We start from the raw sequence: 72,089 nt of genomic DNA on the forward strand, positions 1-72,089 counted from the left end.
TCGCCTTTAATAGACACTGGCCATGTTTGGTAAATGACTTTTTGATTAGCTTTTGGTTTTTTTTATGTGGTCAAATAGTCAAAAAATGTGTTTGGTAATTGGCTTTTTAGCCAGTGAAAAAGTTGGCTTTTATTCCAAAATAAAAAAGCTGCTTTGAGTAGCTTTTTTGTTGGCTTTTGGCTTGTTGACCCATAAATTATTTAATAAAAAACCAACTACCAACAATTAATTTACCAAACACTTTTTAAATAGCTAGCTTTAACAGCTAATTTCAAAAGCCATTATAAACATCCAAACATACCAGCTGGTCAAACAAGCTAAGTCAAGCGCCAACAGTCACTTGCCAAACAAGGCCACTATCTATATACAAGTATATCTATATATACCCTATTATATTATCCTTTACCATAATTCATTCTCAATAAACTTGTTATCTTAACAAATACTTGTAATATCAAAACAATAAATCTAAAATGATGAAGAGCGTAGTGATACTTATGGTGATCGTAACCCTGATTGTAGGTACATCATCAGTTTTGACAAACGAGGGCGAATGCGTTGACGGCAAATGCCCTCCGGGGCAGTGCTGTAGCAAGTTCGGGTACTGCGGCCCGCAATCGGCTTTTTGCTCACCGCCTACTGATAAGGTTTTCAAAACTCGCAAAATACCTGTGACTACTGCAGGAGTCAGGAGATAAATCTGCAGCATCTCCTTGAAGCTCACTGCGTATTCATCAACGATGAGGCGGGTTGTTAACTCACCAACTAAACTCGTTTTAATAGCTAGACACTAAATAAAATAAAACTTCGGATAACTTTGTTATAACTACCAAAATATATCTACAAAGTGTCAAAAGTATGCATGCAGCTGAAGCAATCAAGCTTGTATGATATTATTAAGCTTTTTAATTACTACGTACCCCGTATGTTATTTCTTGTTATCAGATCAATAAACAATTTTTTTTTTTTTCTCTTTGAAAATGATATGATTCATGTTTAATACTAGCTCCGTTTTTTAAAGTTCAACTCACTTATTATTCATGTAGTCAAAATAAAATAACTTTGACCATATTCTATAATTTATACAATCAATTTAAATTAACAAGTTTGATCTTATTAGATTTCTCTTGTGAAAAACACAAAGTTTTATATGCGGCTGGCCGCACCGTATGATCAACCACAATAATTATTTTTAAAAAAAATTCTTCTTCTCTCTCTTCTCTCTTTCCTCTTGTCTTCTTCTCCTCTAAGATTTGTCCTCTCTCTCTTCTCTCCTCTTAGATATCTCCTTTCATTTTCTCTTTCAAACTTTCTCTCTCTAACGTGGGTCATTGTCAGTAGTTCATTTGTCGGTGGTGGTTGTTTTGGGTGGTTTCGTGGGTGGTGTTTTTAAGGTCAAATTCAGATTTAAAGTTTTCATGGTCGAATTTGGCCTTTATAGCCACATTTGAAGTCGAATTTAGTTACGTACTAAATCGGTTAGGGGTTATTAGGTGAGGGGTTACTTGGTCAGGGGTTACTAAATTGGTCAGGGGTTACTAGGTGGGTTACTAGGTCGGAGGGGTTACTTGGTCCAAGGTTACTTAATCGGTCAGGGGTTACTAGGGGGTCAGGATTACCAGGTTGGAGTGGTTACTTGGTTAGGAGTTAATTACTAGGTCGGTGGGGTTACTAGGTCGAAGGGGTTACTTGGCACCCTGCTGCACCGTATGGCTGGCCGCACCAGAAACATTAAAGATCGACAAATAATATAAATTGAAAAGTGTTGTAAGTCAAAGGGGGAAAAAAGACAAAGTAGTATAGTTCATAAATTTTTTTTAAGACAAATCAGTAAAAATTCATGTCATTCTAAAATTAGCATATTATACATTTAAGATGTCAAATATATTTAATTTCATGATTAACAGTTATATGTGAAAAATGTGTTATTATCATAGTTAATTTTATCCTAATAAATTATCATGTTAAATTAATTATATACTACATTTAAAACAATTTTTTTAAACGTAATTCTATTCAAATTAATTAAATAATAAGGGGTCTTTGAATACTCCATCTAAACGATAACAAGTATTTAAAGATAACAAATCATTACGTTAAAAAAAAAAGCTCCCCTCCCGTTTACAAGAGATCTTGGGATCGATTCTCATCACCCGCCTTTGTGGCTCTCTAAACACCAAAAAAAAAAAAGAAAAAAAAAAAGAAGGTGTTTTCACTTTTCTATTGTCAATTTCCATAATTTTAATAAGTTTGACTAATTTTTGATTCATTAAATGAGATATATCATGTGATTTTAAAAACAAAAAAACCAAAAAAAGAAAATCACAATAATGCCAAACAAACTTAAAGGTTTCTTAACAAGTTTAACTAACACCATCAAACTTACAAACTAGTTAAATTTTCCTTCTTTTGAACCGCTCATCTACTTCTATTTAATTGCCATCATTTCTATCTTTGCGTTCTTGTGTCTTTTCTACAATGATCAAAGATCGATCTTAAAAAATCTGAGAGAAAAAGGGAAAAACACCCCCACAAAATGAAAACACGAGAGCCCAAAATCTAGATAACACTAAATTAAACTGTATGAAAGAGCCCAATATTAATTACTAAGGGCTTGTTCTCATACGTTGAAATTCAGTTCAGTTCAGTTCAGTAGCTGAGTTCAGTCAATGCGAACAGGCTCTTACTTCCGTTTTTTATAGTTGACACGTATTCCTCTTTAAGAAGTTATTTTTAGTTGACATGTTCCTTTTTGGGTAATTTTATACCTTGTGGGGGTGTTTATTTAGAGGGATAAATAAAGTAAGGGGAATAGGATAAAAAATGAGGGATTTAATATGTCCTTTGTTTGTTTAGAAGGATGGGGATTATGTGGGGGGATAGGAGGAGGATTATGAGGGGAGATAGGAGGGGGATTAAAAAGGGAGTTATCCCCTCCAACTTAATAACTAGGGGGGGTGGGTGGTATAAGGGGTGGGGATTAAATATAATGGGTAAAAGTTATTACTACCCTTAATGAAAGAAAAAGAAGAAGAGAGTGAATAAAAGATCGTAAGGGTAATTTTGTACTTTTATTAGTTATTTCAATCTAATTCCAATCCCTACCAAGCACTATTTTTATCCTTATCCCAACTATTAATCCACCTTCTTATCCCATTTAATCCCATCCCTACTACCAAACGCCGTATTTACTAGTGTCTCACTTGCTTTACAATTCTCTTTCATTCTCTTTAATATATATGCCTTAATTGAACGTGTCAACTAAATATAAACGGAGGAAATATATTCTTTAAACTTTTTAGTATATAAAATCATTAAAATTATATAGTCTATATATTATACAATAATTTTTTTTTACACGCCGAATATTCTATGTTAATTAAAGTGTTCAATATTAATAAAAGTTTCAAATTTGTACAAAGACTAAGAGTCTGTACACGTTGTGGTGTTCAAGCTTAAGATTTATTTACTTATTAATTTGCTAGGTATGAAGGTTGTCGTTGCAATTTAGAGGTTGGATTGTTTTTTTTTTTAGTAGGATTTGATCCCACGAACTCTTTCCTATATCTCGACCTCTTTCCTATATCTCGACCTCATGTATGATCACCCACTTCACCTATTTTCTTGATCAACCATTCTTCTATGCTTACCTATCTCTTTTCTTAGTCAATCTACAACAGCACCGCGCCGCTCCTCGATCTTCCTCCAGGCCAACATCTGTTTAGGTCCCCCTTACATTACATCTTCAACATCTGTCATTTATACAAAAACAACCTCCTTATCCTCTTACGAATGCACCGATCATAAGTGATCATTTTCATACATATAACACTATATATACCCCTTTATTCCTTACCATAATTCACACTCACTAACTCATTATCAAAACAAATACAAAAGCAAAAAAACATACATAAGAAATATGATGAAAAGCTTAGTGATACTCATGGTGATCATGAGCATGTTAGTGGGTACGTCGATGGCAGATGGTGAATGCAATCGAGGCAGATGCTCCGGGGGAATGTGCTGTAGCAAGTTCGGCTTCTGTGGCAGAGGACCTGCGTATTGTGGACGTGCCGCGGAGCAGGCTGAAGCTCATGACCCGGCTACTCATCAAGTCTTTGAGGCTACCAAAATTCCTTCTGCTGCATATAATAAACCTGCAGCTCCTTGAAGTTCAATGTAAACTAATGAATGATAAAGCGAGTTTACTAATAGTAAACTCGCTTTACTGTGTCTAATAACTATTAGACACTAGTTAAGCTACAAGAAATATATAACAACTTTCTATCTAATGAGGGTTGTTTTTAAGTTATAGTTTATCATCGTGGTTTTGTTAGTTGTCAATTACCAAAATAAATGTAGTTGAAGCTTGTAATGATATGCTAATGTTATGTACTTACGTTTTTGTTTTAATGTAATGTACCACATGAACGTTTTATGTTATTTCTTGTTACGTTGTTATTAATCAACCTTTTGTTTAACCACCTTGATCACTTGAACAAACGTATGAGCATGTCTCCAAATTTTATTTCAACCAAGTTTCTAATTTGATAGTCCAATGACCAATGGTTAAGGGAAGAGACTTGCTCGTAAATATCATAAAAAGTTTAGTAAGTGGCTATATACCTTGGAATGTTAAGCTTATTAGAGCTTTGATAAGCATATTTAAATAAAGCAACCTTGGAATTTTTTGCCAAGCTAAACTTCATTTTTTAAAAAAAAAAGTTTTTGACATGCATGTGAAATTGTTACATTATTATATAATTGAAAACCCAATACACAATTGAATCGAAAATGCCAATTAACACCATATGCTAAAGGATTACGATTATCATCAACTGGTTTTAGGGAAAAATCTTATTTAAATTGAACTTATAAGTGAGCTGACTTTCTTCCATTTTATTGTAACTAATCTTTGCGTGTTTAAATAAGGATTATATTTTGACTGACACATACTTTTAGGCAATTTAATTGACTTATATAAAATGAGAGGTAAGCAGAGAATTGGAGTATTAAAAAATTGTAAAAGAAAGATAGTGAGATTAGTTTATTGAAAAGTAATGAATGTGAGTTGAAAGAAACAATGAAAAAGTACTAGTGAGTTTGGATAGGGACCATGAAAGTCAAAACAATAAACCTTAATTTTTTCCCTTGGTTAGGAGCTTCCATTCATCAATTAGGTGATGAACGCAATTCCTTTTTATTTTAATCTTAACCATCTAGTAATTTATGTATATACAATTTTCACTCGGTATGCCTTATGAGAATGTCGTCTCATCTATTGGTAGGTTTTTCTCCGTTCTCGAAAGAGTAATGAGATCATCAGCTATATGATCTCTTTCATATAGCTGATGATCTTTTTGGGTCCAAAAAGAGATCATCAGGTATATGAAAGATTGACACGTGGTAAGTTAATTCGATAGAATACTCTTGTCCATTTTATAGAGTGAAGGATCCATTCGTAAAATTTTTATTGAGATGCAACGGTCCAACATCGAGCAAAATTTTCTAATTTTTACTCCCTCTGTTTTTTTTTATTTGCATCACTTTGGATTGCACAAAGTTTTAGGAGAGTAATATAATATTGTGAGTGAGTGAATAAATTATTATAATAAAAGTAAGATGGAGACCATGAAAGAGAATATATGCGAGAGATGGTAGATATTTTTATTATTTTAGTGGGGACCATGGAAGAGAGAGATGATAAAATAAATTGAGTAGAGTTTAACGTAAGAGAGAGAAATGATAAAATATAGTATAAAGTTACTAAAAATAGAAGTGATGCATTTAAAAAAAAACACCCCAAAAAGAAAAGTGATGCAAATAAAAAAGCGAAAGGAATACTATTAAATGTTGAATTTTTTCACCATAGAAATTTGTTTGGTTTGTTTGACATGATTTTAGTATTGAGAATATATATTTACAATATTGTAGTCTTATAGATGTCGCATGACTTTGTGTGATGAAAATAGTATTCTCTCCGTTTTTATAGTGGTCTTGTTAGGACCAAGCCTACTTTGATCAATGTTTGTGATTCAGGCTCTAATCATTTCACCTTATTTTGACTGAACTGAAATTAATTTTATTGAACTGGACTTATTTGAACTGAATATTATTTTTATAAGGTGAACTGAACAGGGTCTTATACATAAGAAAAAATATAGTTTCGTGGGTATTTATAAAATTCGTTCCAATAAATAGTTTATTAATACTTAATTATTATTTTTGCACTTATTGATAATCAAAGATATTATTGGTCAAAATTGTATGCCGACATATGTGTCAAGTCTATATATACGGGACAAATAAAAAATACAGAGGGAGTTCGACTTAGATATGACAGTCAGACCCAATTCCAGAGGAACTCATAACACATAAAAATATGTAAGCCCAATATCTGGATAACACACTAGTTATGCCAAAAAAAGCCCAATATTTTAGAACTATACATTAATCAGTATAACTCCAAACAATACAGTTTGACGCTTGAGACGCCTGCATTGACTGCTTGACTTAGACTGAAGAATCAGCCTCTAATACGACCACCTATCTCTTTGCCTTGCCATTCTGTGCTTCATGCAACATCTATCTTTATGTTTCAATACTTCATGGTCAATCTGCGACTGCGCCGCGCCACACCACGCACCCTTTCCTCTACCTCCACCACGCACCTGCTTAATTAGTACTTCTCCTACACTACATGGCCTATTTTTTCGACAACACATCAGTCAAAAAAAAAAAAAAAAATCAATCCTTAAATCAACCAAATTGATACTATTATATATATCCTTGCATATTGCACCATAATTTATACTCAAAAATTCATCATCAATATTCAATACAAACACATAACACGTAAAAGAACAAAAAAAACTTGTAACAAAAATGATGAAGATGAAGAGCGTAGTGATAATAATGGTGATCATGACCCTTATGGTGGGTACATCAATGGCACTTGGCGAATGTAAGAGGGGCAGATGCTCCGGGGGTCTGTGCTGCAGCAAGTTTGGCTACTGTGGCAGCGGACCCGAGTATTGTGGTGGTGTTGTCGAGCAGGCTGAAACCAATTCATCTACAGATGAAGTTTTTCAAACTCACAAAATTCCTTCTGATGCTGCTACTAAACCTGCAGCTCCTTGAAGCTGTACTAATGAACGACACACTAGCTTAGCTCAGCTACAAGAAATAATAATTACTTCCTATGGAAGTAGTTTTTAAATTAGAGTTATTACATTATCGTTGTTTTTGTAAATTTGTTGTTAATTACACGAATAAATGTAGTTGAAGCTTGTATCATTGTAGGATCGATAGATATACTTCGTATATGTTAATGTTATATGCTTTTGTTATACTATAATGTGTCACATGCACGTTTGATGTTATTTCTTGTATTCTATATGAAAATGTATTAAAGATAATAACCCACATCCATCTCAAGATAGTAATAATCATTATTAAACAATGATAACAATACATAATAAGTTACTTACAATGTGGAGTTAATTATTAAACATGCATTGAATTCTATGATTGTATGAGATGCAAAGTTTACATATCTAAAATTGTACTTCCTCTATATCAGAATATTTAATTTGACACAGTCAACTTTATATACATGTCAATAAACTAGTTTAACTTTATTTTCATACAATTAAATATTAATGACATTTTAAAAATTATATTATGAAACTTTATATTAATAATAATGAAAAAGTTCAAAGTCATAAACATTGAAAACAATACGGAGTATAAGAAGTTGATATAAAAATCTTCTAAAAATAATGATAACATAATTATTACTAATCATAACAAAGCTACAATTGCATATTGATAGCTCGTTACCATTGTTTTACCCTCCAATACCAAGTTGAATATCGTAGTTTTACATTTTACCATTTACAATAAATTATCTAGCTCTGATACAATTTTCATAATGATCATTGAAATTACTTTGTGAATTGAAACGGAGTGAGTGTAAGCTTTACGTTGACTAAATTTGAGGTGTGAATCTTGTGATCATGGCAATGTATCATTCTGTTTTTACGGTTTTATCGGTCCAATTTAGGCTTAGTCCAAGCAAAATCAATCGGCCTCTTATCTTGAATTATAAATTTTCAATCTTTAGTCAATCCTATTCGATCTAGTCCTGTCTTTGAGTGTTGAACAACCCTATATATGACAAATTGGAGACACTTTCTTTTCTTTTGGGAAAATTTTTCATAGTTTCGATGTATGTTTTGCACGATAATTGTTGAGAGAATGTTATATACATCCGAATATACCGCACATCCATGAATACTTTATTCTTATTTTAATGATTGTTTATTATTTAATCATCAAATGAAATTAAAAACTAACATTGGGTTAGTCGGATGTACGGTACACCCGAGTGTATGTACTCCCTCCGTGTTTTTTTTTAAGTGTTACAGTTTGACCGGCACATAGTTTTAGGCAATTTAATTAACTTAAATAAAATAAGGCGTAAGTAGGGTAGTTGGAGTATTAAAAATTTGTAAAAGAAAGATAATGGGGTTAATAGTTTATTGAAAAGTAATCAATATGAGAAAAAAGATATAATAAAAAAAGTAGTAGTGGGTTTGGGTGGGGACAATGAGAGGAGAGATATATAATATTTTTAATGTATTTTTTGGCTTAAAAAAAGGAAGTATAACATTTAAAAAAACACGCGGTCGAAAATGAAAAGTGTAACACTTAAAAAAACACGAAGGGAGTAACAAATTCTAGAATAGTTGGCAAACGCTTCTAATACGTACATTTTACCCCAAAATTAATTTTAAAGGATAATGGAAAAGCCCTTCCAAGGCCTCAACTCTCAAGTAGTCTACTGAAATAATGTATAATAATGTAGGCCCAACTTGATAGCATCCAAAAGCCCAATACTTCGTTTAATTTACATTTGTACAATAGTACGGAGTAGAAAAATTCCTTCTACTACCTCCGGTTCATTTTAGTCGCAATAAAGGACAATTTTATGCAAATTTAGGCAAAAGATTGAAAACATGATTATGGAAAAATAGGGGTACATGCTTAACAATTAATCCAGCCAAAAAAAAAACCTTAATTAAATTAAAATAGTAACCCACCACCACTATTGACTCCACCAAGCATCACCCAAACCACCCACCACCACCACCCAGCATCACCGAAACTACCCAGTACCGAACCTAACACCGCCAACGCACCACCAACGCACCATGCACCCAGCAACCCGTCGTCCCACCACCACCACCCCATGCACCCAGCTACCCACGAACCCAACCACTACCACAAACCCAGCCACTACCACGACCCCACCACCACCACGACACTACCCCACGCACCCAGCCACCAACGAACCCAGCCACTACCACGAACCCAGCCACTACCACGTCACCACCCCACGCACCCAGTCGATTTCAAACCCACGAAATCAATTGCCACTAAATCAACCCAGAAAACCCATGAATCAAAACCCAGAAAACCCACGAAATCAACCCAGAAAACCCATGAATCAACCCAGAAAACCCACGAATCAAAACCCAACACCGTCGATCTGAAACCACGAATCAAACCCACAAAACCAAACCCACGCTGCCGCCGATCTACAACCCCCGCCGCTCGTAACACCATGGACCCACCATGAAAATGTGGTTGGAGGAGGAGAGAGAATATTCAATTGGAGGAGAGTTTAATTAATTAAGATTAGGGTTTAATTTAATGAAATCAGATTTGTAATTTAATAAGGGTGTTTAAGAAAAAAAAGTAAGTGCATATATGTCATTTTACAGGCTAAAAGTTACCAAATATGGAAAAAAAAATTTGTTGCAAGTAATTTGAACCACCCCAAAATGGAAATTATTGCGACTAAATTGAACCGGAGGTAGTATAAGACTACTGAGCATTTTTAGCCACATGCATGCACTTTAAGAAGCACGGCCTTTAAGATCATGATCAGATCACCTCTTTAACCAACCTTCCACAGTATGTACAGCCGGACTCAAACTACTACCAATCTACCATCGTTTGGCATTTGTTTAGCTAGTCTACCAATTCGTGTTCTTTTAACCAATAACCTTCCTCTATTAAGCCATGTATGCACCACAATGTAAGTGCATATAAAGATGGCATTGAGTGAGGCCGGCACGAAGCCAGGCAAGGTATTGTTTGTGTGGGTCATGGACTGCCTTTAATTGTGAGAAGCATGATAAGGCCCGACACAATATTAACATAGCATGCTAAAATCAATACAATTTTTCTTAGACACGCAAGTCCGGCACGATGACACATGGGCATGGGCCGTGCACAAGCCAACCTTTTGACAACTTCGGCCCGACATGAAACTGGTGGGCCGAGCCATGGGCCAAGCTTAACTAACCCCAAAGCAGGTGGGTTTGGCACGACTTGGCACGGCCCAGAGCATCTTTAATTACATACATAAGTACAATTTATACCCCATTAATACATACATCCTTTTATCACACTAATACTGCATACATAAAACATAATTACCACTACAATCGATCTCAAGCTCATATTCAACCAATATCAGCATTCCATGAATCCAAGCTCATATACGGAATCTAAAGGCAAAATTCCAAGAAACAAAGTGATCAAACTCACACCTTAGTAGTTAGTACCTTACCACCTACAAAGCAACAACTTGACCGCTCACATAAATGTAATGTACTCCAAAAATCCTACGATATTTTACATACAATCCAAAATACCAACGCATTAAGCTTTACTGTACAACACTATAACTGGCAAAAATCATATCTCACACACACACACACACAAAAAAAAAAAAAAAAAAAAAAAAAAAAAGCAATAGAAAAGAACAAAAGGTTAGCATTCTTAGCAATACTAGAAACTACTACTAGACAAATTAAATGAAATCTCAATGCAAGCTGTGCCTTGGTTGATCGATGCATCTACATACATATATATCACTCGCACGAGCACTCCCATTGCATACTTCTTACATGGCATCCGCCCTCGGTTGCCATCTATTCATTCTACAACGCCCCATTTCGACACGTTTGAACTCACAAAGACCGTACATTAAACATATATATATAGAGGTCAATAGATACAGAAACAGAGCAACTTCAATCAAACGTCTAAAAAAAATCATTTTAGAGCTGAAGACGACAATGACAATGTTGAAGAAGAGTAACATTGCAGTACTTGTGGCGTTGCTGATGATCATATGGATGGGAAAATCCACAGGCTTTCGCTGTGGGAAAATCGCGCATAACAGCACCTGTCCTGATGGATTCTGCTGTAATATTTCAGGGTACTGCGGTAAAACTGTTGAGTTCTGTGGAAAGAGCCATTGCCAAAGCCAATGTGAGCATGAAGATGTGCCTCAGATTCAAGCTAAACAAACTCCGAGCATTCGAGCTTTCAGAACTCGTAAAATTCCTACTAAGAATGTTGCTGCTGCTGCTGCTGCTGCTGCTAGGAATCCTTGAATAACAAGACTAAGATTGATGTAGTTAGTAGTTACTGCTGTATATTAAGTCCGTAGAAATAACTCAATAAGCTACGGAGTACCACTTTGTTTTAAGTTATGGGTTTATGGGCCATTTTTTTTTTTTTTTTTTTTTTTCAGTTGGATTATAAATAAATTTAGTTTTTGCATTCATCAACTCGGTAAAAATTTCCTAATAATTTTAAAAATCAAAGGAACAATATGTTATTCTCAAACTTATTGTCACATGAGCATTAACATGACAGGATAGGGCAAGTTATCCTCAAACTTGGCGTTGCAAAAATTCCTCATTCTTAACAAAACGTCTTACCAAGATTTGAACCTAATAACAAAATGTCTTACCAAGATTTATTAGATAAATTAAAACTTAATTTTAATAATTTAAAACAACAAATTCTAAGAAATAATTAACTGCACACAACATGCGTGGGCCTGTTCACAATAATTATATTATTGTGGATCTAGATACGTACGTACGCGCGCTGCAACTAATTGTATCTTAAACGTAGTAACATAGTAACCTTAATTTTAACATATTACTCCCTCCAATTTTTTTTTTAAATGCGTTACTTTTATTTTTTCACTATTTACATATCATGCATGGTTGACTTAATTTTTTCACCTCTTTAAATAAATAAATGTTATTATATAATATATCATTAGATTTGTCATAATGTCTAGGTTCATTATATAATTTTGTTACTATAATTTTTACTAATAGACAATTAAAGATTTTAATGGTCAAAGATACGTTTTGGCAAATGTGCCGGTTAAACTGATACATTTAAAAAAAAAAAAAAAAAAACCGAGGGAGTAACCTTTAATTTGTTGAGACTCATGTGACTTTTAATATTATTTTAATTTGTAGTACGATGATATGTTGAATATAGTGACCCTAATTTGATATAGTTACCTGTATTATTAATATTGGATTCGTACTTCGTATATTATAAATATCATTAAAAAAAAATTAACCTCTTATGACCTTTATAACACAATCACTTCTATTTTAATAATATAACTTTTATTTCAATATAGTGACCTTTTTTCTATTAATAAAACGATCATAGATTCATAGAGTCTCCAATATTAATGGTCCACAATACATTAACGTAAACCAAGTATATTTAAGAGTTTGCAAACACATACAACACGCACTGTCTTTAGTTTTCATTACATTTAATTTACAAAATATTATTCTTTATTTTTGAACTCATTATATATTTTAGAGTTTGGCCTGGTTGCAATATTGGTAGTTGATTATGTTTGTGTTTTTGTTAGAGATATCGGAAAATATATGTGTGATATATTTTCCGTAAATATCATTTAAGAGAATAATATATTTAATTAGGATATTTATGTTAAGATATTATTTTGAGAATATATCTTTAGGGTTTATGGTTAGATGTATATCTTTTAGGAAGATTGTTTCCTATCTTATGAGCTTAGGTTTTGTATAAATACTCAACCTATTGATGAATAATAATCAAGCCATTCTATTCTATTTCTCTCTAATTTGTCATGGTATCAAGAGCAGGTTAAATCTTGGGACTGCTCACAAAAATTTCCCCCCCTGCCGGTGGGTTAGAAAGTTAAACCCACCGGTGGGATTCAAAATTTTGCTTCCGCTATGCAATATTAATATTTTTTAAATTTTTATTTTTTTGGGTTGGTACACGTATCATATATGTGTATGTGAATTTTTTTTTTGGGAGAATTTTTTTTTGGGAGTATGTGAGTGGACTTCCTCCACTATAACACATCTTTGGAGATGAAGAAATTAAAAAACGGCTCTCTTGTGTCGTGAGACAAGATATATTTGGTTCTCCTTGTGCCGTGAGACAAGGTTTGTGAGTTGATTTGAGCATGATTTTGCTCTTTTGAATTTGAGTTTGGTTTTACTCTGAAAAACTAATAAAAAATTTGAGTGTGGTTTACTCTGAAAGACCAAGAGATTTGAGTGTGGTTTACTCTGAAAGACCAATAAAAGATTTGAGTGTGGTTTACTCTGAAAAACCAATATTTGATTGGAGCTCGGTTTTGCTCTGGAAAAACCAAAATTATTATATTTGCAGGTTCGAAAAGAATGACGTTCCTGCTTGATTGATTGATGACTGATGAGTTCGAAAAGATGAACGTTCTCATCATTGAAAAAGAAGAAAAAAAAATTGAAGGCGACATCACAAGAGTGTGCATCTCGGCTTCGATATATTTTCCGTAGATATCATTTAAGAGAATAATATATTTAATTAGGATATTTATGTTAAGATATTATTTTGAGAATATATCTTTAGGGTTTATGGTTAGACGTATATCTTTTAGGAAGATTGTTTCCTATCTTATGAGCTTAGGTTTTGTATAAATACTCAACCTATTGATGAATAATAATCAAGCCATTCTATTCTATTTCTCTCTAATTTGTCGGTTTTAGTATCGATCCATTACATCTCTAGCCTATTCAGAATTTAAATAATTACATTAAAACATTTTTACTTTCATATTATCATGACCCGGAAGATTGTTGAGGCCAAAAATTAGCTGTATAACACTAAAATTACTACAATATCTATTATCAGAGACATTAAGAGTATAGCCATCCAATGCCCTCTTTGGGTGGTCATGAAGAGAGAGAATTTCTAAAAAATATTAAAATAATAAAATGGAGTGGTTTTTGAGGGAAATGGTGCATGACCAGGTCATGGCCATGCCCATTTGTGAATGAGTGGGCAATGCATGTGTATGTGACACTTGTCCAAGAGCTATTGGTTGATATTTTTTTTTTTTCAATTTACATTGTTCACGTGGGAAATTGGAGGGTGGAAGAAAGTTGGGCAATGCATGTGTATGTGACACTTGGCATCATCTTGTTTGATTTGTCATTTTGAATCCAATGGTCTGCAATTAAAGTAAAATATGAACGTTATAAATTCTATAACGGTCATAACTTTTAAAATAAAAACTTTTAAAAAAAAATAATTATACCAACGACTCTAATTTTTTCCCCTCTATAAAATGAGTATAATTTTGAGGTATTTTAACCCAACTTTTTTTTCACCAATTATTATTCCCTGGACATCTATTCCGTCGAAGATTTCGAATGAGGCAGCATGTCTTTCTCCGTATAAAAAACACTTTAGAAGAACGTCATTTGTTCTTTCAACAAAGGCAGGATGCTACGGGTAGATTTGGTGCTTCAGCATTGCAAAAATGCACAGCGGCTATAAGGTTAATAGCATACAGCACCTCTGCTGATTCCGTGGAAGACTACATTCGGATTAGTGGATCTCTTGCAAGAGATTGCTTACAACATTTTGTAGAAGGTATTGTCTCTTACTTTAGTGATGAATACCTTAGGAAACCCAATGAAGAAGATTTGGTAAGATTACTGAGAATTGGAGAACGAAGAGGTTTCCCAGGAATGCTCGGTTCCATCGATTGTATGCATTGGCGGTGGAAGAATTGTCCTCTTAGATTGAAAGGGATGTTTTCTGGAAAAGCCGAAAAGCCCACATTAATTTTGGAGGCTGTGGCATCATATAATCTTTGGATTTGGCATGCTTTTTTTGGGACACCGGGTAGTCGTAATGATATCAATGTTCTTGATAGATCTCCATTATTTAACGATGTGTTTGAAGGTCGTGCACCACCTATTAACTATGTCGTAAACAACCACCATTACAATATGGGATATTACCTTACTGATGGTATATATCCTAGATGGGCAGCATTTATTCCCACCATATCCCTCCCACAAAACGAAAAAGAGGGTCTTTTTGCTAAGAGACAAGAAAGTACGCGAAAGGACGTTGAGCGTGCTTTTGGGGTATTACAGGGTCGCTTCGCAATAATAAGAAATCCCGCTCTTGCTCGTGATGCATCTATGTTGGGAAAAATTATGATAGCTTGCATTTTATGCATAACATGATCGTTGAGGATGAACGAGATACGTATACAACATATTATGATCCGACTGAATATGATCAAGCATCACCTCCATCTTCAAGCACCAGAAATAATAATGAACCCTTTCAATATCAAAATAGTGAAAATCGAATTGCAAGTTTGGATAATTACATGTCTAATAGAGCTCGTGTTCGTGATGAAGATATGCATAGAGCCCTAAAATCGGATTTAGTGGAACATTTGTGGCTCAAGTTTGGGGGTACTAATAGGCATAATAATCGACAGTAATGTAGTATTGCAATTTTAGCTATCTTTATTTAAATATCATGCTATTTTTTTTTTAGAAATGTTCTATGTATTGGTGTATTTTTAAGATTTATTATCGTATTGTCAAATAATATGTTATCTTATCATTTTATCATTTTTTAACTTAAATAACGATTATTAGATCATAATTTACATTAATAATGAATAATTATTAATTACGTTTAATTAATTAATGTTGATTAAATTATGTAGTCATTTATTGTTAATTTTTTAATTCATATAGTTATGGTGGGGTAGAGTAAAAGTAAGAAAGAGAAAATCAATAACCATAAAATTAGAGGGCAACTAATGGGACGGCATGGGCATAAGTGGGTATGGGAGTTGGGCATGAATGAGGTGGAAGAGAGAGGAATTAATTAAAAATGTGATGACCACCATTGCCTTGGGCAATGGATGGCTATGCTCTTAAGATCGATATATACCTATCTCTCTCTATTCTCTAACTAACATAGATACATATCGATTGAGTGGTTACAATTCCAACAACATCAACAGCTGATTATTCGAGGACTGAGGAGTAAATAAAATTCAATACGTATGTCGGTTTGTTATAGTTGTTTACACTATTTTCATGTATCATATATAATGTGTGGTTGCCTCAGTCAATTAAAGTGTCATGTAGAGACTAGAGACTAGTCTTGCACTTAAAGCTAGATTCTCAATGATAAATGTATCCAACCACCTATCCAGTGTACGTGTGTGTGTTTTTTTTTTTAAAAAAAGGAAATCCATCTATTGAGATCAATGATGATTATTTAGTATATAAACTTCGTCCAATCCTTGATGTTCTACTCACGGTATTACTCTGGGTGGTGATGGGCCAAAGTCATCCACCTTGATGGGTCGCACGCACACTTCACTCTATATTAGTATGATATTGTCCGCTTTGGACCTAACCCGCACGGATTAGTTTTTGGTCACCTTTCCTTAGACCAAGGACCACATTACTCATGGCCTTTCCTCCAGCGAAACTATCTTGCACCGTCGATAACACCACGAGACATGCCGCTTAAGCCACAATATCAGGAGGACTTTTAATTTGACGCAAGGCACCAAAATCAGGAGGTCACACATTTGAGGGAACCATCCCACACATAACGCCCATATTGTCCCGGCCAAACAACCATCGGCTCTAGTACCACTTGTTGGGCCCGGGTCACCCACCTTGAAGGATCGCATGCACACTCCATTACACATTAGTATGATATTGTCCATTTTGGGCCTAGTCTGCACAAACTTGTTTTTGGGGACCTTTCCAAGAGGCCTCATACTAATGGAGTGTGCACTCACTTATAAGGAGTTCTTTACCTCCTTACTCCTTCAATGTGAGACTTGGGATGAACTACCCCAATAGGTGGGTCAACGCTAAAAATTAGGTTAACCATGGAAATTTGAGTATAGGTAGGATTTTACAACAAATCACCTTTTATTAAATAGTTTCTTACAATTTTTTTTATTGGATAGTTTCACACAAAGTATAGGCTTTATTGATTAGTTTATGCATGAAAAAATCCTTATTAATATTTAGTTATTATAATTTTTACTTATTGATAGTTGAAGATAACATCAAATTTTCCATTAATATACGTGTACAAGAGAAACAATTCAATAATTCATCACTTATTCGAGTATAGAGGGAATAATAAGAAAAGGCGTTGAATATTCTATGGTTAAATTAATTAAAGGTGGGCCAATAATAGGATAATGTACACGTACAATATTGCTAAATAGCGTAGCCAATAATATCTGCTATGCACTAATTATAATGCACGTATTTTCTCAAATGACTATGCGTCTCAAAACCCTATAAATACCCCCTCATCCATAACCAAATTCATCACACAAAAAACTCATTCAAAAAACAAAAAAAAAAAACAAAAGAACTAAGAGTTAATTAGTTACAAAAGTTAAGAAGAGTGAAAATGATGAAGATTAAGAGCTTTGTGATACTCATGGTGATCATGACCCTTTTGGTGGGTACATCAATGGGAGATGACGGAAAATGTAAGAATAAGGGCAACTGCACCAAAGGGATGTGCTGTAGCAAGTATGGCTACTGTGGCAGCGGACCTGACTACTGTGGCCGTGTCGAGCAGGTTCAAGACCACCCATCTACCGACCTTCCCCAAACTCGCAAGGTTGGTGTTAAAGCCCCTTGAAAGATGCAACTGATTATGGCCTGATGGGTTACCCTAGCTTATAGTGTAATCTCTTTGTGCCTCGCTACCTGTATGTTATCCACTATAAATAAGCTCCTTTTATACTCGTATAATATAGGGGCATTTTAAGTTATTGCACGTTGTGACTTCGTTTGTAATAAAATGATCGAACAATAGATATATTGTTCGTCTTATATATGTTATCGTACATGTTTAAGTTTTAAAAGATCTTGAATGTTGCGTTATTATTATGTCTTCCTTTTAAAAAAATCAACTCTTGTAATCATGCAGTATATTTTGAAAGAGCTAGGAATAACACATTTTGAAAAATTAATGGGTCACAACCTAATAAAGAGGGACTTTTATATGAGTCGATCTGAATACGACCAAGAAAAGGAATAATCATGTTCTTAAAAATAGATTGGACACCATATAAGAGGAGAATAGCAAACTTGCTTAAAGGTCGCATGGATTCATATAAGACACAATTGAAGTACTACCTCCGGTCCAAAGTACTCGCAACTTTGGGATATTATTTGTGAGATATAAAATATTTCAAAATTGCGAGTAATTTGGACCGGAAGTAGTATTAAAGATCTTCTGGTGCAAAAAATTGCATAATGGTCGCATGAATTCATATAATAAGAGTATTAAAGATCTTCTGGTGCAAAAACATAATGTTTCTATATATATTTCATGGAGACTGGAGAGAAAGCTTCTAACTCGGAATTAACATTACACATCTCAACACAAGACATATATATTTTGTTTTTTGGGATTTTTGTTGTTTATAATAAGCTCTTAATTTCTTATCACTAGTTATGAATGCTAATAGTGGCTTTTGTTTTTAGTAATTGATGTAAATCAATATTCTACCTAGATTTTTTTTATTTGTAAAAAAAAAACAAAAATAGAAATTTTGAAATATGGATGACTTTTATTTTATTTTATGATTTTTTTTTCATAGAATAAAATAGTGGCTTTAAAACATACTGTTAGCTGTTAGTGTGTTCTTTGCCACAAGTGTGGGTACAGTCTTGCTTTCGGTATAGTAATATTTTGTTTTTGACAAATTAGGGAGAATTGAATAGAATGGCTTCATTATTATTCATCAATAGGTTTAGTATTTATACAAAACTTAAACTCATAAGATAGGAAACAATCTTCCTAAAAGATATACGTCTAACCATAAACCCTAAAGATATATTCTCAAAATAATATCTTAACATAAATATCCTAAATATATTATTCTCTGAATGATATCTACGGAAAATATATCACACAATATTTTCCGATATCTCATATCTCTAACACCCTCCTCCAATTCCGATATCTCTAACAGTTTTTCATGCTGAAAGTTAAGAATTCTCTCGGTTTGTTAGCTTCTTGAGATTCACCGAAGAAATTTGCTTTTCCATTACACTCTTGCAAGACCATGATTTAATTAATTAAGTGGGTGAGACGATATATATGCATAACAAATTAAAAGAAATTCAAAGTTATTGGAATGTATATCTTACACATATGTTTTGTGAACACTAAAATATATTCTACCTCCATTTTTTTCTCGTGTACAGTGTCTTTTATAATGCTTGCCAAATGCCAACATATAGTTTTAATGATTAATATCATTAATTATCAACATTGTGAAATAATAAAAGTAGATAATAATAAATTTTACATTGAAACAATATTCAAATGAATAATGTACCACGCGATTATGTTTTCCCATAACTATAAATTACAAAAACTAATCAAAATGTAGTTTGTGAATAAGCAAAAGTCAAAATGTGTCAATAAATTAAAAAAAAAAAAAAAAAAAAAACGGAGGAGATATTATCTTACGAAGATCATGTTGTGTGTAGACTATTCTGCAGTTTCAATTCAAGTGAAGAGGATATAGCCTATTGTACTATGGAGCATAACATTCACAATTAGAACCAAACATGACAGATGATGATAGTAAATGATTTATGCCCGTTTTGTGATCAAGTGAAACTATTGATGTTGAGTAGATAACCACCTTTAAAAAAAAATAAATAAATAAATAAAAAAAAGTAATGGACCGTACAAAGCTCGGTAATAAATTATATATAAATCGTTCATTAAATAAGAAACGTACCATTAATTGTATACACACAATAATTAGTTATAGGATTGGACCTCTAGCTTCAAAATACTGAATAATTATATTGTCAAGTTTTCATCTACATTTTTATGAATATAATTAAACCACAATTACCTTCACAAATGAAACAATTTGATTGAGTTGAGCCCGTGTGGAAAGATATATGCGACCATGTAAGTCTATAAGAAGATACGAAGTATATAACACCTAGAATGAGTAGTAAAGTTTGGATTATCACTATAATTTTTTTCAACAACAAAATGTTCTCCTAGTTCTTCATAATCGTAATATATGGTCAAACAAACAAAAAGAAGAAAGAAGGAGTTTCAAATTCTAGATATGCAAGTGGTTATTACTTTAGTATAGATATAGATGAACAATGTTATTAGACTTTATTAAAGCTAATTTAATCGGGCCCAAAAAATGTCGGGTTTGCCAATTTGGACATAAAATTTGGGCCCAAATGCAGTCGGGCTCGGCCACACCTCGTTTTAAAGTTTTTTTTTTTTTTTGAAATAAAATTGATTCATAAATAAAGTCATACGACATCTATAAAGAGATTTTGATCGAATGAATACATAATAATTGAATCAAATAAAAACATTCCATAAGCAAAACTACGATCGTTGTTGCAAATCGTACATTCTTCATACCCTCTTTTATATCGTTGTGATTTACAGCCTTCATTGGCGAGGGGGTCTATCGATCTGTTGTAGCCCTGCAGAAAATTTCCATCTGATTCGCTAGATTGTAATCGACATATTAACCTATTTTTCGATCTCGCACAAAATTTTACCCATGAAACAACTCTATAGCAATCTATAAAATAAAAAAGCAAATCCTCCCTCAAAAGAGAGAAGAAAAACCCGGTATTTCGAAGGAGCCAAATCTTCCTAAAGAAGAAGAAAAACCCTAGCCTCCATTGCACGTCACCAAGCAAGCATTATTTTGTACCAAAATCATATAATTACCAAAATTAAATAATGTTGTACTAAAATATTTTGGTACCTAATTTATTTTATGGGAAAGTCTAAATATTGCCCTTTAAGAACGGTAAATTCTATTTGGTATTGTAGAGTATTTAATTATCAGCGCGTTTCTGGTACGGCTGGCCGCACGGTGCGGCAAGGTTCCATATCGGTAACCCTTCTAATAACCCCTCAAGTAATCCCACTTAAGTAATACCTCTATTAACCCCCCACACAAAGTAACCCTGACTGACTTAGTAACCCCTGACCAAGTAACCCTGACTGACGTGGTAACCCCCGACCCGAAATACCGACACAAACCCGATTATTAACCGACCCATCTAAACCCGATTAAATGGTGACCCAAACCCAACCTGACCTGACCTGAAACCAACCCTAGACCCGAGTTGACCCGAGTATGTGAGACCCGAACATGAACTGACTTGGAGATGACCCGACCCGAATGTAACCCGTAAATTATTGACCTGAACCGAACCCGACTTGAAATGAAATTGACCCAAACCCATTTTAACCCGTCAAAACCCGAATTTAACCTGACTTGTTTCTAACCTGACCTGAATTCAACCCAACTCATTCCTAACCCAACCCGAATTTAACCTAACCTATTACAAACCCGACCCAAAATCAACCCAACTTGTTATTGACCTGACCCAAATTCAACCCGACTTGTTATTGACCCGCTCCAAATTTTACCAGACCTATTACTAACCCGACCCAAAAATTAAACCCGATCTGTTACTAACCCGACTCGAAATCAACACGACTTGTTATTGACTCAACCCGATTATTCCCGACTCGATTTCAAATCATCTTAAATGCAATTTAGACCACCTTAGTATTATTGATAAAATAATTTTGTCTAGGGAGACCAAGTTGGTCCAGGCCAACAAAAGAAAGGAGCATCATCCTCAAATTTAAGAGTTAAATATAGTATATATTTGTTGTATGGTCAAAGGAGATAATTATCTTCCTAAATTATAGACTATAGTTCCCTAGTATATTGCCATATATATTATAGTCAAAGAAAATAATTAGCTTGATAAAAATGATAATTATCTATTTATACTTAGTTGAACCCGAATATGACCTGACTTGGAAATGACCCGACTTGATTTTAACCTGCAAATTATTGACCTGAACATAACCCGACTTGAATCCAAGAAAGACGCGACTTGGAAATGACCCAACCTGATTATAACCTGCAAATTATTGACTTGAACCAAACCCGACTTAAACCCGAGAATGATCTGACTTTAAAATGACGCGACCTGATTATAACCCGAAAATTATTGACTTGAACCAAACCCAACTCAAACCCGAGAATGACCCGACCTGATTATAACCCGCAAATTATTGACTTGAACCGAACCCGACTCGAATCATAGAATTACCCTAACCCCTTTTAACCCGTGAAAACCTGAATTAAACCCGAATTATTGTTCATCCGACCCGAATGTAACCCCACATGTTATTAACCCGACTTAAACCCTACCTAAACCCGATAAGAAGTATGACCCGACGTGACCATACTTACGCAAGACCCAACCCAAACCCGACCGCATTGGTTATGGAATTAATCCGAGTTGACCCGACCCGAGTTGACCCGACCCACTCATACCGATCCAAATCCGACCCGTTTACCCGAATTGACAGCTCTACCCGAAACCTCCAAAATTTCTCAAAAAGCGTGGATATTGGCCTTCAATGTTGGAATTTTTTGACTTTTTTTTTTCACCCGGAAATAAAAATTGTCAAAATGTTTACCATGGTCCCTAATACCCTCCGAGAGTCCAATTGGCTGGGTGGAACCATCCAATTTGCCTTTAAACGACCAACTTACCGGTTTACAACTTGCACCGATTTCATTAACTCACACCTACCACGAACATTTATGACAACATATAATGATCATATATGGTTCCAAACGGCATTATATGACCCCAAGATGTATCCCCTAAAATCTTATTTCTTTTCGACACCGGGCCTCGAAACCTTCAAATTTCTCAAAAAGCATGAATATTAGCCTTCAATTTTTTAATTTTTTGACTTTTTTTCGCACGGAAATAAAAATTACTGAAATGTTTACCGTAGTCCCTTTTATCCCCAGTGAGTCCAATTGGGTCAGTAGAACTATCCAATTTTCCTTTAAACGACCAATTTACTGATTTACAACTTGCACCGATTTCATTAACTTAATACTACCATAAACATTTATGACAACAAATAATGATCATATATGGGTCCAAACGACATTATATGACCACGAGATGTATTCCCTAGAATTTCAATACTTTTAGAGACCGGGCCCCGAAGACACCAAAATTTCTCAAAAAGCGTGGATATTAGCCTTCAATTTTTGAATTTTCTAACTTTTTTTCGCCCGAAAATAAAAATTGTCAAAATTTTTACCATGGTCCCTAATACCCTCCGAAAGTCATTGGGTAGGTGGAATCAACTAATTTGCCTTTGAACGGCCAACTTACTGATTTACAACTTGCACCGATTTCATTAATCAAGCCTACCACGAACATTTATGACAACATATAATTATTATATATGGTTCCAAACAGCATTATATGACCCCGAGATATATCCCCTAAAATATCAAGGCTTTTCGTCAACGGGACCCGAAACCTCCAAAATTTCTAAAAAACCTGGATATTAGACTTCAATTTTGGAATTTTTTGACTTTTTTTCGCCCAGAAACAAAAATTTCCGAAATGTTTACCATGGTCCCTAATACCCTCCGAGAGTCCAATTAGGTCGGTCCATTCAATTTGCCTTTAAACGACCAATTTACCGGTTTACAACTTGCACGGATTTCATTAACTCAAGCCTACCACGAACATCTATGACAACATATAATGATCATATATGGTTCCAAACGGCATTATATGACCCCTATATGTTTTTCCTAAAATCTCAAGACTTTGCGACACTGGGCCCCGAAACCTCCAAAATCCTTACCCTATAAAAGCACCAACACTCAAAAAAATTGGGGTTCCTTATGAACAGTGTGCTGACCAAATTGCCCCTGTATTTGTACTTGAAATTCCTTATCTACAGTGTTGTGACTGATTTGCCCTCAAAAAATTCCATGTGCATCATTGACATATCACTGACTGAGCACATGGGTGGTCTCTCTCCTCCATACCTTTCAGTCTCTCTCCTTCCTCAACTATCCTCTGCTTGCCAGAAAATCTCCATCTTTCCTTAATTTTCTCAATTTTCTCGAGAAAATGTCAGTTTTCTCACCATATCTTGTTTGATTCCATTGAAGCATACTCCGACTTCTCATCAAGAAAATGGTAGATGAGAGAAATAAGTAATTTTTCGGTTTGGCAATATTATCGTGGTGTTGAAATGGTGGCGGATCTGAGTAGCCGCTTCTCTATTTCCTTCATGTAAGGGTGTCCGTTCGGTTTTCGGTTTGGATTTAGTCCAAATCCGATCCAATCCGAAATATAATTCGGTTTTCAATTTTCCAATCCGATCCGATCCGAATTTCTCTCTTGATCCAATCCGATCCAATCCGAATTACAATTCGGTTATTTGGATCCGATCCGAAAATCCGAATTATAATACATTATTTTTTTAGCGCCTAATACAATTATAAAAATAAAGCTTTACTATAAATAAAAGTCTTCAAAATCATGATTAAAATACATAGTTCAACGTCAAGTCATTAATTATTTAATACAAAGTCTCTCTAATTTATTTTATGTAGTATTAAGTATTTGAGTTAAACTTCAAAATATACAGAAATCCATATTTATACAAGCTTAATTTTACAATTCGGTTTTCGGTTTGGATTGGATCCAATTAGGGTTAATCCGATCCAATCCGAAAATCCGAATTTCCAAAAGATCTCAATCCGATCCGATCCGATTTAAAGTTCGGATCCGATCCGAATTGATAATTCGGTTTGGATTGGATTGGATTTCGGTTTTTATCCGAATTATGGACACCCCTACCTTCATGTATCCTCAAATAAATCATCAACGAATCAAGGTAATTCCTCTTTTCTTCATTTCAGCTGTAAAATTTGCTACCCTTTTAGGGTTAGATCTAATACTCAATTTCACAAATTATTGGGTCTGTTAAGAATTTTTTCGCAAATTTGCTATCCTTTTAGGGACGAAAGTTTGGTGGTGTTGGAGATGGTGTAACTTCGAACACCGACGCGTTTCGTAAAGCTATTGGGTATTTGAAACGTTTCGAGAATAAAGGTGGGTCCCAGCTTAATGTTCCTCAAGGAAGATGGGTTACTGGAAGCTTCAATCTTACTAGCAATTTCACGCTTTTTCTTGAAAAGGGTGCTGTTATTTTGGGATCTCAGGCATGTAATCTCCATAATTCCAATTATTTTGATTTGATTATTTTTTTTACTATTTTTCAGTTGGGTTCTTTTGTAATTGATGATTTGCATGCTTTAATCTCTCAATTATTTTGTGGGTTATGATTGAGTGCATATTTGATTAGCTTTTCATGAGATTTAATTTGCTTTTTATAAATTTTGCAAGTTTACCCCATTAGGAAATGCAAGCACAATTCCTCTTCTTGAATGATTTAGCAAATGTTTTCATTGCACTGGGGTAATGATTTAGCAAATATAGTCAACGAATTTGTTTGCAAATGTACCCCATTTCAATCCATTGTTTTGGGAGGTCTATTGTTTTGCATGCTGTGTAAGAGTGTTTCTCTTTTACAGCTTCTACTCAAGTTTTGGGAAGTGGGATTAAGGTTTTAAAAAAAGATTAATCTACTGTTTGGTTTGCTCAAGTGTTGGGAAGTACGGTTAAGGTTTTAATTTTAAAAAGATTAATCTGCTGTTTGGTTTCAAATCAAAACAAGCACATTGCCCTGGAATGTACCACAAAGTCTCTTTGTTGGAACTATCGAGAACCTGGCCACACAGCCAGCAGCTGCCCTAATGAGGGCATTTGCCACAGGTGTGGCAAGGGTGGTCACCAGGCCAGGGACTGTCATGTCCCACCACCACCACCCGGTGATGTGAGGTTGTGCAACAGCTGTTACAAACAAGGCCACCTTGCACCAGATTGTACCAACGAGAAGGCCTGCAACAACTGTAGGAGGACAGGTCACCTTGCTCGAGACTGTACTAATGAACTTGTCTGCAACCTGTGCAACTTGTCAGGACACGTAACAAGAGGTTGCCCTAAGGCAGATGATCTTGCTGGGAGAGGAAGTGTGGTTCGAGGTGGTGGTGGTGGTGGTTACAGGGATGTTGTATGCAGGAACTGCCAGCAGCTAGGGCACATGAGTAGGGACTGTGTTACACCAGTGATTTGCAATATGTGTGGAGGGCGTGGTCATCTGGCATACGAATGTCCTTCAGGGAGGTACTTGGATCGCTACCCCAGGAGGTACTAATTGTTGAAGCTTACCGTATGATGGCTATCCATGAGAATTAGGTGTATCGGCATATTTTTTGCCAGTTAGTTATGTTACTAGAATCTTGAAGTAGACTTTATATAGTTTCAGCTGAAGTTTTAAGTTGACAAGTTTCAAATTGTTCTTTGAGTGCTGTACTATTGAATGGAATGGAACTTTTAGCATTATTTGAAGTTTGTTGAAGTTGAGATTGGAAGAATTTGGATATTTCAATCTATTTTCATTTTATTTATTGCACAAAATTTATCAAGATTAATAAAAGTTATCTTGTTGCTTTGATCTCAGTTGTGATTTCTTTTAAAAGTTTGTTGTTTATTTGTTATCTTCATTACAGATTTGACCCCTTTTCGTAGTAGGATACAGGTAAGTTTTATTGGCTTTGAAGATGAAATTATATTTTGAGAAATACTCAATAAACTTCAAGGTTCAATCTTGAGCTCTTCCTTATGGACCAGCCTTTGCTTGAAGATCATGCTTGGATGTAAACTATGGCTTGAATACGCTTGATAAATACATTAGCTGGTGATTTTAATATGCCTGTTTGGAGCAGCTTACACATACCTGGATCTGTGCTACCTACCTTGTCAAGGTACTATTACTAACCCTTGGAAACTGTCGCATTTCAAAACTTATGTGTGTATAATTCTTACTCCAATGTAATTATATTATGGTATCTCAGTAAGTTATGTAATTTGTATGCATTAGTCATAGGTAGCTAAAACATAAGTTCTTGTGATTTGGTGATGAGAGTGAGTGCAATATTGTCGTTGGAAAAATGGCCTGCTAGAGCGTTACCCCCAAACTTCTTATAGATTGAATCTGATTGTCAATAGGCAATTTGGCACGTTAACAATCTAACTACAATTTTCTTGGGTTTTTAGGACATTTGTCTCCTATCAGTTGCCTAACTAATCGACAAATAGATGTCAGAAAAGCTTTAAACACTGAGAAGAGTAAAACAATATCTCACTCATCTAATCATCTTTCACTAAACACAGGGAAAAATCCGAAAAGTAAAATCGAAAGCAAAAGAAGCTTAACTAAGGTTTCAGAAGTTAACTCCTAGGTCCTTCTGTATTCTCTTACTTGAAACATCCGCAAAGGTTTCATATCAAGAAGCTTGCAGACTTAACCACCCTTAAAAAGCCAATAAAGAGTCATTTTGCTTACTGCAGACTGAAGATTTCTGCTGTACAACTCTGCTTCTGTTTCTGTTTCTGTTTCAATTGATTAAGTAATTATTAACAAGAAAGTGAAAAGATGAATCTACAAAAACATGTAGAGGCCACTCACATGCAGTTTGATTACCTAATAAGCAAAAAGTAAGGCTTACAAGTTATAATATAAACAAGATTTGGAAGAATGTTGTTGGTAGGATGACAAAAGTGTGATCCAAGTTTTCTCAGTTGATTCTTCTGATTCAGTGAAATACTGACAAACAGCTGATTGTATGGCCACAACTTTTTTTAATGCTTCGTTTGCTTCCACTTATACTTTTGCACTCTACTCTCACATTATACAGTAACAGTACAGTTAGTTGAGGAGAATAGCTTATTTTATGTTGTAAAGTTTTTGTTAGGTAACATGAATAATACAATGTCTAGAGCCGAGTAGTTTGTGAACGGATTATCTCATTTACACCCGTATGGAACATACTACGCATATTGTTAGCTTGGCTGCTTGGAGTACATGCAGTGTTTGTGATTCATACTAATACGATGGTCATTAGAGGCGATTGTTTCAATTGTTGTTATGATTTCGATTGTGATCCTTATAGAATATGAGATACTAACTCTGATTATTAACTGTTAACTATCATTGAATCGTCAAGGATGATGTTTGGGATGAACTACTTGAATGAACTGACAAGCATGGTTTGCACATTCTGATATATAATACTTCCCTATTAGACATCTAAGCCATTAATTGAAGTGCTGCTGGTTGTTTCAGTCTATTATTCAGATTGAAGCTTGGCGAAAAACTAAGAAATATGAGTACATATTATCATATTGCGTATTCTTTAGTGATAAAATATGACACTTTTGCATACCATTTTTTATATTGCTGTTTGATACAGTACATATTTCTCATGAATTCTATCGATCGGTTGTAGCTATGAGTAGACTTTGATCTAATTATTGATTGTAGTCATCAAGAGTCAATAAGACATGACAATTATTGCAATAACAACACATAAATCCACATATAATTGATTAGAATATGTATTTATGTGCTTTAGTCTTTTTCTCTGTATTTTTGGTTGTTAGTGGTAAAGCAATTATCTCATAGATTAGGAATCTCCAAGTCTGAAGCAAATACAAAGGTCTGATGCAAACTGGGTTTCACGTGCAGCCGCTATTTACTCACAAGAACTACCATTAGTCATGTTCTCTTGTAAATTCTTTCCATAGTAAATAATAAAAAATGATTTTGTTTTCATTAATAGAAATAAATAAGAATTAATCACTTTTTATAGTAGTAAGTAATATGCCATATTAAATACATTATTATATGTCCCACACTTGTATTACTTGAGAATCTGCTAACCAATCAATATCAAAGTACTCCCTCCGTCCCAAATTACTCGCAACGTTTTGACTTTTTGCACTATTCACACATCTCACTTTGACCATCTTTTTTATCTTTTATATAAAAGCCAATGTAATCATGTAATATGTTGTTGGGTCTATTTTAATGTATAGTTTCTTGAAATTCTGAATTTGATCCCTGGATGATAAGGATAGGAAAGAGGAATAAAATCAGGAGATAGCTGTATTTCCCAACTCTGATTGTATAAAGGCAAAATCTAAACTATACAAATAATATTTATGGGTGATTGTTTCATAATTTGGTGATTATTTGATTGTTGTGGGTGCTAAATTATGATTCTTGATATGATTTGTGGGATTAGATTTTGGTTTATGTGCTTATTTGTCTATGTTTCTGTAATGCTTTATTCACTGGGTTTTGTTTAATTTTTACTGGTTATTACTCTGTAATATTTCAGCTTTCATTATTTATGTTATAGCCCTCTCACATATTAACTTAATTCTGTATTTGTGTTTTCTTTTCTCATATGGATATTACTTAATAGAGCTTGATCATGAACTCATTGATTAATTCTTAATTAGCATAACTTGCGTCCAGAACTTGACAATTAGATAGATCTAAAGGAAACGAGAAAAAGAGTGAGCTAGAAGTGAATTAAGAGTTATTTCCTTCTCTCGGTTTTCTGTTATTTCTGATCTTGCTTAATTTTTGGCAAAACCAGAAACTGAAACCCAGGGATTCCCTGAAAGATCAGCAATTAACTCATCTTATGCTCTCCGGACCACGGCCACAAGAACTCACTGTAGTAAAAGGACAAGAGCGGTGGAAGGAACTGATGCAAGGAAGACTTCGGCAACGCGAACCACTCAAAAAAGAACATCTTAGGAAGCCTCAATCCAAAAATAATATGGAAGCTGAATTTGAGGCTGAAAATGACCAATCTGAAGTTACTGACAACAGTGTGCTTCCTGGTAATGGTTTTTTAGAATTTTAATTTGGATGTTATTTCCTGTTTTTGATTTCTGAATTTTGTTTCTACTTGTGTTGGAGGTGAGATTAAGGAAATTTCAAAAGTGGTTTCAGGACTAAGTGTCGAATTTAAAGGACAAAGTGAACCCCAGGAGAAGGTAGAGTAGCAAGTCAATGATGGGCAAGAAATCATTGATTTCGATGCACAAGAAGAGGTTACCGAGATGTCAAATGACAGTAAGAAGGTCGACTTCCACAACTTCAGTCGGAGGGATCTCCAAAATCTGTGTAAGAAAAATAAGAGACTTGCCAACAGTACCAATGCTGCAGTGGCCGCTTTGCTTGAATCTCTTGAAATTGTAAGTTTCTTTTGCTACCATGTCTTAATTTGGCTAATAATACCTAAACCGTACGTCTTAATTTTTGTATAGTTGACTTTGGAAGCCAATGACTACATTTATGTATATTAGGTGTGATCACTTGATAAAGTTGGGTTGAATATGCCATTTATATATAAGAAGTTAATTTGTAGGTAGAGGGAGTATAACTTGATTCTATCGGGTGGGTGACAGGTTTGAGAAGGTGGGTATATGGGTCAGGGTGGGTGTGTATAGGGTGAATGGCTCTTAATTTATGCTTGGTCCATGGCCAATGGCTGGGTATAGATTTCATGTCCTTTATTTACATCACTAACTTATGAACTCCTGCCCTTAGTGGTCTGCTGTCTCTCCTTCCGTTTCCCTGGTAATATGTGACATTGCAATCTTGCATGAAGGGTGATGGGAGTGTAGAATCAAAGTTTTTCTTTATTTGTGATTTTTGTCATTGAGACAGGGACAAACAAAAGAGTGTTCGCACTGTCAGAGCCAGATGATGAAGCATCGAACAGGTGAACTTTATAGATTGGCATTAGAGGTAACCTTGCACACAAATCGTAAGATGCACCTAATAAAACAGAAGTAGAGAGACCTCCGGCACTAAAATCAGATGAACCTAACATATTAGCAGTAGAAGTTACTTGACTTACTTCTGTACCTGAATCTTCTATTGAGAGGCCTTAAAGTGCATCATATTATGGTATGGGTTCTATGAATCAAAAAATTCTCTCTTGTTTAACATTTATATTCACATTTACTGAAGTGCCTTGTTCTACCTTTGAATAATTATTTAGGTTGGGCAGTTGAAGAGTTTTGTGTACAGAAGGATTCAGATCGAGCCAACTGCAATTGTGTGCTTGATAGGTTTTGGATGTTGAGCACGATATATTTAGGTGTCCTCATTTGGAGAATTTGCGGGTTGCACCCCTTGGATCCAAGCATAGTTTCACAAATAGAACATAGGAAGTTGTATAAATTCTTTTTTGCTACAAACTTGAACTATTACTATTTCTGAGGCAATGTATATAATTAACTTCCTCCTTAAGCTCACTATTTAATTTTTTTTTTCTATTGATCCTAATTATAGATCTTCTCCCTTAAAATTAATGTAATGATCTATGTGTCATACTTAAATTATTGGGCTATTAGATGACCATTTTGCCCTTGAATTATCCATTTATCTTCAAAAGTAAATATAATTCATTGCCTCTAATAAGAATACTGGCATATATGTAGAAATATATATATTAATGGAACCTGCTGTATAAATTAAGCGTGTATGCGTATGATTGTTGTCATACTCTAATTAGAGCGATCGATACAAGAATTGATTCTCTATTTGCTAAGAACATGGATTCACATACAAATAAAAGACCCAAAACTTAAAGCATTAAAGAATAGTACTAAAAAATTAAGATCATATAATTGATAATTTAAGATTGAAGAATTAATACTCATATTATATTATCATAATAGCCCTAATCAATATGGACGCAAATCAAGAGATCACTTCAGAATATTAGGGTGATTAGGAAAATTAGCTTAAGAAAGAAAATTAAGGCAATTATCTCAGGATGTCACAAAAAAAAAAAAAAAAAAAAAAAAAAAAAAAAAAAAAAAAAAAAAAAAGAGGATAGTGAAAGAGAAACCACTTATACCAAGATGTTCAAGTACTAAATGATGGCTTACTTAATATAGCTTGATCATGAACTCATTGATTAATTCTTAATTAACATAAACTCGCCTCCTAAACTTGCAATTAGATATGATTAGGATATAAAAAGAGAAAGATCTAAAAGAAACGAGAAAAAGAGTGAGCAAGAAGTGAAAAGTTCAATCTAACAATTAGCTTTGGATAAGCTTAGCTTCTTTCAAAATATTTATTGATTAATTAATCAGAATTGACAAGTATGAGAAAGTCAAACTAAGGATTGTGCTCGAGAGTGATCAATAAAGAAAAGAAAGATAAATTAGAAAATCAGGGCAATTAGCTTAGGGGATGGAAAGAAAGAAACCATTTTAGTGAGAGAGACCACTTAAGAAAGATCCATCACCAAGGAAAGTTAGGGCGATTAGCTTATGAAAACGAAATTAGCTTAGGAAAAAGGCTTCATAAAATTTGAGAGAAAAAGAGACCACACAAAAAAAATTGTAAGAAAATTAAGACAATTATCTTAATTTAAGAGAGAAAAAAAAAACAACCACTTCAGAAAAATCATTTATGAAAATAATGTCAATTGGCTTTGAAGGGATGAGAGACCAATTACGAAAGATCACATAAAAAAATTGAGGCAATTATCTTAGAAGTGATAGAGCGAGAGATGAGTCACTTAAGAAAGATCACTTAAAAATTATGGCAATTAGCTTAGAAAAACAAAATTAGCTTAGGCAAAGGCTTTCTAAAATGGTAGATGAATAGATAGATAGAGAGAGACAGAGACCACTAAGGAAAACCATTTAAGTAAATCAGGAAATAATAGCTTAGGAAGCAACCTATTAATAGACTTGAGAGATAAAAGCCACTTACAAAAGATCATTGAGATAGACCACTTTTAACATAAAAAAAGGAGAGACAACTTAAGAAAGCCACTTTAAAAAGAAATAAATTTAGGAAAAAGAGTTACTAAATGCTAGAGCGACATAGAGAGAGATACCACTTTAGAAAATTTTCAATAAAGAAGAAAGAACACTCAAAAGAATCACTTAAGAAAAGAAAGATCAAATAAGAAAATCAAGATACCACTTAAGAAATCACTTTAGATAGTCGGGCAACTAGCTTAGGAGAGGGGCATGATAATCGGGAAAATAAATAGAACGCACTCCATTTTTTTCCCTTACCAAAAACATTATTATCAATTTTTTTTTAAAACAATAACCATGCTCAATACTACTTTAGACACATATGTAACAAGCCCCCTAACATAAATTTCTTTTCAAACTCATTACATATTTGAAAAAAAGAAAAGAACAACCCCCACATTGCCGCACCTCAAGACAACAATTACACGCTAAAATTCCAACTAGCAACGCGCGCGAAGCGCGCGCAAAACACCCTAGTTTCTCAAAAAGCGTGGACATTAGCCTTCAATTTTGAAATTTTTTGACTTTTTCGCCCGAAAATAAAAATTGAAAAAATGTTTACCATGGTCCTTAATACCTTTCGGTAGTCTAACTGGGTGGGTGGAACCATCCAATTTGCCTTTAAACGACCAATTTACCGGTTTACAACTTGCACCGATTTCATTAACTCAAGCATACTACGAACATTTATGACGACATATAATGATTATAAATGATTCCAAACGGCATTATATGACCGCAAGATGTATCCCCTAGAATTTCAAGACTTTTCGACACTGGGCCCCGAAACCTCCAAAAATTCTCAAAAAGCGTGGATATTAGTCTTCAATTTTGGAATTTTTTTTGACTTTTTTCGCTTAGAATTAAAATTTGCTGAAATGTTTACCATGGTCCCTAATAACCTCCGGGAGTCCAATTGGGTTGGTGGAACCTTCCAATTTACATTGAAACGACCAATTTACTTGTTTACAACTTACACGGATTGCATTAATAACTCAAGCATACTAAGAACATTTATGACAACATATATTGATCATGAATGGTTCCAAACGACATTATATGACCCTGAGATATATCCCCTAGAGTTTCAACACTTTTCGACACCGGGCCTACAATATTTAAATTTTGACTTTTTTCGCATGGAAATAAAAATTGCCGAAATGTTTCCCATGATTCCTAATACCGTCTGGGAGTCCCATTGGGTGGGTAGAACCATCCAATTTGTCTTTAAACGACCAACTTACCGGTTTATCACTTGCATGGATTTCATTAAATCAAGCATACTACGAACAATTATGACAACATATAATGATTATATATGGTTCCAAACGGCATTATATGACCCTGAGATGTATCCCCTAAAATATCAAGACTTTTCGAAATCTGGACTTGAATCTTCCAAAATTTCTCAAAAATGTGGATATTAGCCTTCAATTTTGAAAATTTTTACTTTTTTTCGCCCGAAAATAAAAATTGCCGAAATATTTCTCATGAACCCTAATACCGTCCGGGAGTCCCATTGGGTGGGTGGAACCATCCAATTTGCCTTTAAACGACCAATTTACCGGTTTACAACTTGCACCGATTTCATTAATCCAAGCCTACCACGAACATTTACGAAAACAAATATATAATTATCATATATGGTTCCAAACAACATTATATGACCCCGAGATGTATCCCCTATAATTTCAAGACTTTTTGACACCGAGCCCCGAAACCTCCAAAATTTCACAAAAAGCGTGGATATTAGTCTTCAATTTTGGATTTTTTTTTGACTTTTTTCGCCCAGAAATAAAATTTGCTAAAATATTTACCATGATCCCTAATATCCTCCGGGAGTCCAATTGGGTTGGTGGAAATATCCAATTTGCATTTGAACGGCCAATTTATCGGTTTACAACTTGCACGGATTTCATTAACTCAAGCAAACTACGAATAATTATGACAACATATAATGATCATATATGGTTCAAAAAGGCGTTATATGACCCCGAGATTAACCCCTAGAATTTCAAGACTTTTCGACACTGGGCCTCGAAAAATTTCTCAAAAAGCGTGGATATTAGTCTTTAATTTTGAAATTTTTGACTTTTTTTTTTGCCCGAAAATAAAAATTGCCGAAATGTTTACCATGGTACCTAATATCCTCTGGGAGTCCAATTGGGTTGGTGGAACCATCCAATTTGCCTTTAAACGGCCAATTTATCGGTTTACAACTTGCACCGATTTCATTAACTCAAACCTACTACGAACAATTATGACAACATATAATGATCATATATGGTTCCAAACGGCGTTATATGACCCCGAGATGTATCCCCTAAAATATCAAGACTTTTCTACACTGGGCCCTAAAATCTCCAAAATTTCTCTAAAAGCGTGGATATTAGCCTTCAATTTTGGAATCTTTTTGAATTTTTTTGCCCGGAAATAAAAACTGGCAAAATATTTACCATGTTCCTTAATACCCTACGAGAGTCCAATTGGGTGTGTGGAACCATCGAATTTGCTGTTAAACGGCTAATTTACCGGTTTACAACTTGGACCGATTTACCGGTCCAACGACCAATTTAATTAACTTGCACCGAACCAGACTTGAAACGAAATTGACCCTAACCCGTTTTAACCCGTCAAAACCCGATTTTAACCCGACCTGTTACTAACTTGATCTGAATTCAACCCAACCCGTTCTGAACCCGACCCGAATTTAATATAACCTGTTAACCCGACCCAAAATCGACCCGACTTGTTATTGACCTGACCCAAATTCAACCTGACTTGTTATTGACCCGACCCAAATTTTACCAGATCTATTACTTACCCGACCCAAAAATTCAACTTGATCTGTTACTAACCCGACACGAAATTAACACGACTTGTTATTGACCCGACCTAAATTTAACCCAAATTGTTCTTGACCCGATTTCTAATCACCTAAAATGCAATTTAGACCACCTTATTTTTGTTGATCAAAGTATTTTGTCTAAGGAGACCAAGTCGGTTTAGGCATGCAAAAGAAAGGAGCATCATCCTCAAATTTAAGAGTTAAATATAATATATATATTTGTTGTATGGTTGTAGGGAATAAATTCAAGCCTTTAAAATCCCACTAGCTCGAACCCCACTGTGATCATATACTAAAGTACGGTGGCGTCCAAAAGGGAAGAAGATAGAGCAAAAGAGTCGCCAACAAGTTTTTAAGGAACTTGTAAACCGCTCACGAGGTGAAGGTTACACCCCTTAACGATCCAAGAGATCGTCAACTCCATAAGGTCATGAACCAAATAAGGGTCCGGGGATGAAGGTACAAATCCAACCTAAAAGAGATTGAACCTGCCCTAATAATAGGCCTCTACTTTATTCTGCTCGCATTCATGTGCGATTTCTGATTAACATGCAATCAATAGGATTAACCCTAAACCTGTTTAATCTATGTTGGTTGAATTTAATGCACAAATAAACTATTATTGGCGATCACTTGAATTATAACCATAATTAACCTTAAACAAGATTATTAATTATCTTATTAAGCGTGGTTGCAAGTACCAAATTCCCTTTAACACGCAATAAAGGTGATCAAGCAATAAAAATATAAAATATAATACATATCAAGCAACATAATAAATAACATCATTAATAATAATAATATCAATCATAATTAATGATAATCATAATCATGTTAAAGCATAGCAAGATCCTAGGCATGATACTAACAAGATTAATAACAAACCCTAGCATGTCACTAAGCAATAAAAATCAAATCTTTAACCCTAACATGATACTAACATGAATAAATATTAGGAATAACATATGAAGCATCGTAACAATCATATTTAATATTAAAATTAACCTAGACATGATACTAGGAATCATAATAACAACATAAACATGATATCTACATCATAAATCAAATTAATCAATTAAAGTACTTACTTGGATGCCTCGTACCTCTTTCTAACAACAAAATACACACGTTAGTAACTTCAAGGAAAATAATAATCAAAACAATTAAATTAAATAATTGAAAGAGAGATTTGGGACCAAACCCTCAGAAATTAAAACCTTTCACGTCTAGGGCGAAGGCAACTTCGAATATGGCTAGGTGTATCTAGATCTTGCGAATGCGGAATTTTGTATTCGAGAAAAGGCTAGTTTAGAAAAAGAGAGAGAGAGAGAATAATCAAGCAAATCTTGATGAGAGTTGGTGAATGATAGATGTAGATGATGAAATCTCGTTTTTTTGAAAACGGAGTTTTAAATACGATATTTATAGAGAAAATCAGCCAAAAAAGATAATTTAACAAAACAGAGTCCGAAGATCGCAAAACAGCATTGGCGCCAACCCTGGCGAACTGGCGCTAGGCACCAGTGGCTAGCGCTAGGCGCCAATGGCTAGCGTCTGGCGCCAAGCCTGGTTCCAGGCGCCGAGGCCTGGGGTTGGACGCCAGTCTTAATTCCAACGCGTTTTCAAAAATCTGATAAGTTTACCGTACTGGAAGATAAAATAATATAATTTCTTCGAAAATGCTATTTGATCTTGATTAAAACTCTGAAAAGTCCTAATTGAAATTAAGAATGAAAAGAACCTTCTAGAATGTTCTAGAAGACTAAAACCATTCCTAATTGCATTAGGAATGATAAATTATATTAGGCCCTCCCCTAGATCATTGGGCCGTACATAAAGCTCAAACCGGACCCAGTTGAGTAAATTGGCCATAATTTCCTCAATATTCATCGGAATTGGGCTTATAATATATCGTTGGAAAGGTCTTTTCAAGCCCCATCCAACTACACCATTATTGGACCCTTATCATAGACCAAACTAAACTGTAATGGACGTTTTCATAAAATAGAGTGGGTTTTCGAAAACAGAAAGAAAGAATTTTAACAAAAACTAACCGCAAACTAGACTTTTCACACTTTCACCTCATTCGATTATGGTTCGATGTGAAAGGTATTCATCACTGGGTTTGGTTTTGGGGAGACACAAATGGGTGTCTACAATAGTCAAAGGAGATAATTATCTTCATTCCTAAATTATAGACTATAGTTCCCTAGTATATTGTCATATATATTATAGTCAAAGGAAATAATTAGCTTGATAAAAATGATAATTATCTATTATAGTTAGTTGAATCCGAATATGACCTGAATTGGAAATGCCCCGACCTGATTGTAACCAGCAAATTATTGACTTGAACATAACCCAACTTGAATCTGAGAATGACCCGACTTGAAAACGACCCAAACTGATTATAACCCGCAAATTATTGACTTGAACCGAACCCGACTTAAATCCGAGAATGACTCGACCTGATTATAATCCGCAAATTATTGACTTGAACCGAACCCGACTCAAACTCGAGAATGATCCGACCTAATTCTAACCCGGAAATTATTAACTTGAACTGAACCGACTCGAACCTGAGAAATTACACTAACTTGTTTTAACCCGTGAAAACCCGAATTAAACCCGACCTATTGTTTACCCGACCTGAATGTAACCCGACCCAAACCCGATAAGAAGTATGACCCGACGTGACCGGACTCAAGCATGACCCAACCCAAACCCGATACGCATAGATTATGGAATTAATCCGAATTGACCCGAGCAGAGTTGACCCGACCCATTCTTACCCGACCCAAAGCCGACCCGTTTACCCGAATTGACAGCTATATATATATATATATATATATATATATATATACATATATATATATATATATATATATATATATATATATATATATATATATATATATATATATGTTACTAATTGAAGCTTGGCAATGTTGAATACAAAGTGCCAATTTTTAAGGATGAATCTTGAAACCAACTATTACAATGATTAATTTGATGAAAACTAAGCTAAATTAATTAAAAGGAATGTTTCAAACTAAGGTTGAGATCCAATGATAAGGACTTTAAAATGAGAAGGATGAGAAGGAATAAATGTGCATATATTTTATACTAAATGTGCATTTTTTTTATATTGAATGTGCATAATTGTGTTTCAAACTGATAAAAATTTTAAATTTTCTGGAAAAACGAAAATTATGTACATTTGTTAAAAAAATATGCACATCAAATTTGAGTTAATTTTTTTTTTGCACATTTAGTTAAAAAAATATGCACATTTAGTACAAAAATTATGAACAAAAAATCCTTCTCATTCTTCTCATTTTAAGGAACTTCTCATTTGACCCTAAATATATACATACATACATACATATATATATATATATATATATATATATATATATATATATATATATATATATATATAATATATATATATAAAACTTCTTATTTATTTATGCATATAGTTATTTTAAAATAAGAATAAAAAATAAATAAATAACTAGTCGTCATAGTCATGACACATGCTATAGACTAGTCTTAGCTTCATTTCCATTTCAAGTTCCTATCAAGTATCAACCATCATATTTTTGATTTTTGAAGACCAAGCTTTGGCTTGGCATAGTGGAAATTAAAGCAGAGTATTTTAAACATAAGGTTGGAGCTTCAATCCCCACTAGTGACCATTTTGGAGAAGAGGATTCCCTCACCTTAAGTCCTTAACCCCACTCTTCCAAATTGTATAGCCCGCTAATACGAGTTGTTAGCCCGTGTCTTCATCTTACCTAAAATAAAAAACAAAATTTTGGTAGGACCGATGAGTATTTACATCTACCAAAAGTTCTTTAATACAGTATAGTAACGCTACAACAAAAGGGTTAATTAGTAGCACCAAATTAATAGCACTAATGATAAAATGCTATTATTGTTATCAAATGATAGCACATTATTTTTAAGTGCCGTTAGAAAGATGCTATTAAAATCACCTTAGTTTTCATCATAGTTTTATATAGCGTTTATTCCTAAACGCTGTTAATTAAGTGCTATCAATTAAAGTGGTTACATATAATAAATAAATAATAAAAAAAGTATTCCTATTTCTTAGCCTAATTTCCCACCAAACTACTAGTATTAGAATACTAGTCTACTACTCACAATTACCCATGACTTCACTGCTCCCTCCACTTCACAAATTTTTTTATTTTTTTTTGTTTTTCCGCTAGAAACTACAGCCCTCAATCCCAATTTCCCCAAATTGAGTTCCCTTCAATCCAAATCCAAATCCCAGTTTCCCTAAATTAATTAAAGAGTTCCCTTCAGTCCAATAAATTGTTGAGCAATTCCTCTTCTCCGGCAAATTGTGGGCAGTTGAGCAATTCTTCTATTTCTGCAAATTGAGCACTTCATTGTCCTCTCTACTGGTGTTTGCGGGCTTCGTTGATTGAAATTATCAATTGTGAGTATTTTTTTCTTATGTAATTGCATTTTTTAAGTTTGAATTTGCTGTTCTTCATGGGTCAATATTCAATGTTTTTGGGTTATGCTGTTTATAAGACTTTTAGTTATGAAATTTGCAATTTTGATTAAGGTTTTTTGAGGTTTAATCTGAATTTGCTAATTTGCATGTTAATAAATTGTGTTTTGTTCCATTTTATTCTGGTTGTTTGATATTTCATTAGGCTTATATGACCCCCATTGCCTATTTAATTGAGGTAGAAGGCTAACATGTGTTCTAGTGTTATATTTTGTTCTTAAAATGGAGAGGATCTGAATCACACAAGGTTCCGTCCGTTTGAGCATAGTAGATTTGCTGCAGTAACTGAAAAAATTAGTAGGATTAAAAATTCAAACTTTCACATAATCATAAGTGAATACAACATAATCTTAGTTTAGATGTTTCAAAAAAAAAAAAAATCTTAGTTTAGATGTTTAGGGTGCGTGTCTCTGTTGTATATTATGATACATAGTCATTCAATTGACAAGTTTAGTCATTTGGGTCGTTCAACAATCATTAGCTGTGGATCATACATATCTATGTAAGTAGAAAGTATGCATGTAGGTAGATATGGTTAATAATCAAATTAATTGCAATAAATGGAGAAAAATACAACAGCCAACATGCATAATTATTGAGTCAAAAATCATGAGTTTGTTAACTTGTACAATTTTTTTCATGAATTTATCTGGTCATGTCTATACCATGGATTCACTAAAAAAGTACTAAGTGTAGGATTGGACCAAAATATCTATGATCATTTGCAATAACTAATTTAATTGGGCACCAAAAATACTTGCACAACTACTAAAACAATAACAAGATACATCACAAACATGAAGTTTCTACTTTGTACACTTTCTAATTTTATAGCTTGCTCTGAAAAACTGAGTAAAATAAGGGGAAGAGAAACCCGGACCCACAGATGTTGTAATCAATCATCAAGATATCAAATTCACTATTTGCTTAGTAGAGGAGTATTTTTGTTAAATAGTTTCCTAATAAACACTAAAGATAGGCATGGTCCACAATTACTTGTGAAATTAACAAACGATTTAGTCAATGTAAGCAAAGAAGAACATTTGGATATTCTCTAGCATAGTTAGTCTTAAAGTACACGTCTAAGTGTTAGGCACAATCACTTATTAATGATTTAACTCATGGAAATACCAACCTTTAATGAACATCTATGGTTCTTGTATCATAGTATCTTTAGTGACCTGATAAAAATCACTTGTATTATAGTCACTTTGCTACAACTGCCAGCTAATTTAGGAGTTATCATGGATAATGTTTTGTGTCCCTACTTGAATTATTTCTAGTCCATATAGTTTAATAAAGAAAAGTAGTATTAATTGAGTATATACAAATAAACTTGAAAAGAAAAGAGGCTTGGTTATTGTAAAAAGGACCAACACATATGCCTTACACTAACTTGGTTTTCATTATAATCTTAAAGGTAAGTGCATTTAGAATTAGCAGGTCAAAACAAGTGAAAAGTATGGCCACATAATATGCTAATGCACGAATTGAACTTGGAACTCTTTTAGTCTAATTGAAATCTACTCCATGTACTACTATCTTGAATAGCTTGCTATACCTCAATTATTAATAATTATTAAATCATACTTTATTGTATAGTGGAATATAAAAGCGCTTCTATACTCCTACAATTTTTAAGTGTTACAACCTAACCAACACATAGTTTCATGAAAATCAATTGACTTTAATATAAAAGGTTATAAGTGGGTTAGTGGGGTATTATTGTAAGAAAATTTAGCTGGGTTAGTATTTATTGAAAAGTAAAGGACGTGAGAGGGAAAAAAATAGTTTAAAAAAATTAGTAGTGTGTTAAAGAGGCGACCACAAGGAGGGAATTGTTAAGATATGCTACAAATTACTTGTATCGGATTAAATTTGAATATTACATACATGTATGAAATTAATTGATTTCATTATTGTTTATTTGTTGTTAATTGTGATTAGTACCTCACTCTATTATCTAATTTTGTAAGGTTAAAAAGTCCATTACTGACTTTTTTAAAATTCTTTAAGAAATTTCATGGAAAAGGTTATCTTGTATATATACACGAACTATATTAACCTAAATTAGTATAATTATCATTAATTATTCCGATCCTTTTGTTAGTTATCGTAGTTTTACTTTTATGGTGTAGCAATATAAAAATGGATCGGAAATGGATGCTTGCAAGGCGTACTAGTGACAAATATGAACAAGGGGTAGATGAGTTTATTGCATTTGCTATTGAGCATTCTGAAGATCCATCTCGCATTTTGTGTCCATGTGTCAATTGTAACAACATGATCCGACACAATGTCGAGGATGTAAGAATCCATTTGGTGGTTAATGGAATTATCCAACAGTACAAGTGTTGGATAAAACACGGTGATACATTAGGGGACATACCTTCTTATGTAGATACTGAGATGTATGATGAAATGAATAATGATGAAATAGAAGATAATTTCCATCTAGGCAATGATCATCTAGAAGAAATGACGTGTATTTTAGAGGAAAACATTGAAGATAGTTCTGAAATGTTTGACACATTATGTAGTGGTGCAAAGAACCCTTTGTACCCTGGTTGTTCTACATTTAGCAAATTATCTGCTGTGCTGAAATTATACCATCTCAAAGCTCGTAGTGGATGGACTGATACAAGTTTTTCGAGCTTACTTGAATTAGTGAAAGAGATGCTTCCTATTGATAATGTGCTTCCGGGTCGTATTTACGAGGCAAAGAAGATGTTGTGCTCTATGGGCATGGGGTATGAAAAAATTCATGCCTTCCCTAATGATTGCATTTTATATCGAAAAGGATATGCCTCTTTAAAAAGCTGCCCTGAATGTGAGGCTCCACGATACAAGGAAAATAATGTGCCAGCAAAGGTTATGTGGTATTTTCCAATAGTGCCAAGATTTAAACGCTTATTTAGTATTGTTGAAGAATCAAAGAATTTGACATGGCATGAAGATGGGAGAAAAAAAGATGGTTTACTTAGACACCCGGCCGACTCTCCACAATGGATCAAAATTAACTGCGACTTTCTTGAATTTGGGGCGGAGCATAGAAATTTGCGTCTCGCCCTTGCTGCTGATGGAAAAATTAACCGCGACTTTCCTGATTTGAAGATGATGTGGGAGAATGGTGTAGAGGTGTATGATGCTTATCGCAATGAAGAATTTAATTTGAAAGCATTGCTTTTTGGTACAATAAATGATTTTCCAGCGTATGGAAATTTGGCAGGTTATGCTACAAAAGGCTATGAAGCATGCCCTGTATGCCAGAATAACACATTCTCCTTCTACTTAAATCATTCACGCAAAGTTGTCTACCCTGGAAATCGCAAATTTCTGCCAGTTAACCATCAATATAGAAGGTGGAGAAAAGCTTTTGATGGGACTTCTGAAGAAGGGACTCCTCCAGTGCCGCCAACAGGAGAACAAATACTTGAGAAAATGGAGAAGTTGAATGTCAAGTTTGGTAAGTTGAATGCAAAAGATGTTCCGAGCGCTGGTTACAAAAAGAGGTCAAGATTCTTTGACCTTCCTTATTGGAAGACCTTACATATTAGACACTTCCTAGATGTGATGCATATTGAAAAAAATGTGTGTGACAGTCTAATAAGTGCTTTACTTAATGTGAAGGATAAGAGTAAAGATGGTGAGGCTGCTAGGCTAGACTTAGTTGACATGAAAATCAGACCCGAATTAGCACCAGAACCAATTAAGGGCACAAATCGTACATATCTCCCACCTGCCTGCCACACTCTATCAAGGAAGGAGAAAGTTTCTTTTTGCGAGTTTCTTTCTGGAGTTAAGGTTCCTGAAGGTTATTCTTCAAACATTAAAAGGCTTGTGTCAATGAAAGACTTGAAGCTAATTGGATTGAAGTCACATGATTGTCATATTCTAATGGAGCATCTTCTTCCAGTGGCTATTCGCTCTATTTTGCCAGAAGCTGTTCGAAATGCTATCACAAGACTTTGTATATTTTTCAGTGAGATTTGTAGCAAAGAGATTGACCCCTTTAAATTGAGTGACTTGCAAAAGGACCTTGTTGTTACATTGTGTAAGTTGGAGATGTATTTTCCGCCATCATTTTTTGACATTATGATTCATTTAATTGTTCACTTGGTTAGAGAAGTTCGATTATGTGGACCTGCATATCTGAGATATATGTATGCGATTGAGAGGTTCATGAAAATATTAAAGGGGTATGTTATGAGTGGGAGTCACCCAAAAGGTTGCATTGTCGAGCGTGCCTTAATTGAAGAAGCTCTTGAGTTTTGTAGTCAGTACCTTTCCAAAGTCGATGCAATAGGAATCCCAAAGACAAGGCATACAAAAGGGTATGAAGGAAGAGGAATAGTGGGGAAAAAAGTGGTCTCTCTATCATACAATGAAAGGCATCGAGCACACTTGTATGTACTTCACAATAGTGAAGATGTTGATCTGTATGTAGAGGAACACTTGGCGTTTTTAAGGGATTTAAATCCACGTAAGAGTGAAATATGGATAGCTGAAGAACATAATCGCTCTTTCGTTGAGTGGTTTCGACTTCGAATTGCTGATGAATTAGCTAATTCACCTTCGCATGTTTCTGACAGACTAAAATGGCTATCTCGGGGTCCTTGTTTTGAGGTTTTATCATATTCTGGTTATCAAATCAACAGGTATACTTTTTACACAAAGAACAGGGACAAAGAAACCACTATGCAGAACAGTGGGGTGTCGGTGTTGGCCCAAGCTATGCATATCTCTAGTGGAAAAGATAAAAACCCAATATATGCGGATATGACTTATTATGGAGTCATCCACGACATATGGGAATTGGATTATAGGACATATCAAGTTCCGATTTTCAGTTGTAATTGGGTTGATCACAATAATGGTGTGCATTTTGAGAACCCAGGGTTCACTATTGTTGATCTTACAAAAGTGGGTTATAAGGAGGAGCCATTCATATTTGCTTCACAAGCAAAGCAAGTTTTTTATGTGACTGACCCGACAAATAAAAGGAGACATGTTGTTTTGTCATCAAATAAAAGAAATGTGTTTGGAGACCAAGATATAGATAACATGGAAGACCCTTCATTCTCATTACAATCTCATTCATTTAGCAACAATGTAGTGGAGAATGAGGCATACACAAGAGTTGATCATGGAGAGGGTATATGGGTCGAAAATGCATCAAACTCAAGTACTAAAAAGGGAAAAAAGAGGAAAAAGCATTAATTTGGTAATCATACAACCATCTGTTTTTCCCTCTTAGCCCCCAATCTTTTACTGTTATATTACAAATATTTACGTATGCTTAATATGATTTTAATATGAATAATCTGCCCATGTGATTCTTTTTTTAGTGGCTTCTTTACATGTATATGTTATTTTATCTTTGTATGAGCAGGAATTACATTAATTAACATGTTTAAACTTACTAATATATATCTCATGTCCTAGGTTAATGGCTTCTTTACATATCAATCATGAGCATGGTGATGATGAAAATAATGATGCAAATGGTCATCCTACTTATAAAGGTAAAAAAGGACACAGGTCGAGGTGCAACTAGAATGGCATCATTGGTTCGAGCTAGAAATAGGGGTGTGAGATTCAATGTTCAGTGGAATGCCAATGGTCAACCTATTGGGGATTGTAGTGATAAACTGATGAGTTATTGGGGAGCTAGTATCCACAAAAATGTTCCAATCATTTACCCACACTGGCACAAAGTTCCTCAAAATCTGAAAGATGCACTTTTTGAGGATCTGGAGGTAAAATTCTTTGATTAATGAGTATATATATATATGTTTACATGGAGTTGTACATTGATTACTATTTACATTTTGTTACTTGTTCACTATAGATAACTTACATTTTGTTACTTGTTCACTGTAGATAACTTTTAAGGTTACTGAAAGAGATAAAGATTGGTTTTTACGCAAAGGAGGGCGATGTTGGAGCAACTTTAAATCATATCTTTCAAGAAATTGGTTATTTGATCAACAAGGAAATTTGCGAGAGAAGCCACCTTCAAAATATGATTTTATTGATGTCTCTCATTGGAAAACGTTCGTTAAAAGTCGTCTTTGTAAAAAGTTTCAGGTTTCTTTTCTCTTTTCTATAATACATGATTTATAAAGCAATTAGTCCAGACTTCAATAAACAAACTGAAATGTTAATGATATTTTGCCATTGTTTAATGCTTGAATAGGAGAAAAGTGCAGTTAATCGAGAGCGTGCATCGAAGAATGAGTATCCCCAAACAAAAGGACGAAGAGGTTGTGCTAGATATGAACAAGATATGGTTAGTATTGAGGTATTATAGTGACATTATATAATTACTTCCAGCAAACTAAACTAAATTTTACTTTTGGTCTTAAATCCAGATTAAAAAGTTGAAGAACGATGAAGGTAAAATTGTTTCATCTTTAGATCGTGGTGAACTATGGAAACTTATGAGAACCAACCAAGATAATATAGTTATACCTTCAGCTAAAGCCAAAGAAGTGGCTGCTCGAATTGTATGAACTTCTAATCATTTTTAATTGTTTTGGAATGTGGAATGATTCAATCTCAAGATCTATTGTATGTTTTAAATATGTTACAGGATTATCTAATGCATCAATCATCTAATGGTGAGTTTGTTGATCATGGCCGTGATGACGTACTTAGTAGGGCTTTGCAGAAGAAAGAAGGAACTGGACGAGTTAGGGCAGTTGGTGCTGGAGTGACACCTAAAAGATACTTTAGAGCATGTGACTCAAAGAAAGAAAAGATAACAGAAATGGAATCACGTATCAAATTCTTAGAACAAGAGCTACAAGAATTGAAAAAATCGAGGTTGGAGGAGAAAATGAAACATCTTGATGAGGAGATTGTTGAAAATTATAGCACCGATGAAGTAGCTTTGGAACATAATAAAACCATTCAAATTCCTGAGGTAAAAATTTCATTATTTTTCTCATTAAATTTTGATTAGATTGTTAAAGACACGTGTGAAGATGCCTTATATGTAGTATAATTAAATATGTTAAAGTGATGCTGGTTGTGAAACTTTGAAGTTAAAATACATTGATATTGGTGTTGCCTTTGGAATATAAGCTTTACATTAATTTATATCGTTCTCACACTGCAACTCTTTTTTTCCCTATCATATTCTTTGGGAATTCAATACTACAACTCTGGGAATGTCATGTTGCTAGAGGTATATTGAACCTGATGGAGGTTCTATCTTCCCACTGGAACTCTTTCTAACACTCTTATGATGAGTCTTATAAATTATATCATACATATCTAGTTGTCTAACAACATGATTTAGCAAAATTACTAATTGAAGTGGTTAGATAACTATAAAGACAATTATTTGAACAAAATAGGGGCAAGGTATAATGTTTCAGACTCCATCCCAAAGTTCCTTACATTAGTGTTGAAAATTTTATATTGCTATATTGTTAGGTCTTAGTTGAGACGAATTATGCTAAATCAGTTTTTACTATTTATTATATAGGGAATAATTGCATGCCAGTTAGCTTTATCAGATCCGAGTTATAGAGTGGTAGCTACTGGAAAGGTGCACAATGTTAACAACGGCTCTGTGGTACATAATAAATCATTACCATCGGGTTACATGCGAGTTGCAATAGATTATACAACTGAGGAGCATACACCTTTGCCCGTCCCTCTCGATGATGGTGAAGCATTCGTCCTTAAAGATTCCATAAACACAATCGTATTGTGGCCCACACATCTCATTATTACAGATGTTCCGGTATAAATCCATTTTTTTTAATATTATTTCTTGATGATTGCCACTTTGCGTTTGTTGGTTATAAAATTTTTACAGTTGTTTTTTTTTTCTGAAAAAAAAACTTTGGATTACTAATGTTCACAAGGTTATAAAAGTTCTTCAGATCCCAAAGCTAAGAAGACCAAAGCTTCTCCATTGAATACCATATTAAGAAATGATGAACCTTCTCATGCATCATTTGAATATCAACCACAAAAGTTGGATGATAATATTGAGACAATCCCATTCCCGGACACCCTTGTGGCTGATCTTCAAATAATGCACAAGTACACTTTGAAGATGGCTCAGAAAGAACAAATTCACATCCTTATTGACATGGGAATTCCTGGTCAAAATAATGAGATCTTCATAGGCCGTGAAGAGATTTTTCAATTTCTTGCCCAAGCAAAAATTGGTGTCTGTCATATCGTAATTCACATGTCGTGAGTGTTTATTAGCTGTTTGTTTATACTGTTTTTTTTTTGTTTTTTTTTAAGGAAATATGTTTATGTTGGTTACATGATATATTTAGTTTTAAAGATCCATTTAGTCATATATCTTTCATGATGAATTCGTAGGTTATTGCATCGTCGTTGCCAAATGCTTGGTTTAGTGGGTTTATTTGGCTTTTTATGTCCAAGTGGGATATCTCCCGTAGCACAATTTAAGAAGGGAGAGATAAAGAAAGTTGAAGAGGATCAAAGAGCTCGTTCTGAATACATCAAGAATACATTATTTAAAGTTGAGGCAACTAAAGGAAGGGTCTTCCTAGCACCGTATAATGTTGGGTATGTATATTATTTGTTTATATTATATTTGTCCATGGTGAATAATTTAAACTACTAAGAGTTGGTTTTTACGCCTTACTACATAGGATTCATTGGGTGTTGTGTGTTATTGATCCGTATAATGACATCGTATATTTTCTGGATCCTCTACACAATGAAAATAACAAAGGCACAGGAAATGGAATTGGAGATGATTTGCGTTCAATTGTCGACAGGTTAGAGACTTTTTTCAATTTCTTTTAATGAATATTGGTGCAAAATTCCTCTAAAAAGTGCCAGATTTTCATATTTTTAGGTTGAATGTATAATTCTAAGCTCATTGTCATTTTCTTGTTTTAGTTTCTTATATGCTACTTCTTAAGATTTGGCATGTGAGTTTACTCCTAGATTTCTGATGGTTTTCTAACGAAAAATTTGGTAAGAAGATGCCTTGTTGAGTTGTGCAATTATATACCATAGGAGTGCAGACAATACAATATTACCTTTAGTTGTGCAACTGATGTAGTGTCAACTCGATCTGGCAGAAATGGTACGGAGTTGGAGAATTATGTAGGAAATGTATAAATAAGGACATAAGTGTAGTGTAGCATCTTTTATTTCATCTACAATGGTCATCTCATCATCGATCTATTACTTGAAATCAAGTGTAAAATGCAAAGGTTAATTAATGCAATTTTCAAGGTGACATAATCAAGTGTGAAATGCAATGGTTAATTATTGCAATTTTGTTGTTATGCAGAGCACTCTTTGGTTTTCGAAGTAATGAGCACCAAGTGGGTGCAGATACAAGTATGTTGTATGACTGTAATTTTTGTTATAATTTACAATTTTTGAAATTATTTATGATTATTTTTTTGTCATGGTTAATTATTGCAATTTTGTTCTTATGCAGAGCACTCTTTGGTTTTCGAAGTGAAAAAGGATTGTTAAAGAAGATTAAAATGAGCACTAAGTGGGTGCAGATACAAGTATGTTGTATGACTGTAATTTTTGTTATAATTTACAATTTTTGAAATTATTTATGATTATTTTTTTGTCATGATTATGCAGTGCCCACGACAAAATAATGGCGTTGATTGTGGATATTACGTTATGAGATTTATGAAAGAGATCATTGACCATAAGCAAATCCAAATTTTTGAAGATGTATGACCTTTTCTTTGTTTTAAACTTAATATGCCTACATTTGATGCTTATTATGTTAATCAAAATTCTTATTTTATTTATTCTTTTTTGTCCGGTCTTATTTTATATTTTGCAGTACTTTCATGATTGCAATGTCTCAAGGTATGATCAAGACCAAATTGATGAAATCCGAACTCAATGGGCACGTCATGTTCTTCTCATGTGAATATGTGGTTGATTCACCATGTATTTTAATTTGTAATAGGCCACAAATTTTTAATTTAAGAATTTTGTAGTGACTTAATTAGGGTATGTATATATTTGAATTGACATATATTGTACTGTAATTTTTTCCCTTTCTTGGAGAGTGTTACCAAAAATGACTATTAATATTATTTGTATTTTATGAGACCTTAAGACATTTATTTCATTTGGAAAATTAAATTTAGTTCTGTTCTAGATCTTGGTTAGTTTGTACTGATTTGTTTAGCTAAATATTTATTAATAATTATAATTAATGCATTATATAGATTTTGAATTTAAAATATTTAACAGCGCTTTCTAATAAATGCTATTGATTAATTCAAAATAAATCAATTATGAATGTCATCAACCTTCCCACCATTTTAATTGATTTTACAGCGTTTTATATTCACTGCTGCTAAATTGAACACTATTAATGGCGCTTAACTTAAGCGCTATAATTGTTTTAGCAGCGCATATATTCAATAGCGCTTTACAAACGCTGTGTTTTATAGAAAAAAAGCGTTGTTAATTAATCCTTTTGTTGTAGTGTAATAGTTATTCGTACTCTCTTAATTTTTCTTAGCCTCTTAGGTATCCCAACCGTTTGGCAATTACATACAACGTAACACCACTATGAGAGTGAGGGATACCTTAAATGGTTAGAATTTCTCTCCTGATTCCAAGAGATTTTGGGATCAATTCTCATCGCCCGCCCTTGTGGCTCTCTAAACACCAAAAAAAACATACACCACCTCTTTAATCTGACAAATGTTGTATGTTATTGCAAACTTGCAATATACTACATAAAATTAATTAAACATAGTTATTTGGGTATCTGAATGTATAGTTTGCAAAATACCAACAATTTATAAATTATTGATAAATTAAATATATTCTTGGTTAAATTTCTGCATTAAAAGATACGGTCATGCAAATTAAATCGGGTACTTTAAGAAAATTGGAATCCTATTACACTATATCAAGTGTTGAAAGAGAAAAACAAAATTGTTCGTAGTCAATTAAAAAGTGTGGTGCATCCAAAGTTTGGATTATTAGTATAATTTTTAAACAAAAATGCCCCATAAACATAATACATATATGATCAAACAAACTTAAAGAAGAATGAACGAGTTTCAAATATATTAAGACTAAAAATCATAAGATTTGCAATCATAATGAGACCTCAAATTAAAATTTTCAATTAATATAATACAATAGATATGAGAAACAAGTCTCGTAATCACGTAGTCTATTTTAGAGGAGAAATAACACATAAGTAATTAATAGGGTCACAACCTAGTAGGGTAGTACGTAGAGAGGGACTTCAATATGAGATGATCTATACAACCAATTTAGATCATGAAACGGAATCAAGTTCCTGCAAACCGCTTGGACACCATACAAGAGGAGAATAGAAAACTTAAAGTAAAATGGATTTATCTGAGAAACAATTAACATGCTAAAGATCTTCTAGTGATAGAATTTAATGTTTCTATACTTCTTAGAGAGAAAGCTTCAAACTCGAATGAGTCGAATATCTGATGAATAACACGCTATCTAGTACAACATTCAACATCTCCATTGATATAGTTTTGTTATTTGATATTTTTGTTGTTCATATTCTTTAGGATTTTTTTGTCAACAACTAGCTTTTAAGTTAGCACTTTTGCGGTGAACAATTACTATTTACTTTAGAATTTGTGAATAACTACCTTATATTGAATTTTTATTTTGGTACCACTACTAGTTGACGGATTTCGTCAATATTTTTGTTAATTCCAAATTGAGAGCCCTAAATTATAATTGAAGATTAAGAGAAATGTTTTGGAAAGATTTCGATATAAATTTTGAGTAAAATTCGCAAATTGAAACCACAAATGCATGTTGGAATTATATTATGTTAGCCCCAAATTGAAAACACTAATCTAATTTGGGTATAAATTAGGCAAATTAAAACAGAAAAATATTAATATGGGGTTCAAAGTAACTATAGATATAACATTAAGGTGCTTAAAATAGGTAATGGGGTCTAATGTAAGTAATTAGAGTTAATTTTGTTTAAAATTGTTGAATGTGGGTCGTCTACGGTATCCGTCAAATGGTAGTGGTACCAAAACAAAAACTCAAAATAAAGTAATTTGTTTGCAAATTTTAAAATAAAAGGTACATAGTTGTTTGCAAATAATAAAAATGGTAAATACCAATTGGATGTTGGTGTAGTGGTAATTGGGACTACATTTGGTAAGGAGGATGTGGGTTCAATCTTTCGCAATAACAATTGGGAGGGGAGTAGGGGACTGGAATCTAACCGCCCAAAACTGATCCCAAAATCCGGATTAGCCCAAAGGATTAACCGGATAGAACACAAAAAAATGATAATAAAGTAAACTAAAATGGTAAATTAAAAGGTAGTTGTTGACAAATTTTCCTATTCTCAAGTATAATAAGTTCTTATGACAAGTTATAAATACTGGAAATACTAAGAGTAATGCCTTTTTTTTTAGTGATTGATGTAATAATCAATATTTTACCTTGAATTTTTATTAATGACAAAATTTTTGAAATATTGATGATTTTTTATTTTGATTAATTTTATGAAATTTTGTTTTTTCATAGAATAAAATAGTGGCTTTGAAAAATGGCAGATGCTTAGATTTTTAAGTAACATTAACTACAAGATACCATGCTGTTAAAATGTATAGCTGATAGAGATTGATAATGCATTAACAACGAAATATTTGGTAGACATAAACAAAATTTGAATATTACATAGCCGTAAAATACTCTTTCATACTTCACCCAAAAAAAACAGAAAAAAAAAAAGAAAAAAACCTTCCATAAAACTGATTGGTACGGTGTTTTATAAAATTGAGATTAAAATAGCTGATTTTTACCAGCTAAAATAGTTGCTATAAATTACATTGCAATTACAGAACTGATTGGTATGAATGTATGATTGGAATGCTGTCTTACTCATGTTTTTAATCAAGTGCTTGAATTGGGCATAATTTTCAACAGGAAAATTTGGCCTGAAATTTTGCAACCTTAGCTAGCTAGCTAGTGTTTTTCCTCAAAACAAATCATTTTCTTTGGCAAAATTTTAGACCTATTATCATTTTTAATTTCAACTTAATAATAATGTATAGTGTAGAAACATGTTTAAGTGGATGGGTTAGACGACATGTATGTACAAATTAAAGAAAATTCAAAGTTTTTGGAATATAATGATCTAAAAATGAGGTATTTATTGTCTTACTGAGATCATGTTGTGCGTAGACTATTCTACAATTACTATTCAAATGAAAAAGACAATGCTTATTGTTCTATGGAGCACACATTTACAATTAGAACCATACATGCATGACAGATTAGGATAATAAATATATACTATGGGCCTGTTCACATTTACTTAATTTCAGTTCAGTTCAGTTCAGTTCAGCTCCAATCAGTTCAGTTCAGTTCAGTTCAGTTCCAATCAGTTCAGTTCAGTTCAGCTCTTAATTTCCCTCTCTCATAAAATATTCATTTCAGCTCAATTCAGTTCAGTTCAGTTCAGTTCAGTTCCAATCAGTTCAGTTCAGTTCAGTTCAGCTCCAATTAGTTCAGTTCAGTTCAGTTTCAGCTCAGTTCAGTAAATGTGAACAGGCCCGTAGACATATATCGATTATGTGATTAATAGAGTTTTAGATAGAGAAGATGATAACCACTATTAAAAACCATATACTATTTAATAACCCTTTAAACTCTCTATCATATTTGAGAGCTTATTAGGTACACTGAGTGTACCGTACATTCGGAGCCATTTGCTCATTCAATAAACAAAAGTGTAAAATTACAATTTGCTAATTAGTTGATTAAATGAGCAAATGATCCCTCGTGTACTGTATACCTGGGTGTATATGACAAAATTTAGCATTGCTTGTATCTACAACGACTACAAGTTCCACGCTAGAAAACTGGATCTAAGGCATTGCATGGCATAACTTTTCTTATGGATGAAACCCTAGCCATCATGGCCGGCTTCAGATGGAGACATTTTGAGAAATTATGGAATGCAATAAATTCAACATCATATATATAGTCCGAAGGGCAACTTTCAATCTGGCTGCATTATCAATAATGCAAATAAATATGGTTCTTGATGAAATAGCCAATTCTTATCCATATTATAAGGACGTGATTAAGGAAAGTCCATTGGTAAAGCTATCCAAGGGCTCCAGGGAAGCAAATATGATGGCCAAGGAAAGCTATGTTAGCTCTACCACAGACCGTTACGAATTTAGGTGTTGAAGGATCTATGCTAGATAATTTTTTAATTATTAATCAACCTCAGCTCCCCAATTAACCCCAAGCTGCACGTACTCTACTATTACTTTTGGGATAAACTTTATTTGACACTATAATGTTTGCATTGGATAACAATGGTGAAGAAAAAGCTAGGGAGGGAAACGAAAAAGAGGGGTGGGAAAGTCCGAAGGTGAGGGAGCTAGGGATGGAGAAGGTGACCTTCCATTTTTCTTCCAAAACTTTCCAATAATGGAGAGATTGGTTGATTCGTTGTCTGGATTATGAAATAGGAAAGAAAAGAAGGGGAGGGACTCGAGGGAGGTGAAGGGGAGGGGAGCGAGGGAAGAAAATTGAGTGTTCCTTCCAATTCCATTTTATTCCCTTCCCTCCTTGTATTAGGTATCCAAGAAAGGATGTCGAAACCCTTATTTTCTTTTTTCTTGTATTCCCTCCATATCACTCTATTCAAACATAGTGTAGAGGTTGGGTGTTAATTCGTCACTTTTAATTTGTACATCCTTCTTAAAAATGAGGGATAAGTTTGTAAGCACATGGCTTAAGCGGCCTATAACTCTATCTGTTAGCTACTATCTAGTTCAGTTAGAAATGGATGATTAAGGGTCTGTTCTCATACGTTTATTTTCAGATCAGTTCAGTTCAGCTCAAATCAGCTTAGTTCAGTTCAGTTCAATTCCTAATTTCCTTCTCTTATAAAATATTCATTTCAGTTCAGTTCAGTTCAGCTGAGTTTAGTTCAGTTCAGTTCAACCGAGTTCAGTCAATGAGAACAGGCCCAAAGTATATATGAATGGTACACAATAATGGGACCTTTTACTTCAAACAATTGTCAAATATTGTAGATGGATCAATCCTGAATCTACTTTGAATATGAACTAATCGATTGAGCCCCTCTTGGAAAGAAATATGCCATCATGTAAGATTTTAAGACAAATGATCATTAATTGTCAAATATGGCGTTCTCTCCATTGGAATTATTTTTTTATTTTTTTATTTTTTATCTCGATACTCACTATATATCGGTGGAAAACTGGAAACTAAGGAATTGAGGATGTTGAAAAGATATCTCTTATTTAAAACTTTTTATATAAGAGATCGAGAAATTGTTGTTTCATTTAAACTATAAAAACATTGGTAATATTATACACTCTTATCTATTTTTTATGAATTCACTTTAATTTACTTTTTAACACTTAACAAAACTCACTTCAACAATATTATGTACTAATCTGTACGAAATTAATATACTCACAATTTATACTATTTTTTTCTATAATACAGTGTTATTCAAATATAATAACTCTAGTTTTCTATAAAAATTTACTTAAGTTTAAAGTTGAGTGTTAACAAATGTGGAATTACTTTAAAAAAATGATGTATAAGTGGATTATCATTAAATACTTTATTTTATTTACTTATTTGAAAGTATAATTATGTTCAAATTAATTTTGGAGGTAAAAGAAGATTGAATTGAAAATACATTAGAATAATCTTATTTTAATGAAGCTTTGTCAAAATTCTATGCAATGAAAATAAAAATTTCTGAAATACTCTTTAGGTCAAATTTTGCTAAGTAAAACATTTGTATATTAATTTTAAAATTAGATATTATAAAATATTATTATTTTTAAAGAATGTTTTTGAAGATCTGATACAAGTATTAATTGAAATTAGATTTTTGTACAACTTGCATGAAAATTGTGAAATATACAAAATAATCATGTCTTTTCTTAATGATGTCAAACTATCCAGTGTAGACTAGTCTTTCATTCTTATTACGTGATAACATGCATGAATGGTTAAGAAAGTTTATGACATACAACTATACAAGTATACAAATATATACAAGTGTATGTTTTCAAAAAAAAAATATATATACAAGTGTATTATCTTCATAAATACTTATGGCGCATTATTTTTTGGTTTTTTTTATTCAAGATATCTTGTAATAATAATGGATGGAGGGATGAAATATAAAATGAATCTTGAGTATCTAACCATCACCTTGAACCCCATGATATACTCTAATTCTAGCCTCCTAGGTCCCAACTTTCGCAACCTCATCCGTCGTCGACGGAGATGGTGACGACTGACAAATGACTCGAAAATGAAGAATTAGAATCCAAACCATAATTCCTCCCCATGTCTCAATTGAGGGCGTCAACTTGAATTTTTTTTATTTTATTTTATTTTTATTTTTATTTGGAGCCACTCTTTTATTCCCAAATTAATTTGCCTATCATGGAAGAAAAAATACATTTGGATACCATATGGAAAAGTGAAAAGCCAGTGTTACCATATGGAAAATCCCAAAAAACAAACATGTGAGGCTAATTAGTAAAGTCGTTTACCAATTGGTTGTTGGTGTAGTGGTGATTGGGACTACACTTGGTAGGGAGAACTCGTGTTCGATCCCCCGCAACAACAATCGGGAGGAGACTGGAACCTAACCACCCAGAACTGATCCCCGAATCCGGATTAGCCCAAAGGGTAAACCGGGTGGAACACCAAAAATTAGTAAAGTTGTTTCTATATGTGTAGTATATATATGTAATACAAGTATTAAATTTTATAACTTACGAAGTATTCCCTCCATTTTTAAATACTTGCTCCACTTTCCTTATTCAGCTGTTTTTTGCTCCACTTTCCTTATTCGACCGTTTTTAAATACTTGCTTCATTTCCTTATTTGAAAAGTTTTTATAATATTTAATTCATTTCTCTCACCTAGTGGATTCAACCTAAATCACATTTTATTAATTTTATATTCTCTCTCCTCTAATTCTCTCCACTACTTTTGTTTTTTACAATTTTTTATTTTTTTACCTACCCAATTACCTCCATATTTTATTATACTTTCTACAATTTCTGCTAAAACTCCGCGCATGGAGAAATGTAACAAGAAATTAAAAACGGAGGGAGTATTATTTAGGAAAAATGGAAACTAAAAATCCAACCTTTGCGCGGTCTGACAATAAAAATCCAATATTTTATTAATCTAAAAAAAAATCCAACCTTTATAACCCACCTTCTCCCACATATCCATTACCTGTTGATGGCCGTTTTTTGTAAGTTATGTGCCACGTGTCAATCGTTAATTATTGGTCAATTATTTTTTTAAACTTTAAAAAACAAAAAAAAATTAAAAGAAAAAAAAACAGAAAAAAACACCACCAGCCACCTCCCCCAGCCCCTGCACCACCCCAGCCACCTCCCCCACTCCCCGACAACTTCCCCCCACCCCAACCAGCCCCACCATCGGGGTCGTCGGATTCCGGCGATCTCCCCACACCCCCACCCCTTGCCGCAACCTCCCCAACCACCAAAACCCCCTACGAATCTAAACCTAACATATATAACCACCACACTAAACACCCTATTCGACCCTCCCAAACCAACCCGACGGCGAGCCTAAACCAACCCCAAACTCAAACCCTTACCTCCACGAACCCAAACTCCAACCCCACGAACCCAAACGCCTACCCCCACGAACCCAGATTCCTTCCCGTAAGGCTGCGTGATTTGAAACAGGGAGGTTTTCGATTGGGGCCTCAGGGGGGCTGCGTCGTTTGGGAGGATTGCGTGAGGCTGCGTGGTTGGGCGTTGGTTTGGGATGAGAGAGAGTGGAGGAGGAGGAAGAGGGTTTCGAATCTGGGCTTGGGTTGGGTGGGGTAAGTGGTGGCAGAGGTGGTGGTGCCGTGGTGGAGAGAAGAGGGAAAATTAGGGGGAAAAGGGGGGAATAAGAAGATTAAAAGTCATGTGACAAGCACGTGACTTGGTCAACGCCGGGAAATTAAGGTCAACACTCACATTCCGACCAAGGGTAGTGTCTTACAACAAAAAAAACCTTTTATTTTTTTACAACAAAATTTTTATAAGGTAGTTTCTTGCAAAAAAATTGCTTCAAAAGGTAGTTTCTTACAAAATGTCCTAATATAAATAACAAGTACCATCAAACTAGGTACTAAAAAAGAAAAATGGAGAAGGGAGTAGTAATTTGCAACTTGCTTAATCCCACGAGCGCACGTTGATTATTCTATGCTTAACTTAATCAAAGGTGGTCCAATAATAGGATAATGTACACGTACAATAATTTGACAAATGTTGCATGTTATTGCAAAATTGCAATAAACTACGTAAGATTAAACATAGTTATTTGGGTATATATTAGAACTATCTGAACGTATAATTTGTAAAATACCAACAATTTATAAATTATTGATAAATTAAATATATTATTGATTAAATTTCTGCATTAAAAGATACTGTCATGCAAATTAAATCGGATACTTTCAGAAAATTGGAAGGGAATGTATATTTTGTACTCCGTAACCTGCTTATCTAGTGCTCTCAAATTTTAAACCGAAACCGTTGAACGAACCGAAATAACCGACCCAGATGAGAACCAAACCGATTAAAAACCGTTTTTTGAAGCCGAAAACCGACCCGAACCGTATGTGAATGAACCCGAAACCAAACCGATCCGAATAACGTTACACCATATAAGAACCAAACCCGTTAATGAACCGAACCAGTTCTAAACCAAACTGAAATCAAACCGAAAAAGAACCGAACTATTTCTAACCCGAAACCGTTTGAACCGGGATAAAACCGTTTACACTGAACCGTTAACAACCCGCGACCCGTTAGCACCGAACTGTATACAAACCGAACCGTTTATAAACCGAACCACTTGAAAACCGAATCCAAACGGTTAGCAAGTACTATCAAATTTCAAACAAAACTATTTAACTACCCGAATCCAAAACGACTCGATAAATAATCGATTTTTTGATATCGAAAACCGACCCGAACCGTAATTTAATAAACTCGAAATAGAACCATCCGAATAACGTTAAATCGTAGAAGAACCGAACCAATTATAAACTGAACCGAAAAAGAATTGAACCAATTATAAACTGAACCGAAAAAGAACCGAACTAATTATAAACTGAATCGAAAAAGAACCGAACTGTTTCTAACCCAAACCGTTTGCAATTCGAAATTGTTTGAACCGGGATAAAAACCGTTTACACCGAACCGTTAATAAATCGCAACCCATCTGCACCGAATCGTTTACCACTCGGACTGTTTACAACCCGAACCGAATTAAAACCGCTCAAGAATAAACCGAAACCGAATCAAACCAATAACTATTTTAACCGAACTGAGACTGACCCGTGAGACACTCAAACCGATTTCAAACCGACCCGATTTAATACCGAACCGAATTCAAACCGAACCGAACCCGAACTGTCAAACCGTTTTGATAGTACTATCAGCTTATCCCAACCAGTGTTGAATATTCAATGCTTAACTTAATCAAAGGTGGTCCAATAATATGATAATGTACACGTACAATAATATAGCTAAGTAGCGTAGCCAATAAAATATCCATGCATTTTCCCAAAAGACTCTGCATCTCAAAACCCTATAAATACCCCCTCATTCATAGCCAAATTCATCACACAAAAAACTCATAAAACAAAGAGAAAAATACTAAGAGTAAATTAATTACAAAAGTTAAGAAGAGTGAAAATGATGAAGGTGAAGAGCTTTGTGGTAATCATGGTGATCATGACCCTTATGGTGGGTACATCAATGGGACAAGGAGAATGTGTCAATGGGGCTTGCCCCAATGGGCTGTGCTGTAGCCAATATGGCTACTGTGGCAGCGGACCCGCTTACTGTGGCGGTGTCGAGCAGGCTCAAGCACAGCCTTCTACCGATCTTCCTAAAACTCGCAAGGTTGGTGTTAAAGCCCCTTGATCGATCTATGCAACTCATGATTATGGTCTGGGTTACCTCATAAGTAATCTCTTTGTGCCTCACTACTTGTTATCCACTATAAATAAGCTCCTAGGGGCATTTTAAGTTAATGTATGCTGTTACTTTGTTTATAATCAAATGATCGAATAAGTATTGTTCATCTTATAAATGTTATCTTACATGTTTGTTTTTTTTAACAGATCTTGAATTGAATGTTGTGTTGTTATATGTCTTCTGTCCTGTGTTGCTTAAAAAGTGGGATTGTTTGTTCTTTCTCAATTTGAAAGTTAGATTATTGTTAGATGTGTGGTACATCCAAAGTTTGGATTATTATTTATTAGTATAAACTTTCAACAAAAAATGCTCTATAATTGTAATACATGATCATCAAATTACACAAAAAAAAAATGAACGAGTTTCAAATTTCATACTAAACATCATAAGATTTGCAAATCATAATGAGAACTCAAATTAATACTTCAAATAACATAATACTCACAATAATATAGAAACGAGAAATCAAGTCTTGGATCATGTTCTCTATTTCGAAGGAGGAATTGAATAACACATGCAAAATTAATAGGGTCACAACCTTGTAGAGCGGGACTTCTTTATGATTTGAATACAACCATTTCAGATCAAGAAACAAAATCAAATTCTTATAAATCGCTTGGACACCATTCAAGATGAGAATAGCAAACTTAAAGTTCATATATATGAATTTATCTGAAACGCAATTGAAGAAATTAAAGATATTTGTTGGAGAGCTCTTCAAATTTGGATGAGGCGGGTACAACATTTCATATCACAGTACAAGGCATTGATATATATATATATATATTTTTTTTTTGTATTTTTTTTTTTTTTTTTTTTTTTTTTCTTATTCTCAAGTATAATAAGTTCTTATCACTACATACATATATATCAATTATCTCTTCTGTGTATCTTAATATAGTTATTTCGTGTTAACTCTTCTGATTCATAGAAAGTATTATTTTAACCTAACTTATTAATTGATTGAAGTGAACAAATTTAAGGGCAAAAGCTTAGCTCATGCATGCATGTAGACTGTAGAGACTATAATAAAACTCGTGTAAGTGAGTGCGTGAAACAATATGTATGTATGACAAACTAAAGAAAATTTTCATTTTTGCTGGAATGTTCAAATATGCGTACCTGCTATGTTTTTTCTTACTCGTGTGAAAAGGATATTGATTATTGCACTATATGGAGCACGTAATTAATCATGTCAATTTAATCACAATATCTCAATCTTTTTCACTCAACATTAATGCGCATATATACAAAGTTCCAGCTTGAGGAATAATTAATCTATCACTATAATATCACAATATAAGGTACATATTTTCCACCTATTATCACATAATAATTTTTATTATGTCAGTAAAGTAGGGAGGGAGGAGTAAAAAGTTCGTGTTCATAATATATACTCCATATGAACTACTGACAATACATACCTTTCTTTCTCACATTTTTTTTTTATTTCGAAAAGTTGGGCAACTTTCGATGATTTTACAGTAGTCGTTTGAAAAATGACTACCATATTATTTTCATAGTATACAATATGATTGGTTTATTTTTTCCGCCTTATAAAATGGTCACAATTAGTCTTATTATATCTACTATGCATACATATTTATTGAAAATTTTAATCCAATATATAATAATTTTTTTCGAGAAACTATAAAATAAGAATAAAAATTACATAAATGTTACTAAAAATTTGATAAATCAAAAAAATGTTGATAATACTATTTTATACCTAAAATTAAGTAAAATAATTAATTATCTGGAAAAAAAATATCAATTATAAACTTTATAATCATGAAAACGTTATGGTAGTCATACTTCAAATGACTACTGTAAAATTTTTAACTACAATATTGTTAAACCTAAATTCGATGTTGGAATGCTCAAAATAGACAAGTAATGATTTCGTATAATAGAAAATAAATTTTCTAAATTTAGTGTCCCTCTAAAGTCTAAATTAAGTTTGTTCTTCTAATTAAATTTTTTTTACCATGTATATTTTTTCTACTATGTATGCGTGATAAAATTAAATAAATGGTAAAAGCATTTATTTTTAAAGTTATTGTGCGCATCTAGGGCTTGAATTGACTTGGGAATAGAATTCAACATGAAATTTTGGTCTAGACTTGTACTTGTTGTGTAATTTTGGATATATTTTCCATATCATATCTCTAACACAAACCCAACTTGTTGTGCTTGAAATGAACCACTGAATCACTGATTACCTCTAATTTCACCCATGCAGATTGTAGACTCGTTTGAGTAGGTGATGAGTGTGTGAGACTGATCTACATAGAATTGTCTTACTAAAGTAACTTCAAAGTTCTTGGAATAATGCTCTAAATAGCTATGAATTGAATTGTCTTACTATTGTAGTTGTAGTTGTGTAGACTGCTGTTCAACAGTGGAAAGGATGTGAGGCATTCTTAGCCGGCCCATAATAATTTGAATTATTAATATGGTATTAAATTACACTTTAGACGGTATTATCATGATATCAAAATGCTTATTTGTAATAGCAACGAATGTAAAAATATTTTGTTGGTATCGATATATTTCTTTGTTAGTGTAGATAATACCATATAAGCACAATGTAATGCCAACATGTTATTATTAGAGTCATTCATGACTCTAATTATTAGAGGCAAATAATTCCTCAAAGGGCATGAGGTAGCTTAAATTTTGTACTATGAATTGTCTTACTCTTGTTTTGCTATTAGACTACCAGTTAATTCAGTTTGTCCTGTCTATATTCAATAGCATTAAGTAATATCTTGCATTATTACATGCAATGATCTTAGGTTATGCTTGAGCCAATATCTATATTTTACAGGAAAAATAAAATCCCTAAACAACTAACAATGTTTTGGCTTCAAGTTTCCCCTGGGTCAACAATAAAATTCTTGTTGTGAACTCTAACCAAAACCTCAGACAGAGTTCTTTATGGCAGGTGAAGGATTTTATTACTCCTCTTCGATCCTGGAATGTGGGTCTTATTCGAGAACGTTTTGAGTGGGATAGTGCGCAAGAGATCTTGACTATCGATCTACCCTCAGAAGAGGAGGAAGACTTCTTGTATTGGCCTTGGCATAAAGCTGGTACGTATACGGTTAAAATAGGATATGCTTTTCTTGCCAACAATGGTGTTCGGGCTAACCCACCCCAAAGAAAGGATGTCCTTGATTTTTATAGAATTTTATGGCATCTGGAGATTCCACCTAAATGGCGTATGTTTTTATGGAAACCGGCTGTCAATGGTTTTCCCGTTAGAGCTAATCTTCGTTTGAGAGGAATTGTCACTGATACCTTATGTGACTATTGTGGTGTGAAGGAGGAGGATGGTTTCCAACTCTTCCTTGAGTGTTCTATAGCTCGGTATTCTTGGGACAATTGCCAAATATCGAACTGCAAAAAACCTACCAGATCAATCTCTCTACAGAATTGGATCCGATCTCATATTCTGCTCTTTTATAGTCAGGATGGAATACGTAGCCATCGTATTCAAGCCCTTGTGGTAACTTTATGGGCTATATGGATAACAAGGAACAAGCATATTTTTCAAAATGAAAATGGGTACTTGCGATGTTATTTTAGGAATCTCACAGAGGCTTCTCAGTTGTTACAGGACTTCACAAAGGCAGATTCTAGGACACAGGGATTAGTTTCTACTACAGGTTTATCCACCCTGCCACCCCCAGGTTTCTTACAAGTCTCTCTAGGTCTTCTACATCATGTTCTTCTTTTCAACGACAATTTAGCCCTAAGCACTATCAGAGTTGATGGATCTTGGCACAAGCAAAGTAAGCATTATGGGGTAGGTTGTGTTGGTAAAATACCTGTCGATTCCAATAACAAAATAGAGAAGATGAAAGGGAAAAATACTTGATTGAAGATCTCAACTCACAGTCGCGCCGTGGAACAATAATCCACTGCCTTAGAAGCGAAATACGCCACCACCGGTACAGGTTTCCTGATGACACACGCCCCCCAAGTTTAACGCAACTCTCCCCGTAATTCGTGCACCCGAATCCGAAGAGTGGAATTGCTCAAGAACTGTTCAGATCTTAAAGGGCAGGTTTTTGTTTATGTGTTTAGGGTTCAATAATATAAAATTATGAATACAGGAAAGGCAATGCTCATATTTATATGTGTCCCGAAATTAGGAAACAAAATAAACAAACCGACCCTAGGAAAAAAGGCGGGCCCGATCGGTCAAACATCCGCCCGATCGGGCGCGAGATAAAGTTTTCCCAGACCTGGTGTCGCACCTGGTCGGGCGATCTAGAAAACCCACCTCGGGCGAGCCATCGGGCGAGAGCCGCCCGATTGGGCTCGTCAAAAACTCGAGTCCGTCGCCTGGTTGGGCGAGGGCCGCCTGATCGAGCGCGAGAGTTCTCCTATTTTCCTTTGTCACCTCCGCCCGGTCGGGCGAACCACCGCCCGATCGAGCGCGAGAATCCGTTTGCATTACCTATTTCCAACAATCCCCCACTAATGCGAGCGGATCTTCAACATGAAATCTGAACAATAAATGAAAGTCTTAGTACTTAAATGCTAGTATCCAAAGGTTTGAACTAACACATTAGTGCACAAGGTTTTCAACACTTCCCTAGTGAGTATCCTAAGATTTGAAATCCTAGGAGCGAGGAAGGGACCTTGAATACACATACCTTGACTTTAGAGCTTAAGCAACTCCGCCAATCTTGGCCTACACCTTGGGCTCTCATGAGTACTTCAGGAAAACTACACCACAATTTTCCCTTGAAGGAGGCCACCCCTCGTACTCACGTAGGTGTTCTGTCGGTGTAAAAAATGCACATTCCCAACACATCTAGGGTCTTTCCTTGCAAGCTTAAAACACATTCAAGCACCTTGCAAACCCAAGATTTTCTGGGCAATGCAATAAGAACATTAAGAACGTAAAGTTCAACCCTATCAACTCGTCGGTGCATCTATCAATCCACTACTCAACGAGTTCTTAGGCTAGATGCATTAAGGGATACTCCCAACCTCAGTCATTTGGTACCACTATCGTTCCCTACTCGAGTAGTAACTAGGCTAGTGATTCTAAGTCATTTAAGGATCACTATTGTTCCCTACTCTCAAGCAACTGGACTAGTAGTGTTAAGAGCAAGCAATGCTCAACCTTCCACCTTCGGTGTCATTATCAATCCTACTCTAAGAGCCACTGAGCTAACGGTCTTAAATCCACTTAAGAACCATTATCAATCCCTGCTCAAAGAATAACTGGACAAATGACATTAAGAGCCACGCTCAACCTTACTGAATCTATCTACCTGGTCAACAGACCATAAAAAGAGTTGTAGATTCAATAAACATATATGGTGTAAATCCAGCAATGAGTCAACTAAAGCAAGGCTCCAGACCCATTCAGAACAAAAGTTCAATAAATTAAAATACTTCGGTGTGTCCATGTAAGCTGTCACAATTGACCACCCAATCTGGGTTATGGACATATTAAGAGCACTTAAAGCTCAACCTGCAAACATCAAGCAACAAGTCTACCAAAGTATCTCATAACCATATAAATTAGAGGATTATTAAGCCAGATCACTTCAGGACGTAGACTCAATTTTTTAAACTTTGTCACTAGAATAATTTAAAATACCCCACAGGATCTTAAATATATTCTCTTAGACGATCAAGCACTTACCTGTGCTTCATCCTAGTATAAGGACCTGCTTGATTCTTCTTTTCTTTCACGTACTCTAACATGAGTATCACCTCCATAAGATCTGTCTAACTTTGTCACTACATCTGTAGTTCCTGACAACATACATAGACACTTATGAAAAATAATGTAGAGAACATGAGGATCAACTTACCCCCACAAAGGACAAACTTCCAGAGATTAATTTTTGCAACAATCATCTTCTTGACACACGTTATCCAATCTAATGAACCTTTGCTTCATAATGGATAGTGTACAACAATTGGTTTTGCAGCTCACTCGAAACAGAGCACCACCCTTCATCATGTAAAAATCATACACTGAAGAGGTTCAACTAATCATCGTTGTTCATTCAATCATTGTCTCTTATAATTTACTGGATAGGTACTTGAGAAACTTTCTCACTTTAACCTTCATCCCTGTACTAACTGAAACTCAAACAATAATTGAGTAATTCTCTCTTGACAAACAGAATGAACAATATAGTTTACAACAAAACCACTACACGTCAAGAATAGTTTGTTCATCATTTAGATTGCAAAACATTAGCACATTTGAATCAAACATCAAGGCCAAATCATAAAAATAACTCTGGCTTAGACATGATAAATATAATTTACCAAACCACTTTCTCTACATCACAATAATGAGATTGATGCGTACCTTTATTAGTTCATCGGCATACTGCCTAGAACTATTCTGCTTATCACATTATCTTGTACTTGTTTCTTGGCTTAGAGACAAATATACATCTTTATCTCAATTAACAACATGCATGTGAAGTTAACAACTTATGATCATTCTAGCAAATGAATTCTAACAATGCGAACCATAGTAACATCACACATGCATCAAGAAGTTCAACTCACATGCCAAGAAAAACTTAACATAACAAGTTTGAGTACTCAAATCTAACCCCCACTCACCATACATATCACAAAGGATATAACATCATGAGCAAAAATTACCTCATCTTCTAAGTTGTCACCTATGCATGCGTTTTAAAATACACACCCTTGATTTACAATCAATCATGCTAGGAAGCTTAAGCAACCTTACTACAAACCATACAAGCTTAGAACAAACCAGGTGAGTCATAAAAGTTGGTCAGCACCAAACTTACAGAATAAACCCTACCAACATAGTATCTTACCTTTAGCCCATTTCCAATCAACCACCTTTCAACTCACCTTGAAATATGCTTACAACTGATGGATTTATAATAGCAAGGAAAGATATACTATTCTCAAACATATCAGACTCAAAGAGAGTGCACAACTCGCGTTAACATGCTTCTTTCCACAACTAGTCAATCAGGTTTATCCATATGGTTCAGGATTTTTCCATTCACCACTACATGAATATATACCACACACCAAACATCTACATACAACTTTCGATCAAGAAAGCAAAACCAAGATGATATAACACTAGTTTAAGCTTTAATCCAATACACCTTAGATGATGAACTCATCAACTTTACTGGCAGAATAAAGCTTAGGAAGCAAGAACAAATCCTATGAACGAGCAAAACTAACATGTCATGTCATAGGAAAACATATACTTGAGACAATTCAAGGATTTAACATATCAAGCTCGTACATGATAAACGTAGCGGATATTCAGCATACATATCACCCACAGTCCCACAAGCCTTCATGCTTTACGTGAAACATATCTAGAAGTCAATTCTTTATTATTGGAAACCCCCACATCACAAATACAACATGAAAATAATCATGAACCAGGTAACAAATTAGGGAGTATAAACCAAATTCTTGGGTGAAATACTTACTAAACAAATAAACAACTGATACATATCTGCAACCCCCACAATACTAACATTCACAGAATATTAATAGTTTTTAAAGACATATAGAATGTTAATTCCCATCCTTACCTCATGTGGGGTACTTACACTTCAAACTTGCACGGCCATTCTAGCTTTGTTAAGTCAAGCCTTTTTATTCTGCTAATAAGCACGGAAATCAACCGGTCTTATCTAGACCATCAACAAGAAAAATAATTGCTACACCTCTAGCCAATTAAATACATTTCAAGTTCGTGAACAAAGCTGATTAAGATCACAAGAATTAAAAGAAACAATAATTCTAAATCCCTTTTTTAATATAAAAAAGAGACACTTACAAGCTTATCACATACTCCGTGCTCAACAAAACATTGTCCATGTTTAGGAAAAATAACACTATCATAAGATAGAACACATGTCATCCCTAATCTACTAGGACAAAACACATTAAAGTCCATGAACATAAATAAATTACCATTTAGCGTCAAATCTAACTCAACCCCCACATTGCAGCGCAATACTCCATAATAATAAAAATTAAATTATGCATACTTGGGGCACATATAATAATCATATTATATTATGTAGAGTTAGAAGTATTAAGGACAACAAAAGCAATTAAGGAGGAGAAACTTCCCTAGTAATCTAGCATCGAGCATGATCGACCCCTACAGGCTGCAACTTCGTGAGTTTGATCTCCCATTGTAATTTGCTTAGTGCACAGCCACGCGGCCATACTTACTGTCACTGACGACTCTCGTCCAAACTTGTTGCCATGCCCAATACATTATATTTGTCGTGCTTTATCTTAGTTGAGTTAACTCAATTTCTCGCAACCATAGTACCAGACCACTTTGTCTCAGCAATTCAGCATTGTAGTGGGATTTTGATCCTTGTAAATTAATTGCACTTATATTCTGACAATTATTCATTGAAAATCCTTTTGCAAGGAATTAAATAATGTAGTCGGTTAACATATATATCAGAAAGTGCACTTCCATCAAATTAATCAAGTACCCATAGAAACATGAAGTCTAACTCATATGGACATATCGAATTTCACTAGGAAAAAAAACCACTAAGCCACCAGTTCAAAACCCCCCTAAGCCACCGGTTTTGAACCGGTGGTCATTTGGGGGGTGGCAATAACCCCAAGAAAGGCCACCGGTTCAAAACCGGTGGCAAAAATGATTATTGCCACCGGTTAACCGGTGGTAATATTTATTATGGCCACCGGTTAACCGGTGGCAAAAACCCATTCCCGCTTTTTTTAAAGGGGTTTTTGGCACCGGTTCTGTTCAAAACCGGTGGCAAAAATGGCCCAAAAAAATAAAATTTTTTTTTTTTTTTTTTGCTTTTTTCACATAAAATGATATATAAACACTAACATGTATATATATACTTACATATTTTCATTAAAAAAAGGCTATAATATTACAATTTTGGTCCAAAAAACTTTAAAAAAATACTAGTCACTGTTAAATACAAGCAAAGTCACACCAATGAAACAGCCTTGGCGAGGCAGCAGCTGCAGCAGCCTTACGAGGCAGCAGCAACCTTGCGTATAGATAAAATCTTCCAATAGTCTTCGTATATTTTCTCTTTTGTCACCTCCTCTGACATTGATCTAGAATGCTCCACCACTCCAATCAAGCGATAAATGCAATTGTCCCTCTTTGTGGACCTGCAAGCTTGTTCAAGCAACAGATCTTAATATATACTTCGTATACAGTCCTTACTACACCACACTCACAATAAAGGTAGCATGATACAGAATGCATGCATATTGCAATAAACACAGCTAAGTAGAATTTACACACACAAACTGAAATTTCACTCTCTACATTCATATGGTTCACCCCACCCTCCTTTTCTTGTCCTAGATTGGGAAACTCCATTATTATGAACTTACATGACTGTCTAGTCAACACAAAAACCAAAAAAAAAAAAAGGAAAGGGAATAAAAAGCTGGCACCTCAAATTCAAACATGCTCATGAGGGAGTGCTCTATCTCTTTTAAAGTGACAAGTATTTATAGCACATAATTAAACATATATATATATATCATAATATCAAAACCAGGCAGCAAGGGCAGTAAAAGCAAGTAGCTTAAATTAGCAATTAACACAAGTGCACCAAGAGAAATGCATATCATACTTAAGGATCCCTTCTTTCACCAAAACTCAAAATTAAGAAACATAAGACACATCGGCACCACATAGGCACATCACATCAGCATTGTATTTAGAAATAATCAAATCTCACAATCACACCACATAGGCATATCGCAGCAGCATCAATAATAATGCATAATAACAAAGAATCAATCACAACAGCAGAATACAAAAATATCATCATCAAATGTCAAAATTATCAGAAAACTAATTTGATTTTGACCCCTTACAATTAGCACCACAGAATATTTCCAATAAAAAGCAAATTCAACCATATATAACCAATCAAATACTCGAAGTAAGACAAAATAAACATGATCCAGATCATATTAAAAAGCAACAATCTTTAAGCCTAAAATAAAACAAAACCAGCTAAATTCGACAGAATATGTAACACCCAAATCCTTTCATCCACAAATTTTATAATCAAAACACCAAAAACTTGCATCAAGATATAGAATACGAAAAAAAAGCAGGATTAATTGGGAAATTTCAATTAATAGAACCTACAAAAATCAAAGATACAAATTTAATAGCAACTATAACAATCAAAGATACAAATTTAATAACATGCTACAACGACACATGCTAATGAAATCTACTTTTTTGTAGAATGATTGAAAAGCTACAATCATGAAGCACCGCGCACCAAAACCACTGATCAAACAAGCAATCGCAAACACCTAAATATACAGAACTATAAACCTGACACATTGAATGGCAGGAGTACATGAATGGGAAGAGAAGAAAATATCTATATCCTCAAAACCAAACACACAAAAAAACACCACAACCCGAATGAACTCAAGTCGGTTGCAGGGGACCAAGTCGATCAGCAGCATAATTCGGTATATCAGATCATTAGGATTTATGCATTAAAAGGGCAGAAGACAGGTGTGCACTTTCAAAGAGATTAGATATTGAAAGTAACTAGCAACTCCATCCATGCACAAACAACTAAACAAAAGGCAAAAGAAATTTCATGATTTCTTATGTAAAAAGCAGGAAGGCTGGAAGGGACAGCCACTACACATCTTTAAATAGCCAATAAACAAGGAGACCTGGTGCTAGACATGCAGACTCAATTTTTCAAAGCAGAACTAAACATGTCCACTGCACATTATGAGCAATAAAGATTCAAGAGACATCACAGGGCCCAAATTGACAGAACGTTGAAAGAGACTCATAACACATTTGAGCACTTCATTCCATATACTGCTAATGTACAAGTGCAATATTCATCAGTTTGAAAAAAATTCAAGTAGAAGCCAAACCTCCACCTCCCACCTTCTCACTCTATATATAGCTCCCGAAAAAAAGTAGCTAACGACAACAACTATTAATACATTATCTAATTCGAGCTGCAAAATCATCATTACAACCAAAACAATAAAACATTGCATCTTTTCGAGATCTTTTTCAAATCCAAGTAGCAAAATCATCATCATTATTTCAAACAAAACAACCCCCTTAGACCTTGCATCAGATTTAGGATTTCAAACAAAACAAAGCCTCATTCAGAGACAACAGAGGAACATTAACAGCAGATTTAAAATTCAGAACAGAATCCTTAGCTTGGTAACATCTGAGTGAATTCAACATATCTTCATACAACCCCCTTAGACATTACTATTTATTCCTTGAGACGTTTACCCATTTTTCAGCATAAGGGTTGGCACTAATGTTGACATCAACACCACCTTTAACAGTCCACTGCAAGTAGATAAACACATAATACCACATCAATTAGTTGCAAGCCCAGAAAACCATAATTCACAAACTTGCAAGAAATGAAAAGATTTGTACAGATTCATACCTTTCCATCTACGTCCCAAAGGCATCCATTGAAGAGTTCCTTGTAGGGGTATGAGTCAGACAAAAGCTCAACACCTAATAATTTCGAGTTTCGAATGAATCCATTAGATAACAATCAAACGAATACTATACACACAAAATATTGACAGATCTCACGAGCAAAAAACAGTACTTCAAAATTAAATTGTTCGACCAAAATTGAGTTCCTACATATCTATTTCTTAAGAATTCAGTGATTTATAGACAAACC

The 72,089-nt window shown here is 34.2% G+C and overlaps 3 protein-coding genes and 2 long non-coding RNA genes across 9 annotated transcripts in view; 4 read left to right on the top strand and 1 right to left on the bottom strand.

The window, feature by feature from the left end:
* Positions 1-24,976: 24,976 nt before the first annotated feature.
* LOC145559622 (uncharacterized) lies at positions 24,977-26,633 on the top strand. Of its 2 annotated transcripts, none has more exons than XR_014092811.1 (3): positions 24,977-25,014; positions 25,139-25,342; positions 25,715-25,909. XR_014092811.1 is itself a non-coding variant. In XM_081621020.1 (3 exons), the coding sequence occupies exons 2-3, from the start codon at positions 25,248-25,250 to the stop codon at positions 26,395-26,397; spliced, it is 537 nt and encodes a 178-aa protein (XP_081477146.1). In that variant the 5' UTR covers positions 24,977-25,014; positions 25,139-25,247; the 3' UTR covers positions 26,398-26,633. The 2 variants fall into 2 exon arrangements, 1 of the variants encoding a protein (XP_081477146.1); XM_081621020.1 differs by lacking the exon at positions 25,715-25,909 and adding an exon at positions 25,956-26,633.
* Positions 26,634-26,751: 118 nt separating this feature from the next.
* LOC145559635 (uncharacterized) lies at positions 26,752-31,464 on the top strand. 3 transcript variants are annotated; one of them, XR_014092822.1, is made up of 5 exons: positions 26,752-26,781; positions 26,874-27,007; positions 29,690-30,296; positions 30,772-31,014; positions 31,109-31,464. It is a non-coding gene; the product is annotated as an uncharacterized LOC145559635 (long non-coding RNA). The 3 variants fall into 3 exon arrangements; XR_014092815.1 differs by having other exon boundaries at positions 26,757-27,007; positions 29,690-29,939; positions 30,052-30,296; XR_014092814.1 differs by having other exon boundaries at positions 26,757-27,007.
* An 11,236-nt stretch (positions 31,465-42,700) lies between these two features.
* LOC145637351 (uncharacterized) lies at positions 42,701-45,511 on the top strand. The gene has a single exon (XM_081688810.1). It carries the CDS (start codon positions 42,701-42,703, stop codon positions 45,509-45,511), a length of 2,811 nt encoding a protein of 936 aa, XP_081544936.1.
* A 2,825-nt stretch (positions 45,512-48,336) lies between these two features.
* On the top strand, positions 48,337-50,425 carry LOC145623939 (uncharacterized). Its single transcript, XM_081676861.1, has 4 exons — positions 48,337-48,853; positions 48,940-49,068; positions 49,904-49,999; positions 50,115-50,425. The coding sequence occupies exons 1-3, from the start codon at positions 48,666-48,668 to the stop codon at positions 49,947-49,949; spliced, it is 363 nt and encodes a 120-aa protein (XP_081532987.1). The 5' UTR covers positions 48,337-48,665; the 3' UTR covers positions 49,950-49,999; positions 50,115-50,425.
* A 21,069-nt stretch (positions 50,426-71,494) lies between these two features.
* The window catches only part of LOC145623947 (uncharacterized), an 828-nt gene continuing 233 nt past the window's right edge, over positions 71,495-72,089 (bottom strand). The window contains exons 2-3 of one of the 2 annotated variants that reach the window (XR_014110319.1): positions 71,841-71,914; positions 71,495-71,737 (exon numbers count right to left, since the gene is read on the bottom strand). This is a non-coding gene — a long non-coding RNA (uncharacterized LOC145623947). Of the gene's footprint in view, positions 71,738-71,840 lie in introns of both variants that reach the window. The other variant, XR_014110316.1, reaches the window with a different exon arrangement.

This window comes from Chenopodium album, chromosome 1 (assembly GCF_948465745.1).
Source record: "Chenopodium album chromosome 1, dcCheAlbu1.1, whole genome shotgun sequence".
Taxonomy (NCBI): Eukaryota; Viridiplantae; Streptophyta; class Magnoliopsida; order Caryophyllales; family Amaranthaceae; genus Chenopodium; species Chenopodium album.

Bases quoted from the DNA above. Each gene is read 5' to 3' on its own strand.
- LOC145637351 (XM_081688810.1), top strand. From the start codon at position 42,701: ATGTATGATGAAATGAATAATGATGAAATAGAAGATAATTTCCATCTA.
- LOC145559622 (XM_081621020.1), top strand. From the start codon at position 25,248: ATGTTCCTCAAGGAAGATGGGTTACTGGAAGCTTCAATCTTACTAGCA. The intron at 25,343-25,955 runs GCATGTAATCTC...CATTTGCCACAG, and splicing joins CTGTTATTTTGGGATCTCAG to GTGTGGCAAGGGTGGTCACC.
- LOC145623939 (XM_081676861.1), top strand. From the start codon at position 48,666: ATGCTTGGTTTAGTGGGTTTATTTGGCTTTTTATGTCCAAGTGGGATA. The intron at 48,854-48,939 runs GTATGTATATTA...CTTACTACATAG, and splicing joins CTAGCACCGTATAATGTTGG to GATTCATTGGGTGTTGTGTG. The intron at 49,069-49,903 runs GTTAGAGACTTT...ATGATTATGCAG, and splicing joins TTGCGTTCAATTGTCGACAG to TGCCCACGACAAAATAATGG.